Consider the following 72,089-nt stretch of genomic DNA (forward strand, 5'->3'; position numbering starts at 1 on the left):
GTGGGCAAACTGGAACACTAATGCATTGTTGGTGGAGCTGTGAACTGATCCAGCCTTTCTGGAGAGCAATCTGGAACTATGCCCAAAGGGCTATAAATACTTTCATACCCTTTGATCCAGCAATACCACTCCTAGGGTTATATCCCAAAGAGATCATAGAAATGGGAGAAAGACCCATATGTACAAAAATGTTTATAGCATCTCTTTTTGTCGTGGCAAAGAATTGGAAATTAAGGGGGTGTCCATCAATTGGGGAATGGCTGAACAAGTTGTGGTATATGCAAGTTATGGAATATTATTGCGCTATAAGAAACGGGGAGCAGGCGGTCTTCATATTTACCTGGAGAGGCTTAAAAGAACTGATGCTGAGTGAGAAGAGTAGAACCAGGAGGAATTTGTACACAATTACGGACACAATGTATGTGTGATGACCAACTTTGATAGACTGGACTCTTCTCAACAATGCAGGGATATAAGTCAATCCCAAAAGACGCATGATGGAGAGAAAAACGTGCATCCAGAGAAAGAACTAGAAAGAACTAAATTTATATCCAGGTGGAAGCAAAATACCTGATCTTTTTTGTTCTCTTATTTGATTTTATGTCCTCTATACCATTTTTCATCCCAGCTGGTACAATCCATCCTTATAACCTGACCATTGTATAATGTGAAAGTATCTACAGATCCTATACTTGATTATAAGACACCATGGGGGGGAGGGGGAGGGAGGGGGACAAAATGTGAAATTCAAGGTATTGTGGAATTGAATCCTGTAAATTAAAAGGAAACAAACAAATTAATAAATTAAAGAATTAAAAAAAAAAAAGAAAATACAGTGAAGAAAAAGACCTATTCAGACCTCATGGAGTTTATATTGCTCATCTGGACCCATCTTACCTTTGACATCTTTTGAAAAGTTGTCTTTACTGATTTTTTTATATCACATTAATTTTGGAATTCATCCTTCTTCTTTCCCCTACCCAGCAAGTCATCCCTTGTAATAAAAATTTTAAGAGACAGAAGAAAAGTAGGTAGGGAAAATTAGCCAACACATCAGCCATATCCAACAATATAAAGTTTATGTTTAGAAGTTGTTTGAGGAGGTTTCTTTCTTTCGGGAATGTATAAGACTATGACACTGTTTAACTAAGTTTATTCAACTTTTATGACATTAAAGGAAGTGTGGGACCATGGATCTATCTTCTCTTTAACTTTTATGACTTAAGAGAAATGTACAAGACAGCAATATGTAAATAATTATTTCTCTGTCATTCTGACAATTTTGTCAATAAGAAACTTTGTCAGAATGTTAATGGGGGCTCAGTTTCCTCTAAGGCTTGAATCTATACTTGCACATAAAATAATAAAACCTAAGTTTTGACCTCTATAACTTCTGTGTTGCGATAAATATGTTTTGAAAGCAATTACCTACTAACAAGCAAAATCTTTCACCTACAAATAAGGGATAAGGGAATAAGAGAGAAGGATGCATTTCTTCAAATTGCCTTGGACATATTTAGCCAGCACAATTATATAGACTTCAGATCTTGTTCATTTTTTTCAGTTTACATTGTTGTAGTGATCGGGTTAGAGAAAGTTTGGGGCAGATATATCCATGACACATCTTAACTGTGTGACCCTGGATAAGTTCCCTAATCTATTAGTGCTGCAATGATACTCTTTAAATTGCTGACCAGGTACTGATCTTCATTGGTAAAGAGTTACATACAGGGTGCTTTATACTGATGAAATAAAATTGTATGGATGGTTTTTCTGACTGTTCACATTCATTCTGTAACAACTCAGGTAAGTTTTATTATACTTCTCTGAATTCTTTATATTTATCATTTCTTTCTGGGCAGCAATATTTCATGACAGTCATGTACCACAATTAGTTTATCCATCCCCCTATTGATGGGAATCTATTTTGCCTCTGATCCCTCATTATCACAAATAGTGTTGCTATTAATATTTTGGTGTATATTGTACTGTTCTTTCTATTTTTTACCACCTTGGGCCATATATTTAAGCAGAGATCTCCAGGTCAAAATCTATGACATTTTAGTCACTTTCTTCACTTAATTCCAAATTGCTTTCCAGAATGATTAGACCAACTCACAATTCTACCAACAGTATATTAGTTTGTCTTTCTATAATCTCTCAAATATTAACCATTCCCATCTTTCGTCATCTTTGGCAATTTGTTGGGTATTAGGTGAAACCTCAAATTTATTTTGATTTTGATTTCCTTTATCATAAATGATTTGGAATAAACTTTATTTGATTGCTAATAATTTGCAATTGTTCTCTCTTTCCCTCCCTACCGCCCCTCCCTTCTTTCTCCCTCCCAAATATGCATTGGTAAAAATAAGCCTATGGCATATGGTAAGAAATCATTTTTTAAAATACTGTGAAGAATAAGACCTATTTAGACCTCATGGAATTTATATCATCAACCTGGATCCATCTTACCTTTGATGTCTTTAAAATTTTGTCTTTACTATTTTTTTCTTTTTAAAATAACATTAATTTTGAAATTCATCCTTCCTCCTTCCTCTACTCAGTAAGCCATTCCTTTTGTAACAAAGATTTTAAAAGAAAAGGAAGGCAACTTTTTTATTGGTTCTATCATTTTTTTATTTAGCATTTTACTTTTTCCCAGTTACATGTAAAAATAATTTTTAATATTTATTTTTAAAACTTTGAGTTCCAAATTCTCACCCTTCCTCCCTCCCCACCCCACCTCATTAACAAGGCAAGCAATTCAATATGGCTTATATATGTGTAGTCATGCAAAACATTTCCATAATGGTCACATTGTAAAAGAAAACAGACCAAAAAAAAAAACCACAAGAAAAATAAAGTAAAAAAGAGTTTGCTTAATCTATATTTAGACACCATCAGTTATTTCTCTGAGGTTGGATAAAGAAGGCAACTTTTGACAATTATTTGTTCATATCCTTTGACCACTTAGCAGTGGAGAAATGAATCTTGGTCTTCTTTGATTTGTGCTAATTGCCTATATATCTTGGATATCAGATTTTTAGTGATATTTGGTGCAAATTTCTTTTTTTTTCCAAATCCACCATTTGTCTTATTTTTGTTACATTGATTTTGTTCCTGGCAAACATTATCTTTAGTGATCTCTATCTCTGGTTTACTAAAGAATTCTCTCCCTAGTTAAAATTGTGAAAGGTATTTAGTCTCATTTATTTTATTGTTTCCATGATGTTTTCATGATGATATTCAGGTTGGTATTGAAACTTGAAGTGGGCAGTTACTTTGGGAAGAATCTGCCCCCTTGGGAAGAAAACACCAATTTTATTAGTATCCTGGAGGAAAAGTTCACTTGATCCTATGGGAATTAGAGCTCAATACATAACAAATTTCTGGGCTCATACTCAAAACCTTCTCAGAAAATCCAGAGTCACCCCTTTACCACCCAGCAGACTTTATTGGAGAATGATTAGTAAACTTTATTCCTTCAAAATGGTTCCCTTTATGGTCTCATTTTTATCTTCAGAAAAATCTGCATGAACTTTCTAGGAAAGTCTATATCCCCATTGTACAGGGTCTCCAAGAGGTTAAATAATCTTCCCAAGACTACACAACCAAGTTTATGGCTAAATGAAGACTAAAACCAAGGTCCCACAATTCTGGACAAGTGGTCTTCCTAGTCTTATAACAGATCATGAGACATGTTAAAATTGATGCTGTGATGACTGATATAGCTCATGAACTGAGAGAGAGTAGGAAGCGATCTCAGGCTATCTAGTCCAACCCTCCCCCCATTTTATAAATGAGGAAACTGAACCCCAAGAAGCTTAAGAATTTGTTCAAGGTCATGAGTTTGTTGTTGCTGTTGAGTCATTTCAGTTGCATCTGGCTGTTCATGACCCCTTTAAGGCTTTTTGACAGAGGTATTGGACTGCTTTACCATAACCTTCTCCAGACCATTTTATAGATGAAGAAACTGAAGCAAACAGGGTTAAGTGACTTGCCCAGGATCACATAGGAGTGTTTGAGGCTGAATTTGAACTCAGGTCTTCCTCACTCTAGGATGTACTACTTTGCTGCCCTGCAAAGTCATTTCATTAAAAGGCAGAATTTGAACCCAAGTCCACTGACTAAAAAGCCAATTGTTTTTCTCCACCATACTACACTCATCATAGGAACAACTTTAGGGAACAAGTTGTTCTCATCATATCAAATAGTCCAGTTAGTACCCTGGTTAATAATTATTCTTCAGTTCAAGTATCCTCATATGTCAAAAGAGGTGATGGTTATTCCTGTAATAAGGTAGTGATATGTGAATTGCAGAGGTGCTGAAATACTCTCTAGACACCCTCTATTCTTACTCTCCTAGTTTTTGCCTCTACTGTATGTATAAATCTTTCAAGAGATCATTCACCAGATTTAATGGTGACTGATACCTTGACAATGAAGGACTTAAGGGTGAACTCCTAAGATGAACAATATAATTGCATATCTCATATTACCAAGAAGATTAAGTTATCATATGATACCCCAGGTAAAAATGCATGGTATCTTACTTTTATTGTTCAATTGTACTGTGAGTTTCTGATCACTGTGCAGACTTGCATTCTGAGATTATATAACCTGACTGTAGAAAGCTTAAAGTTGTTCCTTGCTCTGTGCAAATTCAGTGAAGTAGGTTTTAGGGGCTCTCAAATTCCTTTTCTATCCCTTCCTCATTAGGAATTCTCTCCATGGGATATGGGAAAATTGGGATGCTAATATACTGTTTATGGAGTTGTGAACAGATCCAACCATTCTGGAGAACAATTTGGAACTATGCCCAAAGGGCTATAAAACTGCACACCCTTTGATCCAGCAACACTACTACTAGGTCTATATCTCAAAAAGATTTTTTTAAAAAAGGAGTGGGTGTGAAGGACCTATTTGTATAAAAATATCTATAGCAGTTCTTTTTGTGGTGGCAAAGAATTGGAAATTGGGCTGGTGATGCCCATTGATTGAGGAATGACTGAACAAGTTGTGGTATATGATTCTAATGGAATACTATTGTGCTATAAGAAATTATGAGCAGATGGATTTCAGAAAAAAAAAATCTGGAAAGACTTCTGTAGTGAACAGACCCACAGTAACAGCAACATTGTGTAATGATCAACCGTAAATGACTTAGCTATTCTCATCAATCCAAGACACTTCCAAAGGACTCATGACAAAAATGCTATCCACATCCAGAAAAAGAACTGACAGAGTCTGAATACAGATTGAAACATACTCTTTCCCTTTATTTTTCATGTGTTTTTTTTCTTCTTTCACAATATGACTAATATGAAAATATGGTTTGCATGATTGTACAAGTATAATGTATATTAAACTGCTTACTGCCTCAGGGAAAGGAGAGGTAAAGGAGGGAGAGAGAAAATTTGGAACTCAAATTTTTAAAAAATGGATAAATGCTAAGAGATTTGTCCTCATTGGAGGTCTCAAAATAGGAGTTTTTAACCTTTTTCATTTAAAAGAGCTGTGGCAGTCTGGTGAAGCTAGACCTCTAAGAATTGTGTTTTTAAAGGCATAAAACACACAGAACCAAAAAGGAAATAAATTATATTGAAATACAGCCATCCAGTGTAAAAAAAAAAAGAAGAAGAAGAATCCTCTCTACCTCAAATAACTATCTAATATTATTCATACTCTCAGGAAAGAACCTGAAATTGATTTACACTCAAGTATAATAGTGACAAATTTGATCTATAACTTCTTGTAAGGAGAAGACATTTTTATTTTTTATAGTATTTTATTTTCTCCCCAATTACATGTAAGAATAATTTTTAACAGAGGGTAGGTATATTTATTTATTTATTTTGCTTTTTGGAGGGGGAGGGAGGGCAATTGGGGTTAACACAGCTAGTAAGTGTTAAGGGCCGAATGTGAACTCATGTCCTCTCGATTACAGGGCAGGTGCTCTATTCACAGAGGCACCTAGCCACCCCAGGTAGGTATATTTAAAGAGTAGCAAAGTTAAGCTAAAAGAATGAGGTTCTAACATTGCAACTTTCAGAAAGTGCACGAGATAGGCAGTAGCCCTTCCTTCATTCCTTGAAAACATAATAATAATTGCTGATGTTTATATAGTGCTTATTATGTACCAGATACTATGGTAAGCAATTTACATCTCATTTAATTTCCACAACTGTGGGTTGTTGTTGTATTTCAGTTGTTTCAATCACTTCTTACTCTTTGTGACCCAATCTTGGTAAAGCCACTGGAGCATTTTGCCATTTTCTTCTCCAGTTCATTTCACAGATAAGGAAACTGAAATAAACATGGTTAAGTGACTTGTCCAGGGTCACACAGCTAGTAAGTGTCTGAGACCAGATTTGATTCCAGGAAGATGAACTTCCTGACTCCAGGCCCAGTAGTCTATCCACTGTACTCATTATTCCCAGTTTAAAATATTACTGGAATGTAAGTAATTATGAGGAATATTGATTCAGAGAAACCTAGCAAGGCTTGTATAAACTGATGCAAAGTGAACAGAAGTAGGAGAACAATTCACAAAATTATGACAATATTATAAAAACAAACTACTTTTAAAAACTCAGAAACTCTGATTAACATAACAGCCATAATTTTAGAGAACTCTTGATGAAAGGAGGTGCCAGTCTGCAGAGGTAATGAACTCAGAGTACGGACTGAAACATTTGCTTTGGACCATGGCCAATGTGGGAATTTGTTTTGCTTGACTACACACATTTATAACAGAGAGTTGTTTTTGTCTTTCTCAGTGGGAGCCAGAAGAAAAAGCAAATTTTCATGGATTGAAAAAGAGTTCATTACCTCTGCATTTCGACTGATTTGACGCTGGACTTACATCAAAATGTTTCAAGTGGGAATCCTTTGGAACATGAAGAAGGTATGCTCCTCTTTCTCCTTGCAACCCTTTTTTGTCCTTTGTAATGACAGTTACAGCTTCAGGAGATCCAAACAAGCTCCCTTAACATTAACCCTTGGAGGCATGTCACATCTACTTCTCAGTTGTCAGCTGTGTTGATAGAAGTTCTGCTAAATTGTGGCTTCAATAAAAGATCCATGGGAAAATTTAAAGTCAGATAAATTCCCATCTGATAAAACCTTTGGTCTAAAAAAGCTTTGTCTGAAATCGTGAGGCATATTTTCTTCCACCAATTCAATCTGGCAGTAGCTGGGTTGAAAAAGGCATCGACCCTGCTCTTAATAAGCTTGAAGAGTCTGGCAAAGAGGATAAGGCAAGGACACAAATAATAATTACAGGGCAAGATGAAATGTTATAACTTCCATAGAAGAGATAAAAAGTCACGTGCAGCAATGATGTAGCTGGTAAGCTATGGCTATTAAACTAGAAAGATACGTGATAATTTTTCTTCCTCCACTAAAGGCCTCCTTGATGTCTCAGCTCAGCACAAAGGTGATCCTGGGTTCTCACAAAATCTGAACTGGAAGGGACCTCAGAGGCCATCTAGAAACAAGTTCTACCTGAGGAAGAATCTCCTCTAGAATTTACTCCAAAAGAACCTTGTAGTAGCCTTGATTTGAAGGACTCCTAACAGGCAACATCTACAAGGTACACTTTTGGGTAGATCTTGGGGTTTAGAGATTCCATTTTTGGTTTTTTGGGTTTTTTCCCCTTTAATCAGGCAGAAATAGAAGGCATGAACAAAAATTACAGTGAGAAAGATTTCTGCTTGATTGGTTGAATGAACTAAAAATGGTAAGAGTGTGGGGAGGAGGCTAGAATATATTATCTGTCTTTAAGTATTTAAAGGGTAGTCATATGGAAGACGAATCAAGTTTGTTCTACTTGGTACCACTACCCCATCCAATCTTCCTATGGCATAACTTCAGGATCATCCACCATCCTGGTATTTTTTCTCTGGATACTCTTTCATTTATTTATATCCTTTTTAAAATATAGTGCCCAGACACAAATAAAATATGCCAAATGTGGTCTTACCAAAGCAGAGATTATCACCTCCCTAATCTTAGACACTCAAATACTCAAATGTCTTTGTGGTCTCACCACTTTTTTTTTTTTTGCCTTTTGGAGGGCAGTTCGGGTTAAGTAACTTGCCCAAGGTTACATGGCTAGTTTTGTGGGTGTGTGTGTGTGTGTGGGTGGGTGTTAAGTGTCTGAGGCCAGAACCGAACTCAAGTTCTCCTGACTCCGGGGCCGGCGCTTTACTCACTGTGCCCCCTAGCCGCTGATCTCACCACTTTTGATGTTCTCTCCTGTGATAGTCATTGTAACTCACCCATAGTTGCCCATCTTGTGCAGCTCTTGCCCATTGCACCCATAAGTTTGTGACAAGGGGTCCAGCAGACATGCTGGAAGCCTTCCTCACATTCTGCTGACATCACCAGGATACCAGCAAATGACTTGGACTGTCCTTATTACTCCTTGAAAAGGCATAATAAACATTGTCATGTGTTTCGTTGAAATCTAAGTAAACTATATCTACAACTTTTCCCTGATCTATAATTCTATTATCCTGTTTAGAAAAAAAAAATAACAGGAAGGAGAAGAAGAAAGAAGATCAGGAGGAGGAGGAGATGAAGAAGAAGGAGGAGGAGGAAGAAGGAGGAGAAGGAAGGAGAAAAGAGGAAGAGGAAGAGGAGGAGGAGGAGGAGGATAAACACACCACCAGATAAACTCACCAGTCAGGAAACTCTTCCTCACTGAAGGAAGACAGAAATCCACCTCGGAGAGAGGTTATCTTATGTGATCCTTGCCACTCAGTACTATACTTGACATAGTAGGTGCTTACTAAATGTTTGTTGGATCCTGTCATATGATTGGACAGTATCTCTCCCCATATATTCTACAAAGCAGCCCCGGTCTCCTTGCTGTTCCTCTCATACTTAGCCCAGTTACACTCTGTGGCTTCTCACCACCTGCATACGTGCAATACTCTCCTTCCTCATCTCTCCCTCTTGGCTTCCCTAGCTTCCTTCATGAAATAGTTCAAATTCTACCTTCAGCAAGAGGCCTTTTCTGTCTCCACCAGCACCAGCACCACCCAACCCCTTCTCCCAGTCCCTTCCCTTTGAGATTAGCTCTAATTTATCCTGTCTATACTTTGTATGCACATATTGTTTACAAGTAGTGTCCACAGTATGAAGACAGGGATTGGGGTTTTATCCTTCTTTATATTCCCTGTGGGCAGCTAGGTGGTGCAATGGATACAGCCTAGAGTTAGCAAGACTCATCTTTATGAGTTCAAATCTAGACTCAGACATTTACCAGCTGTGTGACCCTGGGTAAATCACTTAACCTCTGGTTGGTTCTTCCTGTACTCATGGAATCTGTGGTACCTCTAGCTCTGGGTATGTTACCAAATCAAAACATGCTCTTCATGTCTGCAGAAGGTTCCAATGTCAGCACTACTCCCTGGACAAGTCACCATTTGTCTCAGTTTCCTCATTTGTAAAATGAGCTGGAGCAGTAAATGGCAAACTACTCTAGTATCTTTGCCAAGAAAATCCCAAGTGGGGTCACAAAGAGTCTGACAAGACTGAAATGACTGAAGAACAAAATGTAAGCATGTATGATCATAGGATAATAGGGCAAATGAGTAGAAGGGACCTTAAGAGATCTTTTGATCCAGTCCCCTACAATCTAGCAGGTTTATGACCAAGGTTTTCAGAGCAGATGGATGCCTACACTCTTTAACTCCCAATATGTGTTTAACAGTGGGATTAGCTGTTTCATCAGTCCAATCTTTTTTTTGGTTTGTTTCCTAGACCAAGCATTAGTAGTCTGGGGGTCAGTCATTCTCTGTCCACAAACATGACCTCGATCCTAGTATATAATTATTTGGATTCAGCATAACATGGCCACACCAAGCATCCTCCAGATATCACCCAACAAACTTCTTTGTTCGGGTGCAGTAAACTGAACCTAGCAATAGTTACATATGAAAATCATTCTAATGATCTCTTACTAATAAGATGCTTTTTGAGTTACTTTTCCAGTAATGTTTGTATATTTCAATTCAATGTATATTGCTGAAGCACCTACCATGTGCAAGATATTATGTTAGAGGTTGAAAATAGGAAGATATTGGAACATAGTTCCAGACCTTGCTTTCAAGGAGTTTGCATTTTAAAGGAGGAAGAGAACCCAAATATTCAATGATCTTCCATCCCATCAATGTGGTTGTTTCCTTTCTGAGATGAAGATAGCAACTCACTCATACCTGTTCACCTGTGAGATTCTTGTCTTTGAATTTGAACATGCCTGTTCACCACTCAGAGGTCATCCAACATGATGGGAGCATTGCTCACTTCCTCTTGACATGGAGGACACAATGACAATGGAGTACACAATCTATTCTAGAAACTACATTACTCACTCTTGCCACATGACTAGCCTATCATGACCTGGAGGTGATCAACACAAACTCTGGTAGAATCTACCATGCTGGAAAGTTTTTGAGTCCAATACCCATAACAGAATGAGTCTGCTTTCCCAGGCCCAAACTAGCCAAGCATTGACAGGCTCATCATTAACCAGACAGGTGACTTGGTGGTGGATTCTTCAGTCAATAGAAATTCATGAAACAAAGAAAAACATACAGCAGGATTCAGTCCTATGTAGCCATGGTGGCAATGTGATAGAAAAATTAAAATTCCATATGACAGGAGCACTCTTTACATTCAATTAATAAGAGACAGAAACAGGCGGCACACAAAAGAACTGCAAATTCAGTCCTGTTTCACAGAATTTGTGAAGAGGTTTGTGTTTGTGTGAATTACGACACGATGAACTATATACCAAGAAGAAGATGACAAGGTAAAAGCAATTATATAGGAAAATTAATATTCTGGAAGACTCCTGAGACTCATTGCCCCAGCATTAGGAGAAGAACACTTGAGGAAAGGTGCCAGTTGTAACATCTTTAAAAATATCAACTTTATTCTCCCCAGGAAAATCATTGAATACAATTTCTAATAATTATCAGAATTGCCCGTTATTTTACACTTACTATTTCATTTTTTCTTTTGATTTTATTTATCCTTTATATATCTTAGCCAAACTGCCTTAGATACATATGCATTCACTGTCTCTGTGGTTTTGCCATTCCAGATATTTTAGAAAGTAATATGGCAATATTCAGTTATTATACCTTTCATTCTAGTCATTCATTCTTTGGACTTTATCCTAAAAAAATCATGAAATGGGAAAAAAGAACCAATCTATACAAATACCTTCATGGGTATTCTAGATGTAATAGTAAAAAAATTGAAAAAATCTCATGTGTCCAATAATTAGAGAATAAATAATAGTCAGGAATGGAAAGAAATAAAGAAGAAAAGGAAGGAAAGAAGGAAGGAAGGAAGGAAGGAAGGAAGGAAGGAAGGAAGGAAGGAAGGAAGGAAGGAAGGAAGGAAGGAAGGAAGGAAGGAAGGAAGGAAGGAAGGAAGAGGAAGGGAAGGGAAAGAAAGGGAAGGGATGGAAGGGAGGGAGGAAGGAAATGAAGCAAGAGAGAAAAGAATTTCAAATAGACCTCAAATCACATTTTTATTTGTTTGTTGTTTGTTAATTCCTTGCATTCTACCTCAGCTTTCTTTCAGGCTCAGTTCATGTTCTATTTCCTTCAAAAGACTTTTCCTGACTCTCCCATTTGTTAATTCCTTTCTCACAAAAAAATCACAATATACATACAATAAAATACACAATTGTATATATCTCCTATATACTTACCAATATATGTACCCAGCAAAAAGGTAGAAATACAATCACTGTAGTTTTATCTCCAGTGCTCAACTCAGGGTCAGACATATGGTAGACTTTTAATAAGTGCTTGTTGATTAATTAACTAATTAAATGCTAAGGGATTCATGTAGGACTTTATTTCTTTTTTAGTGTGATTTTGATTACATGTTTATGGTTAATATAAAATTTAAGTAGTATATTTGGGAGCTCATGAATTTTAAAATAATTTAGTAACTGCTATCTGACTACAAATTCTGCCTGCCCACATATTGTTCAAACTAAACCAAAAGCCATTTTGAGGGATAAAGATTCCTAAATGACAGGACCTAGGCCAGAAAATGAATTTTTAGTAGTATCTAGAATAAATATCTTGTACAATTAGCTGCTTAATATTATGAATGTTTTTTGTTGCTGGTGGTAATGATGAGACAGGCAACATTATGTAGTAGGTAGCATGCTAAACTTGGATTTAAGAAAACCTTAGTTCAAATCCTCCCAGTAGAACTTTCTAGCTATGTGAATCTGGGCAAGGCACTTGACATCTCCATGCCTCAGTCTTCCCATCTATAAAAAAGAGATGATACCGATATCATGATTTCTTGTTGTGAGGTTAAAATGAAACAATGTATGTGAAGTGCTCTAAAAGAGAAATATCAGTGATGATCAGTGAAACTTTTTTCTGAGGGAAATCAGATTATATTTTAGACTGAAGTTTTCTTACCTCTTTAGGCTGACAACCTACCCATTCACTCTAATTTCATATTACTCTTTGGGCTATGGTTACATCACCAATACTTTACCTGAAGAAAGGGGGATATGCTAGAAGATTTCTTTTTTTTTTTTTTAAGCAATTGGGGTTAAGTAACTTGCTCAAGGTTACACGGCCAGTTATTTCTGGGTGTGGTGCTGAGTGTGTCTGAGCCAGGGATTCGATCTCCAGGTCGTCCCAACACTGGAACCGGTGCTCTTACTCGCTGAGCCACCTGGCCGCCCCTAAGCAAATGGGGTTAAGTAACTTGCTCAAGGTTACACGGCCAGGTGTTTCTGGGTGGGTGCTAAGTGTCTGAGCCCGGGATTCGATCTCCAGGTCTTTTCAACACTGGAGCCGGTGCTCTTACTTGCTGTGCTACCTGGCCGCCCCTAGAAGATTTCTTTCCCCTCTAAGTTGTATGATCCTGTGTTCTTTGAAAGGTGATGCTTAGCAAGGGACTAAAGCATTTCTTAAAAGCTTTGGGTTAAGACCCAAAAATGTAGTTATGAGACAAAGAAAATAGGAAAGTAAATGAGAAGAAAAAAAATGGTAGGGAGAAATAGAAAATTTATTTTTATAAATTTAAAAAAAAAAGAAAAATTAAAAATCTCTTGAAATGTTATTTTCTCAGCCTTATCCCACTAGGAAGAATAGCTTATTACTTCCATTCCTAGATTCAGCCTAGGATGACAGTAGCGTGTGAGTATGTTTGTGTGCACACATGCATATGTGTGTGTGTTATAGTGGAAATACTTTTTTTTGGCTTTTTGGAGGGGTAGGGCAGGGCATTTGGGGTTAAGTGACTTGCCCAAGGTCACACAGCTAGTAAGTGTTGAGTACCTGAGGTTGGATTTGAACTCAGGTCCTCCTGACTCCACGGCCAGCACTCTATTCACTGCTCCACTAGCCGCCCTTTGTGGGAATCCTTTTTAGGGTAGAAGTTAGATTAGACAGCTACTGGGGTCCCTTCCAACACTGAATTTAATTCTGCCATTCTGAATCAGCCCCAGTAGCCTAATGAAGTTTATGAGCTCAATACATAAACATCTCCATTCAACTGACCTCTATTGGATTTAAGTCGCTTCACTATTTTGTTTGGTCTCTTCTGGACTGTCTCCAGCTGACCAATGTCTTCCCTACATTGTGACACTTTATTGCAGAGAACAGGAGTTCATGAATGAATGATTGGATATACTTCTCTGTGGTATTTCTAAAATCCGTAATATTTAAATGCTAACGCCGTTGGTCTGTTCATCCCCAAGTGTGGAGAGTTCATTATGTGCCTGACTATATAGAAGGTGCTATGGAAGAGTGACAGAAATAGAAACTTTCATCTCTGAAGTCAAGGAGATTACAGTGTGATGGGGAAAACACAAACAATTAAGAATTGTGTTTTAGGCATTTTCTCTGGTGCCCCCCAGCTCCTGCTCTGAGTTTGCCCTCTCCCAGAGAGGCCCCAGCCCAGGGCCCTCTTGCTAAATGGGGGTGAGCATAGGTACAGAGGTTGGAGGTCCCCCAAGGCTGTGGGCATTGGAGGAGTCTGAGAGGCTTAGGCATGGGCCCAGGCTGAGGGCAAGGGCAAGAGAAAAGTGGCTCTAAGGTGCTTCCTTGAGGGAGCCTGACCAGCCCCAGTCTGCCAGCTGTCAATGACCTTCAAAGATGTCATTGTGGACTTCACCACGGCAGAATGAGAACATTTGATTTCTGCTCAGAGAGATCTCTATGGAGACATAATACTGGAGAAGTATAAGAACCTTGTATCCCTAGGATTTCCAATTTCCAAACCAAAGAGTGATCTCCAAATTAAAAAGAGGAGGTACATAATGGATATTTGAGAAAAAAGTTCCAAAAAAGTCATTTCCAGGTCACCTTTGTCAGAAGAGTAGGGGTAAAAGCAAGGATTCTACTCCAAGGCAGTGTGATTATATTTCATAAAAAAAAAATACTTATAGTGAATAGTAATGAATGTGTCAAAGCCTTAAGACAGAATGGATACCTTTTTGGACATCAGAAAATTCATATTGGAAAAAAATTCTATAAATGTGAAAAAGCCTTCATTTCAACTCAAGACTTACTGTACATCAATGAATTCATACTAGATTAAAACCATATATGTGTATTGAATGTGGGAATGCATTCAGACAGAAAGAAAACCATACCAAATATAAAGAGAAATCCTATAAATGTAATTAATGTAGAAAAGCCTTCAGCCATAGGGGAAACCTTAATAAACACCATAAAATTCATACTGGAGAGAAATTCTGTAAATATTATAAATGTGGAGAGCTTTCAGAAAGACCAGACACCTTGCTGCACATTAGAGAATTCATATTAGATAAATCATTTTAATACAATGAATATTGAAAGACTTCAGTCACAAGACATTCTTTATATATCATGACAGTTCTTGCAAGAGAGAAAATTTCAATGTAATGAATGTGGTAGAGTTTTCACTTAAAGTGGAAAAACTACTGAATACTTAATGATAGAATTTGAGGGTTTAAAGTTGGAAGTGACTTTTGAAATCATGTATTCTAGTCCCTTGATTTGGACAGGAAGCAAAATGAGTTCCTCAACATTGTGCAGGCATTAAGTAGCAGATCTGGATTTGAAACTGAGATCTGAGCCAAATCCAGTTTTCTTTCCATTACACCATGTTGACCTCAGAATTCACATTGGAGAGAACATTTAAATGCAGAATATTTGTCTTCAGTAGCAATTCATACTTAGTCAATGTCAATGAATTTCCAAATTATAAATGGCCTTGGTAGTAATTTAACATAACCTATACTTTAAAAGAAATCTGACCACTCTACACCCCCATGAAATGATCATTCATATTTTACTCAAAGATATTTCATATGGGGTAAACTACTCCTTCCCGAGGGATCCAATTCCTCTTTGGAATAGCTCAGGGGTGGGAGTGAGGAGGCATAAAAATCAGATATTCGGAGTGGGGGGAGGAAGGCAAAAATTATATATGTAATATATGAAAACACTATTTATGTATTATATCTTTAAAATGGTACTTAAAACTAACACAATACTCTAGATGTAGTCTCAGCACTCCAAAATTCAATGGAACTAAATCACCTACTTTTTCATGGAAGCCATGTCTGTCTCACTGCAGCACACAATAGCATTAGCTGTTTTGGTTGTCATATTCAACGGTTGGTCAATTTAGCTTGCAGATCATTGAGACCCCCAGATCCTTTACTAACAAACCTGGTGTGGTTTTTCTTTTTTAAATTTTATTTGCTTTGTTTGGAGAAAATGGGGTTAAGTGACTTGCCCAGGGTCACAGAGTTAGGAAATATCTGAGGCCAAATTTGAATTCAGATCCTCTTGACTCAAAGGCCAGTGTTGTATCTACTGCCCCTCCTTTTTTTCAAACATAATCTTAAACATGCTTCCCTGATCTTTTAATTGTGAAGTTGATTTTTTTCACTCCTAGTTACAAAATGTTTATGTGTGTGTTCAGTTGTTGTTTGTCTTTGTTCAGCCATTTCAATCATGTCCAACTCTTTGTGATCCCATTTGGAGGTTTCTTGGCAAATGTACTGGAATGGATATGACTGGTATGGCACAGAAAAAGAGGAAAATTACTCAGAATCTATCTTTCCTTCTCTCTCACTTAAGTTATCACACTCACTCATTCATACACCAACACACACAGGAATTCAAATCAAATCTGGATTTTGTTCAACGTCAGGAGGCAAGGTTAGATAAAGTCTACTAAGAAAAACTATTTGTTAATTTAGAGAAATGTTCTCTTTGGCAGATCCTCATTCTCTTTTGTTTTTCAACTATGTAGAATTATTCTTGAAACCACAAAAGAATTTTTTTTAAGTTTAACTATCTTTCATTTGATAGCAGAAACGCTTCAAGACCTCTTTCAGGCTCTGACTCAAGAGTAACTATCCCTAAAAAAAACATTCCTTTAGCTCTCCATCATCCTTCACTCTCATTATAAGGACTGGTCAAGTGCCCAATGTACTGGATATGGGCAATCTTGAGGAGAGGGAGAGTGGCTATCCTTATCTCTAATCAAGCATTACCTCAACTTCAGAACTTTTCCAAACAGAGAGGCAGACCCCTAAAACTCTCTGGATCCAAGATGACTAGACATAGGAGATTCTAATAGACATGGACATTTTCCCCTCCAAATTCCCCCCTGTAATGGGAATGCAAATTTGGAAGACCTTCCCTGCCCCTAGGCTAAAGTGCACCTGAAACATGGGGGTGGGAGGCTTGTTTTTCAGTAAATACTTTTTGATTGGTCAGTGGGTCAATAAGGTTGTTACATTCTCTGAGCCAGGAGAAGGCTATATAAGCCCTGATGTGAGGCTTTGTTTTGGGGGCTCACTTTGAGAAGTGTTCTGTGATTTGATCTGTATTCTGGGAAGCCGTTGTCCAGGCCCCCCTTCCCCCCCCCCCCCCCCGGCTTTGAAAAACGCAGGTGCTGATTTGGTATGGATGTAATGGTTGGACAGTTTGGAAATCTGTCTACTTGATCTGTTTCTGTCCTGATAATTCTGCCGGTATGCTTTGAAGTTCGGGGTGCTGACCTTTTTCCCCTGAACAAGGTAAACGATATATGTCTGACTGATTAAAGTAAGCTTGTTAACCCATTTTGAGTTGCTTTCCTTTAACAAAGCAGATCCAAGAACCTGTGGTAGCAGCAAACCCTGAGGACACCGGGGTGCTTGCCGCTACACCCCCCCAATAAATTTCATACATAAACAGCCTCTTTGAAATTTGGAAATGGAAATATGGAATTTGTAAAACATAAAGGTATAAACAGCATATCTTAAATATTTTTGGAATATATTAACTGAATATAAAACCAAATCTACCAAAATGGCCTATATCGGGGGAGAGAACCTGTGGCCTTGAGGCCACATGTGACCTTCTAGGTCCTTGAGTGTGGCCTTTCTACTAAGTCCAAGTTTACGGAACAAATCCTTTTATTAAGGGGATTTGTTCTGTGAAGTTTGGATTCAGTCAAAGGGCAGTTCTTGAGGACCTAGAGGACCCCAAGGCCACAGGTTCCTCACCCCTGGTATGGAGGGAGAATCTACTCTTTAATATTAAATACTAAAAATCCATCCTAGAAGAATGGAAATGAACTTAAAAGTAGAAAAAACAGAGATGAATTAGGTGAATATAAGGCTCGGCAACTTAATATCTCCAAGACCTTAAACCATAAGTTGAAAAGAAAAAGAAGAAAGAAAAGAAAAATCAAGAAATTGAAAGACTGACACAAAATAATAGACCATAGACAGAGGGAAGGCAGAAGGAACTTGAGAAAGAGAAGAAATGAAGAATAAATCAAATGAAGAGAGAAGGATCAGAAATATTTGTACTTCTAACTTGGGCGACGGCATGGTGGGTAGAGTATTGGATGAAATTAGAAAAACATGAGTTCCAATTTCCCCTCAGACACTTACTCTCTCTGTGACCTACAAAACTCACTTACTTTTCATCTGCCCCTACTTCCTCAGTTGTAAAATGGAAACGACAATAGCACTTACCTCTCAAGGTTGCTGTAAAAATAATACATGTAAAACATTTTGCAAATCTTAAAAGGCTACATAAATGTTAGCTGTTGATGCTGTTTGGTTGTTGTTTTTCTTAAACTTTCCTGTTTTATTTTTTTCCTATCACTTTCCATCTGGCTACCAGTCTCATGTAAGGGATAATAACAAAACCACCATCCCTATTATCAATTTCTGGGCTCAGTATGTCTTGTAAGGAACACATTGCAAGAAATAAACAATCATTTTCTAACTTGTATTATAGTTATGTATGTACATTTCAAGTCCTCTTGATATCAGGGACTATAAGTTTAAATTTATTTCTTTAAAGAGGGACCTAAGTATAGAGCTTTCCTTATAGCAGTGACTTAAAAAACTTTGCTAATGAATGCACATAGATACCCTATATCAAATTACCTACCATCTTAGGGAAAAGGAAGGTGAAGGAGAGGGAGAAAAAAATTGAAACTCAAAAATTTTTTTAAAGAATTTTAAAAATTATATTTAGACATGATGAAAAATGCTATCCATCCCTAGAGAAAGAACTTATGGTGTCTGAATACATTTTGAAGCATACTTCTTTTGCTTTATTTTTCTTGAGATTTTGTTTTGGTTTGGTTTGGGGGTTTTTTGTTTGTTTCTTTCTTTTACAACATGACTTATGGAAATGTTTTGCATCACTACACCTGTATAATCTATACCGAATTGCTTGCTTTCTCAAAGAGGAGGGTCAGGAGGCAGGAAGGAAGAGAATTTGGAACTCAAAATTTTAAAAACAAATGTTAAAAATTGTTTTTACATTTAGCTAGAAAAAAATAAAAAACTAAATAAATTTTGAAGAATTAACAATTTAAAAATAAATTACCATAAATTGAGGGTAAAAAATTTGTCTCTACATGTAACTGGACAAAATATACTATTAAGGGGCAGCTAGGTAGTTCAAATCCAACCTCAGACACTTAACACTTACTAGCTGTGTGACCTTGGGCAAGTCATTTGACCCCAATTACCCTGCATTCCCTCCTCCAAAAAGAAAAAAAAAGAAAACAAATACTATTAAAATAAAATAAAATGCCTTCTACTTAAAAAAAAATGTTGCTGAATTGAACACAATGACTAATCTCTGTGACCTTATCCCCAAAGATTTCTCACGGTCCAGTTGGAAAACCATGCCCTTCGCATTCTGAGGTCTGCACCAAGTCATCAGTTGGGTTGTGGCCACACAAAGGCTAGAAAACTCTCATTTCTATCCAATCATCCTCTCAGTGATGTCACTTGGCCAAGCCTTTTTGCTCTGATAGAGATTCATGGGTGAGGAGATAGGCAAGTGACATCTTCCCTTGATGACCCCTATGTCCTTTCCAATCAACTAAATATAAAGTGGTGCCAAAGGTTAATTATACTATTGCCATATTTACCTATAAATGAGAGGCAGCATTGGAGCATAAAGAGCCAGCCATTAGTGAACAGCACCTGTATCCAATCCAACTTCCAGCATATATTGACTATGTGTGCCTGTGTAAACCACATCACTGTTCAGTGCCTCAGAGAGCTCTCTAAGGCTGTGAGTTGCAAAGTCGGTGCTAATCTGACTTGCTAGAAGGAGTTTATCATTAACTCATCAGGAATTCCTTATTCTGAAGAAATCTCAGGTTGTGTCCAATAGAACCCATAAGTAGGTAGCCTTCCAAAACCTCAGTCAATAATGACATCTCCCCCACTTAGAAATATTTTAGCACTTTTGTCTACTCTCTTATCAAATTCTAATTTTCAATTATCAAGCAATAAGCAAGCATTTATTAAGTATCTGTTTCTATATTTTCCAGGCACTACGTGTAAAGCAAAAGTGAGACAACTCCTTCCCTCAAGTAGCATTCATTCTACCAGTAGGATATAACATGTTAATATTAGAATAAATGAGGCAGGTAGGCAGTGCAGTGAATAGAGCACCAGCCCTGGAGTCAGGAGGACCTGAGTTCAAATCCAGCCTCAGACACTTGACACTTACTAGCTGTGTGACCTTGGGCAAGTCACTTAACCCCAATTGCCCTGCCTTTCCCCATCCAAAAAAAAGAATAAATATATGATATATACAAAATACAAAGACATTGGAAGGTAGCATTAGCAACTTGAGGAAATCAGGAAAGGTCACTAGAAGGAGGTGGCATTTGAGTTAAATCTTAGAGAATGCTAAGATATCTGGGAGTTGAGGAGGTGAGGAGGGAAGACATTCCACACATGATGGATCAGCTGTAGAAAATGCTGAAGTCAGAAAGTTACGTATGAGGAATAGTCAGTTTTGCTGATTATATATGTCTTATCTCCTTTATAATACTTTAAACTTTGAGAGAATAGTTGAGGGGCACAGAAGACTACATCTTACTTTGTAACTTTCTCAAAGCCTTGCCAAAAAAACATGTTTTAGATGAAGAGCATCAGATCTGAGTTGGAGTACCTGGATATAAATATTGGCTCTGCCACCTGCTAACTGTGACCAGATAAGTCATTTCACGTCTCTCTGTCTCTGGAGCAGATGACTTCTAAATCTCTTCACTTCTAAGTATGTGATTCTATGACGCAGTACTATAGAACTAGTCCACGAAAACCAAGCTGGTCTTAAGCCAAAAGCAGGGCCACGTAGCCTGATTTGCATGGCACTGGGAAACACTGCCTCGCCAAGATACGCATGCCTGCTACACTTCAAATGCATCAGAACTTTCAGCATGCATACTCCGTGCACTGATTCAATTCTGAAAGCACTGCCTAAGCTTTAATAGAGGTTCTTCCTAAGTTTCAAAGACCAAAAAAAGTCTATCGCCAGGTGGTTAGCCTGCCGGAGATGAGCTTTTTCAAGCTTATCTAGGTCGGACATTGGACGATAGCCACAGTGTATCGTTGCTTCCGAAGAACAAGTGCTTGTATTTCAGTGAAAGCCTTCATACCATGGTGAGACAACAGGGGAACACTCTGGGGGGGCTGTATTCATCAAACACTCAATTGGAATTTTTCTCAGCTTCTAATCTGATTTACTGATGTCTGAAATTTACTGATGTCATTTCCTATTAATTCTCCTGGTCTGACATTGTTACTTTTAAAAACTCAAATTCCCCTGTGAGAGAAAAATAACATTCAGATATTATTGTTCAAATATGTATATCAACACTTTTTATGGTACTGAAGAAATGGAAACAAAATAGATGCGTATCAACTGGGGAATGGCTAAACAAAGTATGTTATGTGAACATAATATTACTGTGCTGTAAGAAACTGAACTTGATGAATACAGAGAGAAGAATAGGAAGACAAAAATTGATGCAAAGTGAAGTAAGCAGAACCAGTAGGAAAATCTACATAATGATTCCAACAATGTAAATGCAGAGATAAAAACAATCAAATAAAACTATTTTAATTGAATGCTGCAAAATTATACCAATCACAACCCCAAAGAAGAGATATAAGAAGTCAGCCCTCGCCCCAAATCTCCTATCATTTTGTTGTTTGGTCATGTGTAACTCTTCATGACCCCATTTTGGCTTTTCTTGGCAGAGATGCTGGGGTGGATTGCCATTTCTTCCAGCTTATTTTACAGATGAGGAAACTGAGGCAAAAAGGGTTGAGTGACTTGCCCAGGGCCACACAACTAGTAAGTGTCTAAGGATAGATTTGAACTCAGGAAGATGAGTCTTCCTGATTCTAGGCTCATCGCACTCTATCCAATGTACCACTTAACTGCCCACACCTCTACCTACTTCTTTGCAAAGGTAGGAAACCATTATACAATATAAGACTTTTTTAAAATTAGTTTTGAAGACCATTTTTAAAAATACCTCTTTCTTCATTCTTCAGTATAACACATAGCTTTCTGGGAGAAGTAGAAAAGAGGATACAATGGAAAAATTAAGTGATTAAATTTTTAAAATGTCAATAAAATACATATTTCAAAAGATATATGTAAATCATATCATAAATACTTTTGCATAAATTAGTATTCCAGAGTCATAGTTAATTGAAAGCAATAGAAAAAAGAATAGAAAGAAAGGTCCAGAAAATAGGGTTCTTCTCAGGGAAGATCTACCTGGGTAAAAGACCAGGTAGCAGACAGGGAGCCATATTAGGCCATATAGCGAGCTAAGAAGGGCAATTCAAGAAAGGAGACACAATTCTATTAAGGGCATCTCAAAATGATGTTGAAAATCAGATCCCATAAGTCTAGTAATGGAGAAAAGTCTTCTCTTCACTCAATCTCAGGTCTTCCCTTATCTAGAACCTACAAAATGTCACTGGGGAAATACTCTCTGCCTAAATTGCTACCTGAAATACCCAATTATCTTACTAAAGGAACTGTGGAAATCATCCAAACAAGAGCAAGGAAAGACATATGGCCTTTCCACTTCTTAGTCAGGGCTAGCCCTTCCCTGGAGCTAAAATAACTAGTTGTCTTCATCAATTCAAAGAGAAGGTTTTGTACACAACAGCATCATGAGAAATATCAAAATATTGGAGAAATACAAAACAACAGAGAAACAAACAAGCAAAAAAAAAGTTTATACAGTCCTTGTCCTATTAGAATTTTTCATTCAGGGGCGGCCAGGTAGCACAGCGAGTAAGAGCACCGGCCCCAGAGTCGGGGTAACCTGGGATTGAATCCAGGCTCAGACACTTAGCACCCACCCAGAAACACCTGGCTGTGTAACCTTGAGCAAGTTACTTAACCCCAATTGCTTAGGGGTGGCCAGGTGGCATAGTGAGTAAAAGCACCGGCCCCAGAGTCAGGATGACCTGGGATCGAATCCAGGCTCAGATACTTAGCACCACACCCAGAAATACCTGGCAGTGTAACCTTGAGCAAGTTACTTAACCCCAATTGCTAAAAAAAAAAAAAAAGAATTTTTCATTCAGTGGAAGACAAGAACCATATCTCATACTATTTGAGTCTCCCAAGGTCTATCACAGTTCTTTGAAAAGAATAAGTGCTTGATCAATATTTGCTGAATGAATTAATCAAGTGGATAGATTCACAAGCCATCTAAACCAAAATGGTGGCAAGCATATGTGTTTTTAGTAATTGTCGTTGCCATTCAGTTGTTTCCGTGGTGTCTGACCCTTGGTGACCCCATTTGGGGTTTATTTGGCAAAGATACTGGAGTGATTTGCCATTTCCTTCTCCAGCTTACTTTATAGATGGAAAAAACTGAGGCAAAGAAGGTTTAAGTCATTTACCCAGGGTCACATAGCTAGTGAGTGTTTGAGGCCAACTGGAACTCAGATCTTCCTGACTCTTGATTTAGTGCTCTATCCACTGTGCCACATAGCTGCCCTTTTTTTAGTAATTACTTACTGACAAATAGACTTTCACCTCTCCCATAAAAGCTCCATCTTAATGACTATGGCTAATTCAGTCAACCATACAGAACAAAAAAATTTCCTAAAGTCCTTGAAATAATCTCTATCTGCAATGTTTTTTTTTTTTTTACTGCCTAAACAAAAAGTTTATCAAGACAATAGAATCCAGATTTCAGAACTAGAGGAACCTTATAGAAACTCATTTAGTCCAACCTCCTCATCATAAAGCAAGGGAACTAACATCCAAAGTGAACTGACAAGCCAGGATTCAGGCCAAATATGCATGATTCCAAATTCAGTCTCTTCTGCTATCCAACAGCCTCTGAACTATACCTGAACCCTTCCAGTGATGAGGGGCTTGCCACCTCACAGGTTACCCCATTCCATTTTGAATAGCTCTAATTGTTCGAAAAGCAACATGACATAGAGTATAGAGATCTGGCCTTTGTCCTCCTCCTGACATATTACTGACTGAGTGACCCTAGGCAAATCATTCATCCTACCAGTGCTATAGAGAAGTGGTGTCAAACTCAAATCAACCTAGACCACTAAGTCATACATACATAAGGATCCATTTGGGCCACATACTGATTTAGAAAATCACAAATTAATGTTATCTTGGTTTTGTTGTTTTTTTTCTTTATTTTGTTATATATTTCTTAATTATATTTTAATCTGGTTCGAGCCACACCCTGGAGTATTGTGGGCCATGTGTTTGATACCTCTGCTCTAGGCAGAGCAGTCTGCTAATTGCACTGCTAATCAATTGGTTAATTGGTAGAGGGATTTCTTCATCATGGAAATCCTAATATCAATGAAAATATAGGTCAGACTCATGGAAATCCTGTATCAATGGAAACCACAATGAAAGGCAGTGCATCTTAGTGGATAGAGAGAGGAACTTGGAACCAGAAAATCTTGGGCCCAAGTCTTACTTCTGACACATACTGGTTGAGTGATCCAGGCAGGACAAGTAACTTAACCTCTCAGTGTTCTGAGTCATACTCTAAGAACAAAGTATAGAGAAGGTGCCAACCTTCATTAGTAGAGAGAGTATCCTCAGTAGGGAATTTCCTAATCTATTGAAATCACAAGTCCTAGGCCTATCCATAATCATTAGAAAACTTTTTGTTATATTGAGACACTATTCTTTTCATTCACTGATTCCTGCCAGAATTATGAAAATAACAAATGAAGCACCCTTCATTTCAGAAGCGTTCTTCCTGAGGAACCTCAATATCTCAATGGCTAATGCCCAGTGTTGGCCTTACAAGTAAACAGAGCGGGTGCATACCTATATGGCATGATTTGAAGGTCACTAGGCATTGCCTTCTCTGGCTTGTCTAAAAGTCCGCCATTAGAGATTTACTCCCTAGGCTGTTGAAGATGGTTCAGTAAAATGCAGACTCTACTGGGAATTGGCAAAAGGGCAAGTGAAATTCAGGGGACATTGAATAAGAGAATAGCATTCAACAATGACAGCAAGGACAACATCCTGCAAGAATGAGACAGAGAGGTACCTCATGGGCAAAAGGAATGGAGGAGAGGTCCTAAGCTTAGGGAGAAATGTACTAGTGGAAGGTTGCCCCAAGGTCAACTTGGTTTATTTTGTAATTTTGCTCAGGACTGGCCTTGGTCATGATTTCTGGGTTACTGGTTTTACCAAGCTATCACTGACACAGGTTACTTTTGCCTACTCCAGTCAAAGCATCTCCGACACAAAGAAAACAAAACTTCTTTTCATTCCACAGTACAATGAGATCTGTCCTTAGAATTCAGGTGTAGCACCTGTGTTTGTATACTTCATTGTTCCAAAGCATTAATTAACAAAAGAATGGCTGTTCCCTTAATCTCGCACATATCTCAATTTACAGTTCTGATGTTGCTGGGAAGTGACTACATTTATTCTCTACAATTATAATCAATGGGTACTTAGTGAACCCACTATTATGGCCAGAGTCTTATTCTTCAACCACAGGTTTTGCTAGGACATGCTTTATATAAAACACAATATGAAGGGACAGTTCTCTTTAAGAGTAACTCCTCCCTGTCCCCCAATTTTTACATCGAAACCATTAAAATCACATTTTTTTCCTCTCACCTTTCTAGACCTGCTCATGATCTCTAAGAAGGAAGGCTGACTGACCCAAAGGTAAGAATACAGAAGTCAAAAGAGAAAAGGGAATGTGGTCTCAGAAGAGTTAGGAGCACACCCATCTTGGGTAGAATAGCACCCAAGGAACTCAACTGACAAATTACCTATATATAATTCTGGTCACTGTTTAGACTCTTGGCATATTCAAGTCTAAAAGGTCTTCTCAAATCATATAGTATCATAAGAAACTAGAGAATCATCGATCTTAAGGACTTTCAACAATTATCTGGTCCATACTTCTGCCTTTAGAGAGACAAGGCATTATCTTCTCTTTATAAATGAGACAACTAGTCAAATTTCTTCATTTTTCAGAGTAAAATACCTAGACCCAGAGAAAAGTATGTTGCTCAAAGGATGCAGGGAGTTAGGACCTAGATGAAGTCCCTAGATAGGACCCAAACTAGACCTGTGATGAAGCACAAAAAACAAAACAAAAGAAAACAAAAAAAAAAAAACATCCTGTTTTCAGAAGAAGAGAATAATAGGGTTAAAAATCCAGGTTCTGCCCATGCCCTTAGGCAAATTTCATCAACTGTAAAATGAGAAAGCTTGAGGAAATGATTTGAGTTCCTCTCTGGCTCTTAGACTTTTGATTCTGAGTTCAGTGTTGAGTCCACACAGCTTCCAGTCCATTATCTCTCAATATTGTATTTACCCAGGAGGGGTAAGGATGAATAGAATTGGTCCTGTTAGTATGTGACTATGTGTATATGCTAGCATGTAGAGGGATGCAGATAAGACATAGCTCAGACTGTAAAACAATCTTGTCCTTTCTTATGAAGCCTTAAGGGATAATGGTGCTGAACAAACTTTGCTTGGACCTCTGTTTCCCACACAGGAGACCATGGGGAAGAGAGTGGCAATCGTTGGAGCTGGAGTGAGTGGCTTGGCCTCCATCAGAGCCTGTTTGGAAGAAGGGCTTGAGCCTACCTGCTTTGAGAAGAGTGATGATGTCGGGGGCCTGTGGAAATACGCAGTGAGTTGAATTTCATGAAGCCACACTGGGGACTTGAAGAAGGGTTTCTATGGCGAAACAAACTAAGTATAAACTGTGTTTGGGAGATGGCAAAAGTGCCAAAAGGCAAAGGGAAACCTGTTCTCTCTCACTGGGCTTGAAATATACCAATCCGAGTTAGTGACATCCCATTTTCCATCTGAAAATAGCACCTAAGACATACACAGCATTATGACGAGAGCTCAAAGTATAGGATGTCAAACTACAAGGAGTAGCTGAGGTTTTAAGCATCTAGGTGGCATAATTTTTAGAGCACTGGACTTGGAGTTAGGAAGACCGGAGATCATATCCTGCCTCAAACACTTACTAGCTGCATGACCCTAAACAAATCACTTTGCTTCCCTCATTTTTACTTTCCTCATCTGTGATATGGGATTTATAATAGCATCTACTTTATAGGGTTGTTGTGAAATTTAAATGAGATGACATATGGAATGTATTTTGTAAACCTTATAGGACTATATAAATGCTAAATATCACTATAGCTATGAATGAGATGAGATGGAGTTTTTTCTTCAAAATTTTTTTTTCAAAAGAACAAAGGACAAAGGATCTACAGCCAGAAGGGACTTCAAAGGCCATCAAGTGCAACTGCTTCATTTTGGAGGTTCAGAAAAGATAAAGGAATTGTCTATTTCACACAGAGAGTAATCATCAGAGGCAGGATTTGAACCTAGGTTTTCTGACTGCAGAGTCAGTGATTTTTTTTTTCCCACTATACCAAATTGCCTCTTTAATTGCGTCATTGGCACCAATTGAAACCCTCTCCAACTCTTTAGTAAATAGTCTTTGTGACTTGCTGTTGGGAAAAAAAAAATCATTGCCTCCTGGCCAACCTTTTGGTAATATGTGCCTCCAAACTTAACTAGGCTCATCCTCAGGTCAGACACTCCCTGTCACTGAGTCTCTAAGTGAGGCCTTTCAAACATGGAAGGATTTGCACTTTGCTTGCAAGATGGATTTGGGCCTCTAATACAGGGCTCTTGCAAGGCTTAAGGGCTGACCCATAATAGATCAAACTGAGTCAGAAGTTTTAGGTATCAACTTTGGGGAAGACAAAATTGATTTTCTGCTGTGAAAGTTTGTATCCTTGCCTAGGAAAATGAGCAATTCACTTCGGTGTACCCTTGTAGAGGGAAAACTCTATTTTAAGTGGCTTTCTGAGGAATAGCAGCATATTTGGACTGATGCCAGAAAGTAAGCTCATTAGTGGAGATCCTTTGAGGCTGACAAATGTTGGCATGATGGTTTTAGGCCTCCAAGCCAGGAGAGAGATGGCCCCTTCATCATTCATCACTGCCGAACTCAAAAGTGCCTACTTTACTGAGGGAAAAACAAAATCCAAGAGACATGGGCAAAAAGGGGCTTTGGAAAATAGGATCAAAATGGTCAGAAGATCAGGCTTATGCTGGAAGTTCCCAGCTGCTACCCTGAATCCTCACAGCAATGAAGATGTCCACAGCAGTCATAGCAGAAAAGGTCAGAGATGCTTCTAGCTACAGTGAAGCAGAGTAGAGTGAAAATTAAGGAGTCATGAAAGGGAGGCACCGAATGATGTTTGAAGGGCAGCTAGGTGGTGCAGTAGATAGGGCACTAGGTCTGGAGTTAGGAAGACTCATCTTCTTGAGTTCAAATCCAGTCTCAGACACTTACTAGCTGTGTGACCCTGAGCAAGTCACTTAGCCATGTTTGTCTCAATTTCCTCATCTTTCGAATAAGTTGGAGAAGGAAATGACAAACAACTCCAGCATCCCTGCCAAAAAAAACCCAAATGGGGTCATGAAGAGTTGGGTAAGAAAACAGCTCGATGATGACAACAACAATGATGCTTGACAAAGCCTAGGTTGCTGTGATTTATCCCAAAGCTGTGCCTGCTTGGGTCTAGAAAGAGTAATTGGCAGCTCATGAGCCCCAATGGTACTGATTTCATTTGTGACCTTAGGTAAATCACCCCAGTAAGCTAAGAAGATAAATATTTGTCCTTTGGCAAATTCATTTCTCACTGACAGCCTAATCAAATGGGAGATTAATGGGATTTAGAGTCAGAAGATTCTAGATTCTGACACTTCTGAGGTATGTTAATATGAGCAAGTTACCTAACTTGTCAAACATTCAGTTTTCTCATCCATAAAATGGGAATAAAAATATTTATATAGGATTGTTTTGAGGAAAGTGCTTTATACACATCAAAATGTAATATAAATGTAGCTAATGGAAAGAAATCTAGTGGCTCTGGAGTCAAAGTACTTGGTTCAATCCTACCTCTGACACCAACTATTTATGTGACCTTGGGCAATTCATTTAACCCTATTAGCTTTAGTTTCCTATATGTAGTATAAGAGGATTGACCTGGTTGACCTCTGAGGTCCCTTTCTGATAAAAATCTATGATATGATGAGGATAAGGAGGAGGAAGATGACAATTTGCCTTTTGTCTGCAAAAGCATTGTTTTGTTAGGGAAAAAAAATGAGAGAATTGCTAGTGATTGGCCAGAGGGATAGACTTTTACTCTATAATGTAACAATTACCTGACCCTTTGTTCCACATGCCCAGGAGTCTACAGGGCAGTTTCTTATGCTCTTACAAGAGCATTCCAGAACAACTGCTACCTTCTCCATCAGCCGGTGGAAAGCATTTGTCCCTGCCCCTTTTTTATACACTTCCAGTCCCACAAGACACTGTATGAGAAGAGCAGGAAAAAAAAGTGGCAACTACGACTCCACTGGGGATAAGTTGTGCCCCTTTGTGATCTCTGCAGAATCAAAACTAGGTAAGATGGCCAAACCTTAGAGATGTGTTTCTTCCATAACACACAGCAAGAACTGAAGAGATTCTTCTAAAGAGATTCAATTCCAGGCAAGGCATTAACACCAAAGACACCATATATTACTTATAAATTCAGTAATCAAACATCTATTAAGCACCTAATGTATACCAGGTGCTGCACTAAGCACTGGTGATTCAAAGAAAGATGAAAATTCCTGCTCGAGAAGCTCACAGTCTAATGGGGTAGATAGCATGGGAAAAACTATGAACAAACAAAATATATACAAGATTAACTGGAGATAATCAATAGATTCCATTTTCTGGAGCCTCAGTGCCTTTGCTTCCAAGCACTTGCAGATAAGTGGGGAAAAAAACACTTGGATCCAATCTGAATTCATATCAGTTTTCCCCCATGACATAACAGGCTTTTGGTGAGGTAAATTCACCAACTATGTTAATTTGTTAATAGACAAATTCATGAGATATCCCATGGGTTAATTTTCATTTTTTCCTTCCAAATAAGAGGAAATGTTTATTTTCATGTCTGTTACTCTGCATCCACATACTAACATCCTCCCCATTGGGGAATCCTTCCTCACTTTTTGCCAGCATCATAAGGATGCCATTGGAGCACTCCAACCGACCACTTGTCATATGGCACTCTTGCTACTTAACCAGCCCATCCCTCTCCCTATCATAGAACTCCTTGATGTCATCGTACACTCCTGTTCTTCAGCGCTACACATTGGTTATATGTTAACATAACCAACACAAAGCATGTATATCTAGGACAGATAATGCAGGTAAACAAGAAGCTAGGTTCAGAGTTAAATGTTGTTCAGTCATTTCAGTTGTGTCTGGCTCTTTGTGACCCCATCTGGGGTTTTCTTGGCAGAGATATTGAAGTGGTTTGCATTTCCTTTTCCAGTTCATGTGACAGATGAGGAAACTAAGGCAAACAGGGTTAAGTGACTTGCCCAGGATCACATAGCTAGTAAGGGTCTGGGGCCAGATTTGAACTGAGGAAGAGGAGTCTTCTGACTCCAGTCCCAGCCCTCTATTCACTGCATCACCTAGCTAAACATTCAGAGTTGAATAGGAAGAAGATAACAGGTCAGATTATTTTCTAGAAATTGGAATATTTTGCCAGCTTCAAGTTTCTCATAAAAGCAAAGGCCACCTTTTAGAAACAAACAATTTACTTATGCTGCTATATAGGAGTTAGACATGGACCATTATTGCCTATGCAGACCTAAAAGTGAGTGTTACAGAGAGGGGCAGCTAGATGGCACAATGGATGGAACTCCATTTCTAAAGTCAGGGAGACTCCTCTTCCCGGGTTCAAATCTGGCCTCAGACACTTACCAGCTGTGTGACCCTGGGGGAAGACATGTAACCCTGCTTGCCTTAGTTTCCTCATATGTCAAATGAGCTGAAGAAGGAAATGGCAGATCACTCCAGGATCTTTACCAAGAAAACTCCAAGGGGTCACAAAGAGTAGGACGTGACTGAAAAGAACTGAATAAAAACAAAAACAACAACAAAACAGAGAGATCAAAAAAAAGATAGATGATGGATGTGAGCTAGCTCTTGTCAGTGTTCCACATTGGATATGACCAATGAACAATCACTGGAATTGAAGAGAGAAGAGCTGGATTTGAACCCCAGATCCCCACCTATGTAACTTTAAGCCATGTATTTACTTCCTCTGGACCTCAGTTCCCTCATCTGATAAATAAGGGGATTAGATTAGATAATATATAAAATTCTTTCCAGCTTTAATGCTCAATGACTCCATAAGGTTTTGTGCTGGTTTACTCTCTGAACTTTCTTTTTTTCCTAGGATTATGCAGAAGAAGGGAGGGCCAGTATTTACCGATCTGTATTCACCAACTCTTGCAAAGAAATGATGTGTTTCCCAGACTTCCCTTATCCTGATGACTATCCTAACTACATGCATAACACTGAGCTCCAGAAATACATAAAGATGTTTGCTCAAAAGAAGAATCTTTTAAAATATATACAATTTGAGGTAAGGCTTCCATTATCTGCTTTTTTTCCTTAATATTGAAATGTATAAGTTGAGGAGAGCACATTTGTACAAACAACATCCCATTATAGAAATAGAGGCTAAATGTTCATACCCTTCACAGACCTCATGTGAATATGGACTGTCACTTGTAGAATTATTCATGTGATAATTCTTTAGGGGAACATTCCTTTCCACCCTGGAATCAAAGTATACTGAAAAACAATAGAAATATGCCATCAAAAGACACACAGACACAAGTTAGCATATTGACTGTGTGGCTCTGATCTTCTAAGAATAACCCAAGAACTCATGATTAGATTGCTGTAGAGAAAGGCTAGCTCTGAGCTCCCTTCTAATAGGTGTTGGTTCAAGGGAATGTGGCACCTAACGGGGATTGTGTCACTAAATGCAGAAAAATTTAGATGTGTTGAATCTGCTTGCTTCCTTTATCTTGCACTAACTTAGTGAATTTCACCCCCACACAGAGCCAGAGGAGTAAAATAAATGAAATATTTCAAGAAATGATAACAACTTTTGATATGTTCTTCTTTACCAATTTTATATAAAAAACAGTGTAGGGAGAAAAAACTTTCTGAGTCTTATAATGGGTTTCTGCTTATACTTTTCCTGTGAAGGATAATCCTTCTACTTGGTTGATTAACCAACATAGTTCTAAAGCCGTGTGCCAGTTATCTATCACAGATTAAATTGTCTTTACTAATATTAATTAAATTCAGATTATAAAGAAATTTTGCCCCATGAAGACATTCACTGAGTGGGTAGAAGATAAAAATTATTTGTTTACAGCCAACAATACACTCTCATGCCAAGCATAAGAGCTATGAATGCCAGACTGTAGGCAGTTTATCAATCAATCAAAAAAACATTTAAGCATTTACCATGTGCCAGGAACTGAGATAAGCACTAGGGATACAGAGAAAGATAAAAAAAATAGTCTTTGTCTTCCAAGAACTCACATTCTAGTGGAGAACAGAACATGCAGTTAATTACGTACATACAAAATATATACAGAGTAGATGGAACATCATCTTAGACATGCTAATCTTAGTAGTTGAAAGAATTGGAAAAGGTAGAGAAGGTAGAGATAGAAGGCAAAGATAAAGGTGAGGAGGAAAACCATTCTAGACAAGGAGAACAGTGACACTCTTATTACTGACTTGTTTCTGAATTTGTTGTACAGTTTCAGCCATATTGATCCATTTGTGAGATGATTCAAGTTATCTGGGACAATTTCTACTCAGATGACTCAATTGATCACTCTTTTCTCCTTTAATCCTATCTCAGAGGAAGAGGTGATGCTTCTAGCAGACACCAATCTCTCTGCTTGAACCCGCAATCCTGCCTCTCCTATATCCTCTGGAAGCTTACCCCTTGGCTCATCCCATCTTTCCCTAATTTTTAATTTTTCCTTACACAATGACTCCTTCCCCTATTGCTTACACATATCTTGGTGTTTGCTGACCTTAAACAAGCCTTCCCTAAATCCTACCAGGTGTTCAAGCTGTCATTCCATATTCCTCCTTCCTTTCATAGTCAAATTCACAGAAAAAGCAATTTTTACTCACCTCTGTACTCTCCCTGAGCATTCATTTCTGTGTCTCTTATAATTTGGATTGCAATTCCCTTATTCAGATGAAACTACTTTCTCTAGGGTCACCAATAATCTATTAATTGCCGATTCTAGTGTTCTTATCTCAGTAATAATTCTTCTTGATCTCTATGAAGCATTTGACCCTGTTGACTACTCTTCATTTGGATTTTTATGTACTATTCTCTCCTCTCTGGATTTTAATTACGCTTCACTATCCTGATTCTCCTCCTATCTGTCTGGCCATTTATTACTAGTGTCTTCTGCAGAGTTATCATTTTTGACCCCATTCCCCAAGCATTGGTGTCTCCTATGGCTCTGTCCTGGGCCCTCTTCTTCCTACATACTCTTTTAGTAATTACATCAGCCCTTGTAATTTCAACTATCACCTCTATGCTAGCAACTTCCATAATCACATATCTAGGCCCAGCCTCTATCCCTAAATTCCAATCACATATCACCAACCGGTGATGCATCTCAAAATCAACATGTTCAAAATAGAACTCATTATCTTGCCTCTCTCTCACCTTCTTCCCTCTCCCATCCAAACCTACAGCTCTTCCAATGATCCTTATTTCAGTTGAGGACATCCACTATCTTTCCATTTGCCTATATTCACAACCTTAGAGTCATCTTCTAATCTTCCTTCTCCCTCATCCATCACATTTACTCAGTAGTCAAGTCTTGTCAACTCTTCCTCCACTGCTGATACCGAGGTTATCTTGTATCTTTTTTTTAATCAACATATACTTACATGTTGTCCCTCCCATTAGAATGGAAGCTACTTGAAGAACAAGGACTATTTGACTTTTTCTCTTTTACCCCCAGGGTCTAGCACAATGCCTGACACATCATAGACACTTAACTAATGTTTATGGATTGGCTAACTCTTGCAAGAATATGTACAAAATGATTTTTGAGCTTGAAGGAAGACATGGATTCTCTAAAGTAGAGGAGAGGAGGGTGATGAGGGATGGCCAATACAAAGGCACAGGAGGTGGGAGATGGAGTCTTGTGTAAAGAATATCAAGGATGTCAGTTTGGATGGATTGCAGGGTCCTGGAAGGCCACTAATGTATAATTAGGTTGGAAAGTTAGGATGGGTCCAAGTTGTGAAAGAATTTAAAGGGTTTTTGTTCATTTTAAGGAGGAAACTTGGAAATGTTTGAATTGGGGTTGGAGAAGAACCAGTAGATTGGGAAAAGGAGATTACAGAGAAAAGAGATTATTTAAGAGACAATCTGCTGGAGTAGACAAAAGACATGAGATCAAGACATATGTGGAAAGATAGATCTTGAAAAGAAGGGTCACCTCATTATGAGAGACTGGGTGAAAAAGAAGAGAGGTTAAGAGAGGATGATGCCAAGAGGTTTTGAAAGGAAGAGAATTTGAGAAGAGAGAGCTCAGCAAGAATGGTTTTAATATTCTCAGTAGAGTAAGAGGAGAGATCCTCAGCTGAAAGAATGGGGAAAGGGAGGCATGGGGGGCTTGAGGAGAGAAGCAAAATTTTGGAATTAATTTGGTGTGGAATGAGATAGGGAGTCAATTAGGCAGGAATAAAAGTGTCCTGAGTGTCCTGAGGACCCTGTTGGAAGAGGGTAAGTTCATCTAGGAGCACATGAGAAGGAGTAAAGGAGGTAGATAATGGGAGTAATCTAGAGTTAGACTATGATAAGGGATGAGCCGCTATAGGACAAAGGGCTGAAGGAATTAAGAGGAGAGGATAGTGTGGGGTGGAATAGATTAACTGTAGGATCGAGATCAGGAAGGGAGAAAAGTCAAGTCAGAGCAAGTGTGATTGTCTGATAAAATATTGAGAAGCGAAAAGATTAGAGATCATTATGAAGGCAAAGGAAAGGGGGAAGAAGGATAGGAGGTTAGGGTCAGACAGGAAGAAGTAAGACTATCTTTCCATAAGGGATTTATTTTCAGAGGATTTTAAGGTATTTTAGTCACCGCGCTTTCTATTTTCAACATATAGACTGTTCAATGATTATTTAATCATGTAATCCATCTCCCAGTGTTCAGGACAAAGCATAAAAATTATGTCATTTAGCTGCAGAAACACTTCAAAGATCAGAGAATCACATATTTCTGTGTACATGTGTATATGGGCACTACACATGCATACATATGTATTTATATGGCAATTTTTTCTCTGGGTTCCTTTAAGACAGCAGTCACTAGCATAAAGAAACATGCCAATTTCTCAGTCACTGGTCAGTGGGATGTTGTTACTGAGAAGGATGGAAATCAGGAATCATCTGTATTTGATGCTGTGCTGATTTGCTCAGGACACCATGTGTACCCCAATCTGCCAGTGGATTCCTTTCCTGGTAAGTGTGAAAGATACATAGTTTTCCATGCAACTTCCATTAAAACCCAGCAATTTCTGCACAGGTGATAAATATGTTGCAAAGGGACAAAGAGAGCATACTTTTTTAAAAAACTAAGTTTTATTGATATTTTCTATATTTACAATTTAAACATTTACATTTCTCTTAAAAATACTAGAAAAGATAGGAATAAATGAACTTTTCTTTAAAGTGATACACAATATATATGTATTTATAGGTATATATGCTTATGTATATATGTATGCAGGTATGTGCATGTATATGGGTATGTGTGTGTAAATATATATTGTGTGTTTGTATATGTATATGTGTGTATAAGTGTGAGTGTGTGTGTTTGTATTGGTTTGATTGTTGTACATTATTCTCTCACAGGACCAAAATGACTTCACTATATTGCAGTCACTTGTTGATCAGCCATTTTAGTCATGTCTAACTCTCTGCGACCCCATATGGAGTTTTCTGGGCAAAGATACTGGAGCAGTTTGCCATTTCCTTTTTTCCAGCTATTTTACAAATGATGAAACTGAGGCAAGCAAGGTCAAGTGACTTGCCCAGAGTCACACAGCTAATGAGTGTCTGAGAGCAGATTTGAACTTAGACCCAGCTCTCTATCCACTGTACCTTGTAACTTTACATATGGGTGTATACATATATATTTATTTATAGAGACAGACATATATACTTATATACATCCACATATATATACATATACATGTATCTATGTCTACACACAGTCCATATATGTGTATATTATATATGTATAAAAGCTACCATTATTTATAATAGAGAGAAATCAGAATCTCTTCCAATAAATTAAGTAGTGAAATGAGGATGCTCATTTTTACCACTTCTATTTGACACAGTTCTAGAAATGCTAGCTATAGCAATGACAAGAAAGAGATTAAGAGAAAAATTAAGGGAATAAATAAACAAAATTATCATTTTTGCAGATGTTATGATGTCATACTTAAAGAACCTGATAGAAACAACTAAAAAATTAATTGAAACAATTCATAACTTGAATAAAACTTATAAGACATGGAATAAATCCACAATCATCATCATCATCTCTATATAATACCAGTGAAATCCAGTAGGAAGAGGTATAAAGAGATATAAAATAACTATGGAATGCATACCACTTGGGAGTCTACCTTACCAGATACACATAAAAACTATATTAAATACAATTACAAATAACTGTTATAGAAATATAGACCTAAGTAATTAGAAAAATATTAATTACTCATGGGTAGGATGAATCCATGTAATAAAAATGACAAAGATTAATTTACTTACTTAATGGCATTCCATGCCAACCAAAGGATTACTTGAAAGAACTAGAGAAAATAATAAAATTCACATACAGGAAAAGAAAGATCAATAATCAAAAGAGAAACAATGAAAACAAATGAGAATGAAGGGAGACTAGCAGTGCCAGATCTCAGACTACACTTCAAAACACTAATGATAAACAATAGGGTATTGATTAAAAAAAAATAAAAATAAAGAGCTCAATCACTGAAACAAATTAGGTATACAACATACAGAAGCAAATGTTTCTAATACCACAGTCTTCAATTAACACAAAGACCCCAAGTACTGGGATAAGGTCTCACTATGTGACAAAAATTTCTGGGAAAATGGGACAGCAGTAAGGAAGAAAATAGATTTATACCAACACTTTATACAAAGATAAGATCCAAATACATATGTGACCTAGATATAAAAGGACACATTGTAAACAAATTGAAGAAACACAGGGAAAAAATTACCTATCAAACTATGGATAGGAGAAAAGTTCATGACTTAGTATGGATCACAGAAGATACCACACTTCAATTTTTTTTTATCAGATTATGATTTCATTGATATCAAGAACTCTAGATAAAGGAACTAACTCCAACAGTGCAGATCAATAAGTATCTGCAACTTATAGTCTTAGAAAATTGCCTGGGTCACTAAAAGGTTAAATGATTTGCCCAGAGACACAAAACCAGAATGTATCAAAGGCAAGATTTGAATTTGACTCCAAAGCTAGCTTTCCACCTATTACATGGCTCCATAGTCCCTTTTAATGTGTAATCATTAGAACAAAAGCCTTCATAGTTACTCAGATATGGAAATAGACTTTTTTTTTGTCACTTGGAATGAAAACTGTTCAGGTAGGTGCTAAGGTGGACACATCATTCTTTCCCTTGTGTAGGTGGGAGGGAATGGAGGGTCCTGGGATAGAGGCACCATTACAATCTTGGGGAGGGGGTTGTTGCAGCCTGAGGTCAATGCTTTCACTGTGGTTGAGGTGAGGAAATTCACTGGGTCCAGAAGGGGGTAGCCTACTTGCCCTTTTGTTGATTCCCTAAGGCAAATCATCCAAATCCCCCATTACTAATGGCTCTATGTTTATGCAGAGAATTTGAAAAGTCAAGTCAACAAAGAGAGGATCAGAGGCTGGAGGAGAACCCAGGAGAGGGAAATGTCAAGAAAACCTGAAGGAAAGGGAGTTTCTTCAAAGAGTAGATTGATAGTGTCATCAAAAGAAGTGTGAGGATTATGAAACAGCCATCAGATTTGGCCAAAGAGATCACTGGTAACTTTGGAAATGGAAGTCCCAGTTAAATGATGAGGTTAGAAGACAGACTTTAGAGAGTTAAGACAAGAGTGCTAGGAAAAGAAGTGGAGGCAACTATTATGGTTTAGCCACAAAAGTGAGGAAAGGTATAGGGCTATAGCTAGTGGGGATGGACGCAATGATCAAGTGAGAGTTTTTTGAGAATGGGGGAAGATATGGGCATATATATAACCGGGGGAAGCAGCCAATAGACAAGAAAATAGTAAGTGAATGTAGGGATGAGAGAAGTTGCCATCTGTTGGAGAAGATGGGGTAGAATGAAATCACTTTGGCATTTAAGAGGGGTTTGCCTTGCCATATAAGTAAGAAAGGGGTGAAGAAAGAGATAATATGGGGAGACATCTTAGTGATGGGAGATGAGGAAGAGGGAAGAAGAGGGAGGAAAAAAAAGTCTGTGGCCTCTTGTGTTCTTGCTCTATGCCTCTGGGTCTGTTCATTCAGGGATTAGAGTAAGGTTCCAAGTTTAATGCCCATTATAAATAGTTAGCTGGGTTCTAGATTGTGCCCCTCACCTCATTCAGCCATAGTACAAATGTATGTACTGGAGTCACCGGGGACATACATAAGAAAATATGTATCAATCAAAAATCTACAGGAAGAATAATTCAAAAGGAACATCTACAGTGGGTCAGAAATATCACCAGAGAAGCATGCATTAGCTCAAGAGCACAAGCAAGTATAACAGGCATTTCCAGAGTTATTCCTCTTTCGCATTACAGGGTGAAGCAGAGGCTTTGTAATACTTTGGAGAATTCCCAAGGAAGGCATGCTAAGTTTGTAGTTCCTTTCTCCAATGTTTCTTATCTCTGCTTGCAAAGTTATATAGAATAACAACCTAGTCAGTTTCTTTCATAGTACATTAGCTAAAGGAAGAGCCAAACCCCAAATAAACCATATTATGGTAAATTTTCACAATATTATGGTGCAATTGGTTATAATATGTTAATGTTAAGTGGATGGATATTTTGTAGGGTCAGCCTTTATAAAAATGGGTACAGGAGAGGTAGGGGAATCCAGAGTAAACAGCGTGATTTGGCAAGGGTACACGTCTTGTGTCCAACCTTGGTTTGACCAGGGTCTTGATATGATCATGGACCCTGTACCTCCTCATGGATCATATTATTGACTTTTATACTCCCAACTGTTAGTGCCTATTCACACCAAGGGTGATTGAGTGAAAAAAAATATGACTTTTTATTTTGTATATACTTATATGTTTGCATGTTGTCCACCCTGATAGAACATAAGCTACCTGCAGGGAGAGAATGCTTCATTTTTGTCTTTGGACCCCTAGCAACCAGCGCAGTACCTGACACAGAGTAGGTGCTTAACAAATGCTTATTGATTGATTATCAATTTTCATAGTATGTAATGTAGGGAAGAAAGTCAGTTCAGAAAATCTAGTCTCTTAGACAAGGACCCGGTCTCCATATGATCCACAAAATAAAAACTGGACTGGCCAGTTTAATCAAGGCAGTTTGTCACCATTATTCTCTATAATCATTCTGGGTCATTACAATTATATTAATCTCATGAAAATTAGTCCCTATCAATGAAGCAAACTGATTATTGTGACTAATACCTTCATCCATGGTTTTGTCTGCAATGCCCATGTGCGACCAGTGATAGTAGAAGCAGGTAGGTGGCACAGTGGTTAGAATGCTGGACCTGGAGTCAGGATGAATTGAGTTTAAAGCTGGCCTCAGAAAAGTACTAGCTATGCAACCCTGGCAATTCACTTCACCTGTCTGCCTCAGTTTCCTCATCTGTAAAATGGAGATAATATTAACATCCACCTCCCAGAGTTTTTGTGAGGATCAAATGAGATATTTATAAAGTTCTTTGTAAACCTTAAAACAGTGTGTAAATGCTAAGTATTATTTTAGTTACTATTAATTATAAATATTAATAACAGAATCAAATTTTAGAGCTAGAATGAAACTTAAAATTCATCTCATCCAACCTTTTCATTTTGCTGAAGAGGAATCCAAGGCTCAGAGCAGTTAATTGGAATTGTTCTTGGAATTTCTTATTCCCTTCAAAATTCAGATCAAGAACCATCTTTTACATGAAGCCTTTCTTGATTCCTACCTTCTCCTGGAACTGCTCCTGCCCCTCCTCCAAAATTCATCATGTAATTGTTTTGTATATATTCTGTATATACTTATGCAACCAGCAAGTGTTGCTGTGGGGTAAAGTTGTCTGTATAGTTGTTCCTTTTCAACACTGTGATCCCCATAGGAAAAAAGGTGGGGCTGAATTCTCCTAAGCCACACCTCTTTTCTCCTACTGAGAATCCATAGTGGATTATCTGGACTATTTAAATTCTGCATATTTCCATTTAGCTACTAGCTTCTCCATTTCCCTTTTCCTGAGCAAACAGATGTGGTGCAAATTACTCATGATGGGAAGATAGATAGATAGATAGATAGATAGATAGATACATACATACATACATACATACATAAATAGATAGATACAGAGAAAGATACATAGACAGATACATAGATATATGGATAGCTAGACAGACAGATACATACATACATACATACATTGATATCATTTTTACTATGATTACTATTTGCCAGGCACTGTGCTAAATGCTGGGGATAAAAAAACCAAAAAGAATTGTCCTTACTCTAAAAAGGACCTTATATTCTAACAAGATATAACAAAACACATAGGAGAGCTGGAGAGGAAAGGGAAAGGAGAAGGCATTCTGGAGAGTGGGTTGAGCCAGGAGTGAAGTGAGAGGCATGACTGGGGCTGCTCAAGAAATGGTGATCCAGGGCAGGGATTCTCCAGTTGGTGATTGACCATAGTTTGGGTTTTTTTTATGTGTAGCAAAAATTATAGATAAAGAAACAACTTAAAGGAATGGTGATAAAATCATATGAGCAACAGACATGGGGGGGGGTGGAGAATTATAGAGTAAGTAGTTGCCTTAGTTCATAAAGGGACAGTCACCAGAAAGGCTTAGGGTTCTTTGTTCCATAGACAATTGAGCTCTGAACTCAATCTGCCAACCTCAGTCCTAAGTCCCAAAACACATATTGCAAGATTTCTATAGGGAGATCTGATGGTCATCTCTGCTGCCACTATCCCTGCTGCCCCCTTAGTTTTGTCCAAACTAGCCCACAACTTCCACATGGGTAGATCTCCTCTCTCCAAATGCAAATCATAGTCAATCTTTCTCAGCACTAGGAGGGAATTCTGTTCTCTAAAATACAAGTACCAAGATCCATTTATGCTTTAAAATATTGTCCCTATCAGCAGAGGAGTCTTGGTCTGTCTGATTACCCTGTAACATTCACATATGTACCTACTGTCCCCTTTGATAGACTGTAAGCTCCTTCTAGGCAGGGAATGTTTCAGTTTTGTCTTTGTATCTCCTAACACAGTGCTTGGAGCTCAGTAGTAATATGCATTGAGACATGCTTGTTGATTGATTCATTGGTTGACTGTTTAAGATAAGGTAGAGATATAGTAGGGATTCAAACTCAGGTCTTTTGACTCTAAACCCAGGGCTCTTTCCCCCATGCCTTGTTAAAAACTCACATGATTTTAAAAAAAGATAAAAGTATTATTTTAATATTCTATCTATAATTTGAAATCATGAAAGTACCTGAATGGAGTAACATGCAATTTCCAGAGACCATCTGACAAACATACCTTTGACTTCTCTGTCAAAAACCACAAGCTGCAAAGACTTCTTGATGGCTTTTTTTAAATTATTAGGACAATTTTTAAATTATTAAACATAGTAATATTATCTAGAATTTAAAGGCAAATGTACATCCAAAAATATTTGATTTTTCCATAATGCCTTCAGCAAAGAATGAATGAAAAGGCATTTATTAAGTACTTTCTATGAGCCAGCTGTTGTGCGAAGCATTGGAGATACAAATACAAGCAAGGGAAACCAAGACTTGCCCTCAAAAATCTTAGGAGAAAGACAACACATCAAAGATGGACAAGGAAGGGAGGAAGAGAATGATATATGCAAAATCTGGAAATAGGAAGTGGGACCTGGATCCAATGGCAGGAGATTGAGGAGACAGCCAGGAACCTGGTTTGGAAATGTCTAGGAATTCAATTTGCTTCCCATTCCCCTCACAGGACTAGTGAAGTTTCAAGGCAGCTATATCCACAGTCGGGACTATAAGGGTCCAGAAGCCTTCAAAGAGAAGAGAGTGCTTGTGATTGGCCTAGGGAATTCTGGATCAGATATTGCTGTTGAGCTCAGTCACACAGCATTACAGGTATGGAAATAAAAACTTTTCAGTAAAGAACTTAGATTCTTTCTAATCTAACTGATGCATTGCTAGAGATTAGTGGTGGGGGAAACCCTGTCAGCCAGAAAGAACTCCATCCACTTTTCTGACTTTTTACAATCTAATCAATTTTCCATAGGAAAGTTAGGCCAGGTGATACACACCAATAAGCAAATAAATTCTTATAGATATTTTCATGAGGATTCACATACTTGAAAGCCTCAGATGTTGTTGAAATTGAAGGTCTAGGACAAAGTCTTCCCTTCTCTTGTTGTTGTTAAATTATTTTTCAGTAATGCCCAAATTTCTGTGACTCTATTTGGGATTTGCTTGGCAGAGATACTAGAATGGCTGGCCATTTTCTTTCCCAGTTCATTTTACAGATAAGAAATTGAGGCAAATAGGGTTAAGTGACTTGCCCAAGGTCATACAGCTAAAAAGTGTCTGAGGCTAGATTGGAACTTATAAAGATGAGTCTTTCTGACTCCAAACCCAATGTTCTATCCACTGCACTACCTAGCTGCCCACCTTCTCTACCCCAACCTCAATTTCCTCCAGATCACAGTCTTTTACCTTTATTATGACCACTTATTCTAAATATTTTATGTTGTACTATTTCTGCATAACATATCACTCTGATTGGTTTCTAAATTCCCTGATAGTGGACTACAGCCTATTTATCTTTGTGTCCCCCTACCCAGAATGTCTGAGTTCACATGTAAATGGATTGGATTGACCATCATTTTATTTAGGAGAAAGGAACACTTAGTAAAAAGAACTGTGTTATTAACTTGTATTTATTAAGCATCTACTGCTACATGATAGGCATCATGCTAAGTCCTAAGTATTCATCATTTGTACACCGTTTTCAGATTTTCAAAGCATTGTCCATACATTTCTTCATTTGATCCTTGCAACTATTCTGTGAGAGAAACAAATATCATTTTATCAAATTACTGACCTCCCATTTTAAAGGGGAGTAAGTATCAGAGGAAAGTCTTGAACCCAGTTTTCTCCTGGCTTCATGTCCAATACACTCTATACTATACCACACTGCTTTGTGGGTATTTATAATCCCTTGGTCATTTATTTACTGAACAAAGCTTACATGTAAGGCAACAACTAGACCCTGTAAAAAAAAAATATAAAGAAAAACACACAAATCATGGTTCCTGTCCCCAAAGAATTTCCAATGAGAAAGAGGAATGGGTGGGAGAAGAGGTTTGTCATGAAAACAAGATTAGAACGTGTAGGTGAAAATAGGCGGCTTAACTTTGGGGGACATGTGACATCTCAAGTTAGATTTCTCTAGGCTTTTCCATTTTAAGCACCAACCCTGGAGTCATGAGGACCTGAGTTTAAATCCAGTCTCAGATACTTACTAGCTGTGTGACCCTGGGTCAGTCACTTAATCTGTTTGCCTAAGTTCCTCATTTGTAAAATAAACTGGAGAAGGAATTGGCAAACCACTCCTGTATCTTTGCGAAGAAAACCCAAAATGGGGTCACAGAGTCAGACATGCTTGAAATGAACCAACAACAACAAAAAATTAGCTGGAAAATCACCTAATTTGTAGCTAAACTGATCTTGTTTTTGCAAAAATGATTTTGTGTAGTCAAAATTGTCCATTTTACCTCCTGTGAACTTATTACTTGTTTGCTCATAAATTCCTCCCTAATCTTAGATCTAACAGGAATTTTTTCTATGTTTCTCTAATTTCTTTATCACCTTTTATATATAAATCAAGTACTCATTTGGAGTCGGTTTCCTCATCTGTAAAATGGGTGTGATAACTACTTCATCCCACACCTCAAGGGGTTATTGTGGGGACTTGAATGAGATTATGTATACAAAACACTTTATAAACATTAAAGCAATATCTAAATGTGAAAAAATATTGCTATTAACTACCCCAGTTCTGCCACTTTCTAACCTTTTGTCCTTGGATAATCGGTCACACAAACTCTCTGTGTTTGTTTCTTCATATATAAAATGAGAATGAGAGGCAATTGTGGTGCATTAGATAGAAATACAGGAAGACCAGGGTTTAAAACCTGCTTCTACATGCACACTTGGGGAGGGAGGGCTGGGTGGTACAGTGAATGGAGCACCAGCCCTGGAGTCAGGAGGACCTGAGTTCAAATTTGTCCTCAGACACTTGACACACTTGCTAGCCCTGTGACTTTGGGTGGGTCAATTAACCCCAATTGCCCTCCAAAACAATAAATGAATGAATGAATGAATAAATAAATGCATGCTGACCATGTGTCACTTAACCTCTCAATGACCCAGAAAACTTTCTAGGATTATGAGTGGTGACATGAATATTAGTCTGCATTAGTAGAGGGAATTCCTCATTGAGTTCTCTCTTTACCCATTAAAGCACAGGTCTATTAAAAAATAAAATAAATCATAATATATGAACAGCTCAGAATGGTTGTAAGGATCAAATGAAATACTTTCTCCAAAGGATTTGCATGCTATTGCTATCAGTCCAATCCCTTCATTCTGCAGATTGACTTGCCTACAATCACCCATGTTGTCCCAATGGATCCTGTACTGGAACCCAAGTCTCTTCACCCATTGCCTCTCTCTTCTGCCCCACCTCCCATCAATTCAGTAGTCATGCCATTATACACACTCTACTCTTTTTCAACTTCATGCAAAATTCTCTGTAGGGGGAGGTAGAGTTATCCTTATAAACTCAGCACATCCCCAAAGCATATAGACAATTGACCCTCACTGAACATTACACCCACCATATTTTAGTTTAACCTAATTCAATTTTTAAATTCATTAATGAAGCCAACTCACTAAGTATTTATTGAGTCCCCAATACAAGCTGGTGGACTTTCAGGATTGAAAGAAGCTAAGTATTCTCCTACCTAGTTTTAGCTATTGATTTCTCCAGCTGACTCCAGGAATTTCTTTAAAGAGGGTTCTAAACAAGGTTTTGAGTGGGATGGATGGAGATTGCACAGGATATAGTGGTAAGGTTTCCTTTCTATCTTTGAAACTTACATCACCTTTCTTTTTTTTCTCTCTCTAGGTCTTTATTAGCACGAGAAGTGGTTCTTGGGTAATGAGTCGTGTTTGGGATGATGGCTATCCTTGGGATATGGTGTATATAACTCGATTCAAAAACTTTCTCTGGAATCTCCTTCCTAACTTTGTCTCAGACTGGTTATATGTTAAGACAATGAATTCACGATTTAAACATGAGAACTATGGACTGATGCCTTCCAATGGGTATGCTATATAGTTTAAAAAGTGAGGGGATGGCTTATGAATACAGCTCTCTGTTTACTCATATACCTGATTCAAGCTAGTGTGTTTCATTTGAGGATTAGATGGGTAATATGGTACTCACCCAGGGTCATATGTATCCCGTACCGACCATCCCCCAATCTGTGGGCACTAAATTTGTTTCCAGTTCTTTGCTACCATAAAGGATGCTGTTGTCCATATTTTGTTATATAATGGACTTTGTTTCTGTATTCGGCTTTCTTCAGGCCAATTCATAGTATCACTAGGGGTATTTTAATTTTCCTTCAAACTTGTCTTTTCCTATTTTGGAGGAAGGGAGAAGGAAATCCATTTTGCCAATTTTTAGAACATAAGGTAAAAATTCAAGATTGTTCTCATTTGTATTCTCTTATTATTAGTGATTTGGAAAGTGTTGTTAAGCAAACAGTTACAGTTTGTAACTACAGTAGTTTGTAACTACTGTTTTTAGTTATTTTGAAAACAGCTCACATTCTTTGACTATATCTACTGGGGGAGAAAACATTAAATTTTTCAGAGAAAAAATTATTGCATTCCTTCTTTAAAATAAGAAAGTGTGGCACTCTTACACAATGCCTTTTTTCAAACTTTGAAAGTTATTCTATTCTTCGGGCCAATAACTATTTTATTTTATATCATTTTATCATTTTTGGTTTTTTTTATTTCATGAGATAGTCATGGCATAGAGTGTTAGGCTTGAAAAGGGAGGGGCTCTGGGCAGTTTCTCTGGCTATCCATTATATCTGCAATTCTCTCTTTTCTCATTTCTGCCTCTGCCTTCCCTGGCTTTCTTTAACTCTCAGAAAAAGCAACACTTTCTGCAAGAAACCTTTCCTCAGTTCTCCTTACTCTTAGTACCTTCTCCCTGAGGTTATCTCCAATTAGATAGACAGATATATACAGTTAGATGGAGATAGATAGAGATAGAGAGATATTATTTGGATGTAGTTGCTTGCCTTTTATCTCCCCCATTACAATGTGAGATCCTTAAGAGTAAGGACCTTATTTTTTTACTTTCTTTGTAGTCCCAGCATTTAGCACAGTGCCTGGCACATATGAGTGTTTTTTTTTTTTTACTTTTGTTGATATAGATTCACAACTACTGCTTCTGACATTTACTAATTTTGTGACCTTAGGAAAGTCCTTCAACCTCTCTCTGATTTCAGCAGGTATCCAGGACTTATCTTGTCAACACAGTACCTGGCATATAGAAAATGTTTTTAAAATGCTTATTAACTTGACTTATATTCTTAAGCCATATAGACAGCAATCAACCTCAGGGATTGCTCAATCAACCTCAATCTGCCAAGGGAGTTCCTCAAGCTAATAAAATCACAGATCATTTACTATTTCACTTCATTTTATTTTATTTTTCTCTAAACAGGGCTTAAACTATTTGGGATTTGCCCAGATGGTTAAGCTATGGAGACCTGGGGCAAGTTTTTTTTAATTTTTTTTTTTTACCCAAGCACAATTATAACAAACTACCTTTTTGCGCAGACTTGTGGGAAATAAATTCTGATTTTAGAAATTCAGCACTAAAAAGTCCTGTATTTCCTTCCTCATTGAAGTAGGAGCTCAACCAGTGATTTCATTGGTATACAGAACTCCCCCCACCAAAGTTGATTCTCTGCAAGTCAGAATGGTAGACAGTCACCTAGAGTAGTGAAGGTTCAGGTGACTTAACCTGAAGGGTCATTATAGCCAAGATGTGACAAAGCAGGATTGAACACAAGACTTCCTGGTTCCACAGCAGCCAGCTCGCCATCCATTATAGCATACTATCACAATTTTCACAAATTACTTTTTAATATCTTCTCACACTTCCCTACTTCCACCATAAAAAAGCAAAAGATCTATAGCAAGCTATTATTTGTTATCTTCTGAGATGTAAGAAATGGGATCACATGGTTTGCAGAGGCGAAATAAATTTATATTTCCAAATTATGAAAGTGGAGGGGAAGGAAAAGAGAACAAGCATTTTTTAAAACACCTAATACACATTTAATAAGTGACTGTTGATTGATTGATCTTCCTTGATTGGGTAGACTTTCCAAGTAAACTATGTTTATTCCTCCTTGATTCATTCCCCAAATTTTTGATGTAATTACTTCTTTTTTAATTTATTTTTAGCTTTCTACATTTACTTTATAAGATTTTGAGTTATAAGTTCGCTCCCTCCTCCTCTCTCCCTTTTCAAGATGGCATGCAATCTGATACAGGCTATACATGTACAATCATATTAAACATATTTCCACATTAGTCATGTTATGAACAAAGAATCAGAATAAAAGTAGAAAACCACAAGAAAGAAAAAATGAAAATTCAAAAAGGAGAGGATATTATGCTTCAATCTGCATTCAGACTCCATAGTTCTTTCTCTGGATGTGGACAGCATTTTCCATCAAGAGTCAGTCATTGCACAATGTTGCTGTTACTGTGTATAACATTCTCCTGGTTCTGCTCACTTCACTCAGCCTCAAGAACAAGCATTAATTAAGCACCTACTATGTTCCAGTCACTGTGCTAAATTATTTACAAATATCTCATTCTATCATCATAACCACAATGGAAGACAGGTGCTGTTTTTATCCCTATTTTATGGTCAAGAAACTGAGGCAAACAGAGGTTAAGTGATTTACCCAGGGTCACACAACTAGGAAGTGTTTGAGGTTGGATGTGACCTCAGCTCTTCCTGAGTCCTAGTACAGAACCCTATTCACAATGTGCCACCTACCTACTGAGGTATAAAAAGAAATCCCATGGCTTGTAAAGTTTCACTTGACTTGGGTCTCTGAGGCAGAAGGAGGAAAACATTAGACTTCCCTAAGAAAACAAGCTAAATTGGAATGTTGAGGGGGCTAAGTGGATTAGAGTTCTGGACTTGAAATCAGAAAGACCTGAGTTCAAATGACCTTGGGCAAGTCACTTAATCTCTGTCTGCCTCAGTCTCCTCATTTGTATGAAGATAATAATGGCACCTACCTTTCAGGATTGTTGTGAGGATCAAATAAGATAATAACTGTAAAGCACTTAACACAGTATCTGACACATAGTACACACTATAAACATATTATTTTTATTGTTATTGTCTATAGGCAAGTCATTTAAATACTGTCTGCCTCAGACAGGGTTGTTGTAAGAATAAAATGAGATAATATTTGTAAAATGCTCTACAAACCTTAAATCACCATATAAATGCTAGGTATTATTCTTGTTATTATTGTAAGTCATACAGATTTTATCATGTGAAATTGCAACATCAAAAACCGTGACAGCTGATTACACATATACAACCTATATCAGATTGCTTACTGTCTCAAGGAGGGGTGGAGAGGAGGGAGTGAGAGAATTTAGAACTCAACATTTTTAAAAATGAATGTTGAAAATTGTGTTTACATGTAATTGGGGAAAATAAAATACTATTTTGAAAAATGACAGCTAGTTTCATGATTAAACTGGAGAAAGTAAACCCAAAGTCACCATATGCTAGCTGACTCTCTTCAAGTCAGTGAGGATAAGGGTGAAGACAAGGGAGATCAATGAAGATGCTACAGAAACTACTTTGCAATTTTAGGTTTCAAGGCACTTTCATTGCTGTGATCCCTCTTTATTTTCATCTATTTGGTGAATAGCCAGGCAAATACCCTGTATGAGCAGCACAGAGAGTAGAATTGTGGATTATTATGGATAATAAAAGCAGAACCATCACAAAGGAACATAATTTTGTGAAGTTCAAATGAGATAGTACTTAGCTTAGTACAGTGCTTGGCACATATTAAGGGCCATATTAATGTTTATCATCAACATCATTATTATATGTCCATTTTTGCCTACTAAATTTTAGCTTCATAGTCTATAAACTTTTATAAGGTCCCTAATAAAGGAGATTTATCATTCCTGGGACATTTGTTTATCTTCCTATGCAGAACCTTGAGAAAAGAGCCTGTGTTCAATGATGAGCTTCCAGCCCGCATCATCTGTGGTGCGGTATCCATCAAGCCCGACGTAAAGGAATTTACAGAGACATCTGCGGTGTTTCAGGATGGGACAGAGTTTGGGCCCATTGACACTGTCATTTTTGCAACTGGCTATGGTTATGCCTACCCTTTTCTTGATGACTCAATCATCAAAAGCAGAGACAATGAAGTGACCCTGTATAAAGGCATCTTCCCTCCTCCTCTTGAGAAGCCAACCCTGGCTGTGATTGGCCTCGTCCAGTCCCTTGGTGCGGCCATCCCCACAACTGACCTACAAGCCCGCTGGGCTGCTAAGGTTCTTGCAGGTAGACAGTACCATAACTTCCATGTCATAGACTCCAAAAAAAAAAAAGTTGGAGGTAGACAAAAGGGGCACATAAACACATAGGCTGATTCAGTGAAGTAAGAGGATTAGGAAAGGCTTCCCATAAGATATGCCTGAATTGATCTTTGAAGGAAGCTAAGGATTCTGGGAAGTGGAGGTGAGGAAGGAATGCATTTCTAGTATGGGGCACACACAGCTAGTGGAAAGTCACAAAGGAGAGAGATGGAAGGCTGAGTGCCAGGAGAAGAAAAAAGGCAGGCCTAGGTCCCTTGGGATGGAACCCTGGCTGAGTGAAAGGCAATGATAATTTCATGATCTATTGGTCACACAACTGTTAAGTGTCTGAGGCTGGATTTGATCTCAGGTCTTCCTGATTCCAATCTATCTAATGAGCTTTTTTAAAATTTTAGCTCAATTAGCAAATCAGGCCAGAAACCAAATGCTTGATGTGTACAGAGAACCAATATACATTTTTAAATTTACATTTACATACATACAAATGTATATGTATTGTGCATATATATGTGTATGTAAATGAATCCTGAAGGAAAAGTCAAGATGTGTCAGAAGAAGGTTGCCCTTAAAATACTATCTAGTTTTCAACCTTACCCCTACCTCTGTTAGTAACATATTTCCTCCTTCCTTCAGGGACTGTATAGTTGTCCCTATGAGAGTAAATAAAGAAAATAAGAGCTGGATGAGGGAAGGCAATGTCTTAAATTGATTATATTTTATTAATATTATTCTATTATTAACATTAATTAATATTAATAATATTCTATATTGTCAATATATAATATTAATAATATTCTCTAATTCCATAATTAATAATGTCCTATAATTCTATAATTAATGTTAAAATAATTCAATATTCTGTAATTAATAATAATCAAGTCTAAAGTATTATATTATTTAAGAACTCAAAGGAGGTGGATAGTCTCAATATATGTCACTTTCAACAACAGAATCTTCAAATGTTTGGACTGAAAAGAAAGAGCTTAAGCCAGGAGTGTACTGGTTCTGCTCACTTCCCACCCTCCCAAAAAATAAACCCATGGCACCTTTTAAAGTTAAACTTTCATCATTAACATTTTCTTTTTCACTTTCTTAAGTCTACACAATCAACATAATAATAATCAAACCCTGATTTATAATGTTTGCTAATTTCTGAGGTATAGATGCTCATGCTTTAAATTTTGAATTGGCTCTCAAGAACCTGTACAAACCTGCTCCACTATGCCCTTGCCCTCACATATCATCTCTAGAGGTCACCTCCTTCATTTTAGAGGTGCAGAAACTGAGGCCACAGAGTGATTTGTCTTCTGTTCATTTCTTTACTTAACCCCTATTTTCCTAACTCTGTAGAGTCCATAAGAATTTAGTATAAGTAAGGAGATACATTTGAATAGAGGGTTGGCCTTACAATCAGGAATAAATAATGAATGAATGATAAAGCATTTATTGCTTACTATTTTCCAGGCATATCTATGCCTTTATATATCTATGTGCCTTTATCTAGTTCTCATTTGGGAAGAAACCATTTATGGATACCATATATAAGAGCTAGGGATACAAATAGAAGCAAGCAAGTCAGTTCTGTCATCAAGGAACTTATATTCCAAAGGGGAAAGACAGCACATAAGGGGAAACTAAAAAGTAGTGTGGGGTACACATGTTCTACAGCAGGATTCAGAAATGACCAGGAAGTGAAGTGGAGGTCTAGCTCTCAGCAAGATAAGGCAAAAGCTCACCTATCAGAGCCCAGGATCTCAGGGGCAAAGAATCCAAGTTCCAATGGAAGAGGGATGAGAAAGAAGAGGAAGATAGCCAGAGCATGGTATGGAAATGTGGAAATGGCTGAGAAATGGCGAGGTTCAGATCCTGATTCTGAGATAGATTAGACAGATAGACAGATATATTTATAGATATGGCATCTAGACTTAAGATATTAGTGAAAAAATGTTAATATGAAGATTTAACTTAAAAGTGTGTCATGAGTTTATTCTTTTTCCAGAGAGTTTGTTAATATATGCACATAATATGTGAATATCTTGATATGTGTGTCTATACATATATATGTGTGTATGTATATATAAATAGATAGATATAGTCACATGGGGTACTTATATGCAAATGAATATATACAAATATCCATAGACATATTTTTTGCATATGCTATGTGACCATGAGCAAGCCACTCTCTTGGTGCTTCAGTCAACTCTCACAGATTACAGATAAATTACAATGAAGTTGCTGAACTGCATTAGCAAAAGAAATGTATGCAGAGGCAGTTAATTACAAGGAAGAAATCATACTTCCAGACTAAATTGTTAAAATAATATGATATATAGATATATGCAGTGTATACATATATACATACATACACACACAAGTAACTATTTGAAAAAATTCTGCAATGAATAGTTTGGGAACATGAACAATCCTTTGTCATGTGTTTGATTACCTATAATTCCTCTGTTCTGTAAATTGCCAACTTGAGATTCTAATTTTCTCAAAATAGAGCCAGAGCAGTCCTAAGTGTTTGGGGACACAGAGTACTGATGGAAGTGGGGAAATGAGATACACTCCTTGACTACATATAGCTTGTGAAACACGGGGTGTTGGGGCAAGAAGTCTGACTCTGGTACACCTGTGGTTATAACTAGAAGTAGTGAATTATACAGACAAATATGATCATGATTTTCACACAGTTTCAAAAGCAAACAGATTGCTGTTGGCTACCATTGGCTTTCATCACCAGGGTAGGACAGGGCAGGGCAGGCCTTATCCATAGATGGAATAGGCCACAGTCTAAGTGCTGGAAAAGGAAGACCTCAAGTTTAACCAGAGGACTTTATCTAGTCCTCATTTGGGAGGATACAATTTATGGACATTTCTTTCTCCATTTCCATCTAGGTTCTTGCACTTTGCCTTCTTTCAGTGCTATGATGGATGACATTGATGAGAAAATGGGGAAAAAGCTCAAGCGGTAAGTGAATGCATGTGTTATGGATATAATTCCTGAAGTTATCCTTTGTCTACACATGAGAACATAGTCGTTTGCACCCAGGCATTAAGGGGAGTGACAGGTGTTTCATTTCCATAGGATATGTCCTATAGGAAAATTCTATGTCTGAGATCATAGAATCAGAGAAATAAAATTGGAAGGGCCCTTTAAGGTCATCTAGCCTAACTCCCTCATTTTACAGATGAGAAAACTAAGAGCCAGAGATGTTGAGTGACTTGCCTGCTATTACTTGGCTAGTAATTAGCAGAGCCAGGATTCAAACTAGGTCATCTGAGTCCACATTCAGAATGTCTTCCACCATGTTAACTCATTTCATATAGGCCTGCAGATTTACATAGTAATAGTAATGACTTAGGTTTACATAGGGATCACTAGGAACCAGTTCTGTGACTTGACACTCCACATTTAAATGATTTTTTTTCATGCTAATGCTCCTGTAAAGGGAGTGACCTTCCAAAGTGATGTTTTAGAAAGGTTTTGAAAGAATAATAAAGTAATAGATCACACCTGGATGAGTAAGCTAGTCTGGAGGTAGGTCTTAAGCACCTTAGGAAGTGCCTTGACTCTTTTAGACCTTTAGTAGGACAGGAAATGTCCTTCCCTGAAGAAGGGAAGGCCTGACTCAGAGGTGAAGGGAGGGCCTTGCCCATAATCACAGCTGACAAACTGAGGAACTGGCATTTGAATCCAGATTTCCTCACTCCAAAGCTAATATTCTTTCATACCACCCACTCATCAATGGTTGGGATAAAGTAGGATCAATCATTTACTGGTGTTACCAGCATGTTATCAGGTTTTACCTACTGATTATTTTGTCAACAGCAAAAGCCAAGCTAAGCTACTAGGAAAGTGTAAATAAAATTATCTGGGAGCAGGTACCTTGGGTGGTGAAGTCCCTGCTTAACTTAAAAAGCAAAAAACAACAAATGATGACCTGCAAAAAATGAATTCTGCCTCTGAAGAATGACTTTATAGAAGGAAAAAGCAAGCTGCAGGTTATTCAGGGTAATGGTTTTAATTGCCAGCACTTACGTAGTGCTTTAAGGTTTGCAAAGCACTTTACAATTCATCTCAATTGAGCCTTAAAACCACCCATAAGATAGGTGCTATCGTTATCCATATTTTACAGAGGAAGAAACTGAGGCTGATAGCAGTTGACTTGATAAGGGTCACACAGCTAGTGAGCACCTGAGGCAGGATTTGAACTCAGGGCTCCTGGCTCTACACTGCTACCTACCTGCCTCAAATGCCAGAGACTAGATTCTAAGTTATTTATTTGTTAATAGAACAAACAGGGCTATCCCCAGTCATCCTGGTCTGTATCTTGCCAGTGGATCCAGAGAGCTCTGGGGGATAGAGTGAGGCTGGTGACCTTATACAGCCCTCCCTCACTTAAATCCAATTCACAGCCAGGAGTGCTAGTGTATTGTGAAATGTTTGGAATTCAAGGCCAGTACTCTATCCACCAGACCATTCTTAAGGGGGGAGAAAGAAAGAGTCATACATTTTATTATCTGTATTACCTCTTTGATTCAGTTGCTAATCAATCACTGCCTGAAAGTGGGCCTTTTCTGAGTTTCTCAAGCTATGTCATAGAACAGTGATGGTAGGAAAAGGGAAAGAAATCAGCATTTATTAAGTGCAGTACCTCCTATGGTGCCAGGCACTACAGCAAGTATTTTACAAATATTATCTCATTGGATCCTCATAACAACCCTGTTGGTGAGGTTGGTGCTATTATGATACCCATTTACACTTGAGGAAACTGAGGCCAATAGTGGTCAGATGACTTGCCCAAGGTCACAAAGTTAGTTATCTAAGGCTGAATTTGAATTCAGATCTTCCTGACTCCAGGCCCAGTGTTATGTCCACTGTTCCACCTAGCTGCTCCAACTCATTGATAGATGGTAAGTTGTAATTCTGGGTACTGTCTTAAAGTCTACTACCATGTTCTTTTCTCTTTTAAGGTTTGGCCAGAGTCAGACTTTACAGACCGATTACATCACATATATGGATGAACTCGCCTCCTTTATAGGAACAAAGCCCAGTGTATTGTGGCTTTTTCTAACAGACCCCAAATTGGCAGTGGAAGTTTACTTTGGCCCCTGCAGCCCTTACCAGTTTCGTCTGACTGGGCCAGGGAAGTGGGATGGAGCCAGAGATGCCATCCTGACCCAGTGGGACCGGACGGTGAAGCCAACCAGGTCAAGGATTGTCAGTGGTGCCCAGAGACCACAACCTTTTGTTCATTTGCTTAAGATACTCTTCCTCTCCATACTTCTTCTAGCTGTTCTGTTTGCATATCATTAATAGCAGATTACTCCCAGGGCTTATGAAGCATTCTTAAAGGTTAACATCGCCCCCCCACCCCCGCCCTGCAAAGAATAATCCAAACGTTTGGCAATATGCTAGCACTCATGGCTGAGAAGATACTGATGAAGTAGCAGTTACAAGTATTATAATTAATCAATTAATCAACATTTAAGTGCCTGGTACAAAGGTCTTTCACTCAGCTTCCCAATCTTTTTTCTTTTGATTCCTTTCTTATACATTTAACAGATATGCCAAGAGTCTAAAAGAAACCAAGCAGAGACTAGTAAAAAGTGGATTCACAAGAAATTTAGTGTACCCTACCTCTTTTCTCTGCTTCCTTTTTATTTGGTTTGATGGGAGTCTGTGTTTGGCAAGAGTAATGAGGATATCTGCCCCAAGGTATGACCCTGTTTTGCCAGCTTGTCATACAGCCTGATGGCATGGATCAGGATCACAGAATCATAGGTTTAAGATGAAGAACCATAGAGGCCATTTCATCCAATGCTTTCATTTTTTTTTGGAGGGGGGAGGGCAGGGCAATTGGGGTTCAGTGATTTGCCCAAGGTTGCACGGCTGGTTTTGTGTTAAGTATCTGAGGTTGGATTTGAACTCAGGTCCTCCTGACTCCAGGGCTGGTGCTCTATTAACTGTGCCATCTAGCCACCCCATTTTTTTCAATGTTTTCATTTTATAGAAGAAAAAATTGTAGTTCAGATACAAATGCAAGTCATCTAATTCCAAATCCAACACACTTTCTCAGAGGAAAAGAGAGGAAGTGTTAAAGGGTGGGAAGCACAGAGTTGAGGTCTTCAGCTTTCTAAAGGCTGTCTGGCTGCAGTGTTTGATAAGCTGTGGAATGATGCTGTCCAACATGACTTCTGAGCGTTTTTACTGAATTGATTTTTGACAAGCCCCATTTTCTGAATACAGAAAAAGCTGGTCCCCATACATATAACCTAACAAACTAATCCAATCAATTAGAAAAAATTAGTGTTGGTTTTCTGACTGGGTTTGCTCTGAAGTTAGGTGTTTGAAGAGCAACCAGTCTCTTCACAAGCTACCATGAATACTTGTTTGCCCCCAAGTAATTTCACTGCTGGATTCCACTTTAGAGAATAGTAGTTCAGTTCAATTCAATGAACATTCATCAAGTATCTTCTATGTACACTTCTATACCAGTGTGCACTGTTCTGGGGACTAGGGATATAAAGGCAAAAATGGAATGAAATAGTCCCCAACCCTCAAGGACTTTTCATTCTCCTGGGAGTGGTAGGGTCTGGAAAGCATCCTCAGAGAAGTAAAAACAAGGACAGGAATTACTCTAAGAATTATTAGCATTCAGAGAGGCTCAGCTGAGGAGTGGAGGAAGTGATAAATTTCAAGTGGGGACAGACAGTTTCTTTGGAGGTAGAAGCTACAAAGCCAAGCTCAAAGAATAGCTGGTAGTTCAATTTAGGAGGAACAAAGAATGTATGGAGGGGAGAAATATAAACCAAGACTGGAAAGGAAGGTTGGAGTTGGTCAGTGGAGGGTTTCAAATACCAGAATGAGTTTATGCTAGAAGCAATGGAAAGCCACTTTCGTTTGTTGCTGCTGCTGCTATTGCTGCTGCTGCTGTTGCTGCTACTGCTGCTACTATGTTGTTGTCATTGCTGCTGATGTTGCTGTTGCTGTCATTTGAGGTAGGGCAGTGACTTGCTCAGATCTACTCCACAGGAAGATATTTTGGCAGCTGTATGGAGGATGGATGGGTGATGGAAGGAAATGGAAGCAAGACTAATTAGATTAATTAAAGACTAATTATTACAATAATACATGAGGGTTTGGTTATGGTCATACAGGTAGAGAAAAAGGTGGGGGGAAACATTAAAAATTAAATGAAAAAGACTTGGCAAATAGCTGGATGTGGAATGTGGGGAAGTGTTTGAGGAAGATGCTAGGGTGTCTTCCAGGTTATACACCTGACTCAGGAATAGTGCTCTCTATCTCTCATCTCAGTTTTCTTTATTCAGTACTGATTGTGTATTTGTTTTATACCCCTGTTGCACATTCCTTGGGGATAGGACCTGTTTATTTTTATCCTCATATAGTGACTAGCACAATGTTTTGCACATAATTGGTGCTGAATAAACATTAATTTGATTTAATTGAATTGAATTGGAGGAAAAGAAGATTTAGGGGGAAGATGATGAGATCCACTTTGGACAAGATGCATTTGAGATGCTGATAGAGAATGCAGAGAGAGCCATGTGGTAGATATGTAGTGATATAGAAATAAAGTTAAGAAGAAAGGTGGGGTGGGATGGATATATAAAGTCATCATCACCAACTATCTGACTGATTTCTTGGGCAATCTACTCAATGATGATAAAATTGGGTTCTGAGACATTTTGTGGGGTTTAGTTATAATTTATCAAAATGGTATAAAGCAACATTGTTAAGGAGGGCAACATTATATAAAAATCATGCCTAAAATGATGGATGTGAAGAATATCAGTTTATTTTAATTTCCAATAAAAAAACCTAAAGTATATCATGTTTCTCTTGATTTTTTTGATTTACAAAACCTGTAAGAAAAGCAACTCATCCTTTTTTCAACTCAATTCAAAATATCAAACACCGGCTTAGTGAAAAATCAAAGGATTTTTTCCAAAAAGGTAAATAGGACATAACCTTTGCTCTCAAAGAGTTTGTGGTCTTATAAGAATATAAGGAATGTAAAAAATGTTATACAAAGGAAAATGTTGAAATTGCCTAAGAGAAATGTGGATAACATGCTATGAGAACCCAAAGAAACACCCGGTTGCCTGAGTAATTTTCCTAAAGTTATTACTCAGATCACATCACTCCCCTCTTTTTAAGCCTTCATTGTCTAACAATGAAATCTAGACTCCTGCGTACTCAGATATTTCCCACCAAATGACACTAAAGACCAAGATGGCACTGAAGCATTATATGGAAGGTCCTTCATAATCTGACCTCAGTCTATCTCTTGAGCCTCTCACTATTGCTCATCATACATGACTAGAACCCCATTCAAAGACTACTGTCCACAATCACACACCAAGGGTCTTCCTTTCTAGGCATCTATACATATGCCATTTCTATTTCCTAGAATGCTTTTTCTCATCTCTACCTGTTAAAAACCTACTAAGCCTTCAAAATTCAGCCAGGCTACAGCCTTCTCCTCCTCCTCCTCCTTCTCCTCCATGAAGAGTCTTGGAAGCAATATCGCCCTCCTCTGAATTCCCCTAACACTCTATGGACCTACCACTCATATGATATTTACCACATGATCCAATGCAGGACTATCAGATCTGTGAGACTGGAGACTAGATGGTATTCATTTTTTGTCCCCAACCATGCCTAGCATGGTACTTTGCTCATACTAGGTATTCAGTCTTTTTTATATGTGGCTGTGCAAATGCCAAATGTACATTTGCCTAAAAGATTATTTTACAGAGAATTCACACAAGTGAAGCATTCACACAGAGGTCAGAAGAAGTGATACAAGGACCCTTTCAAGGTCTCTCTGAAGAATTTTTGGAATTGATTTTGAGACATGGGGAGACACTGGCACAGAACTGCCTGGCTTGGCATACCCACATCAAAGAAGGTGCTGTGTTCTATGAGCAAAATAGAATTGCAGTAGCTAAGAGGAAATGTAAGATGTGCAAATTTAGAGACATCGCTACGCCAAAAGTTCACATAGACTATTTGTGCCTGACCTGTGGTAGGTGTTCCAAGCTCATATTGGTCTAATCAGCCACAGTTGGACATACCTTGCCTCGACCCCAACATAGTGCTGTCATTTTAGTCATCTTTGAGAAAGGACAGGTTGTTGGTTTGGTTTTTGTTGTTGTTGCTTTATGAGTAAATGAATGACTTTTGAAGAACCATTCAGAAAAACTAAATCCTAGATGATACTAAAAGGAGTTAAATTCATTACTGTATGCCTCACTAAGTTAATTTTGTTGAAGAAGAAGGTAAAAAATGAATTGAAGAGTTGTTGGTGTTTATTGGACAAGGAAAGGATACTTACTTAGTGAATTATACCTGGCTGTACCTTTACAATTATTAGTTAAGTGGGCATCCCCCTGGAGGATAGGATCTTAAACTTTTTTATGGCATGGAGCCTTGGGCATTCTGGTGAAACTTATGGCCCCTTTCTCAAACTAATGTTTTTAAATGCATAAAATAAAATACATGGGCTTACAAAGGAAGCCAATTGTATTGAAATTAAGTTGTATGTGTTTTTCTGATCCAAGGTCACAGGTATGTTGAAATCTATCCATTGACACTTTGCAGGTATGCCTCCCGAAGTATAATCTCTTAAACTAAAAACAAGGAAAGAAATATAATCACAGGGCACCTCTTTGCAATTATTTCCTGATTCAAGAGAGACACACCCATGTGTTTTATAACAACTCTAAACAAAGTGAATTTTAGGGCAGGATATTTGGCAAGCTTTAATGTGTCCAAGTTCAATGTGTCCTAAATCTTTAGAGGAAGGAACCAAACCCTGTCAGTTACTTTCCTGTGCTTATAAAGAACAGAGTTAACAAACTATTGTGCTAATATCTTTCACTAAAGAAATACCAATAGAACTTTGCTTTATGAATTTGCTCATTATTTTTTCTCTACTGTGGAAAATAGCTAGAATTCTTTCTTTTTACTGCAAAGTGTGTGTGTGTGTGTGTGTGTGTGTGTGTGTGATATACCTCTGAATTTCCTTTCAGTTCTGTATCTATGGTTCAATAACTGACAGGCATTTATAGCACATACACAGTCCCTACCTTAAGGCTTTTAAAATACTATTGCTAAGGAAGGCCTGGCCCCATCAAGATGTTACAGCCTAAGTTCCTTAATTGGTTTCTCCCTTTGTCAGGGAAACTGAGGCCTGGGAAAGGCTTTAATTTAGAGAGGCCAAGACCATCCACTGGATCTCAGGCCATCACCAGTCATCTTAACTTTTTTCTTACCACTGGACTTTGATGATTCTGGAAAAGAGAGTGAGGCTGACAATTTAACAGCTCTGCCTCACTTAAATCCAATTTACAAGCAAGTCAAGACATAACCTTTGTGACATTGTTGATCATCTTTGAGAATGAAGGATAAACAACAATAGGAAAGGCCAAGAGTCCAATGGACCCTTTTTCAGGGCAAATGAATCCCACACTTAGAACCACCATTATCCTTACCTAGTGAGCACACTTTTGCCTCCTGTATAGTAAACTGGGACAGCTAGGTTGGTGCAGTGAATGGAGCACCAGCCTTGGAGTCAGGAGGACTTGAGTTCAAATCCAGCCCCAGACACTTAACACTTACTAGCTGTGTGACCTTGGGCAAGTCACTTAACCCCAATTGCCTTGCCTTCCCCCCTCCAGAAAGTACAAAAACCCCCAACAAACCAGTATATCCAAAGCAGAAACTAGACTATTTACTTAGGACTGGCAATCATGGCGTGGTATTGTAATTATGATGGAAAAAAGTGTATTAGTTAATGAAAGATTAAGTTGTTAATGAAAGACTTATGAAGAACCAGTGGAAAGAATGTTAAGTTTATTGTTAGAGCACTTGTGTTCAAATATTGCTCCTGTAATTTACTCATTGTGTGACTGTGGGTTTAACTTCTCTTGGTTTCAATTTCCTCATGCATAAAATAAAGAGAATGGATTTAGTAGTTCTTAGCCTGTGGTCCAGGAGTCGTTTTTGTTTTAATAATTTGACAGTTATATAATTGGTTTTCTATGCAATCCTATGGATTAGCAGTAGCTAAGTAGTGTAATTGGTAGTATACTGGGTCTGAAATCAGGAAGAGCTGAGTTCAAGTCTGACCTCAGACACTTACTAGCTGTTTGACACTGGAAAAATCACTTAACTTCTGCCTGCCTCAGTTTCCTCAACTATAACATAGGAATCATAATAGAACCTACATCCTAGGGTGGTCCTGAGGACCAAATGAGATAACATTTATAAAGTGCTTAGTACAGTGCCTAGCACATAGTAGGCATTTAAATGATTATTCCCTTTTCCTTTCTTATTTATTTTATGCATTTAAAAATTATTCTGAGAAGGGATTCATAGTCTTCACAAGATCACCATGGAGTCCATGACACACCAAAAAATGTTTAAGAACTCTTTAAAGGGGTGGCTAGGTGGCACAGTGAATAGAGCACCAGCCCTGGAGTCCAGAGGATCTGAGTTCAAAGCTGGTCTCAGACACTTAACACTTACTAGCTGTGTGACCTTGGGCAAGTCACTTAACCCCAATTGCCCTCCAAAAAAAAAGAACTCTTGAAAGAATAGATGAATGAATGAATAATGATTATGATAGATATGATAGATAATGATAGAATTAATGACTTGTTAATTACTTATTATGTGCCAGACACTGGACTAAGCAAGAAGGATACAAATGCCAAAAAGCATGCTTTCTTATGCCCCTTTCAGCTCTAAATCTATGATCCTCTGATCATTCATAAAACTCAAACTTTATTAAAAAAAATTGTGGGGGAGAAGGTTATTCTAAACCTTCTGTGATTTTGTTCTCATAAAGAACTCCCAGTGTGGGAAGACCCTGCCTCCACCAAACATAGCTAAGCAGCTCCCCTGGGAGTTGCCTGGGGACTCTGAGAAGTCTTCACTTGCCCATAACTCACAAAGTGGGTATATGTCAGTTTTCATCTACTCAGATTCTTAAGGGATAAATTTCCAAGCCAAACCAAAGTTTTAGTTACAAAACTGAGTTCAGAAGAGAAATAATTCAGCCATGAGAGAATATAATTAGCTCCTGTGATCAGTGAACCTTAGATGAGAAGAGTCCAATGACCTATTTACAGTAGCTCACATTTATACAAAACTTCGCAGTTGATAAAATAATTCCTTCACAAGATTGGCCTCCCCATCTCATGGATGAGAATGCTGAAGCACAGAGGAACTTGTCCACTTAACTGAGGTTAAATGACTTTCCAAAGGATGCATGTATCACAAGAGGCAAACCAGAACTGTGACGCAACACTTTTAGGTCCAGGAACCAAGATCCTCTGACTTCAGGTTCAGTGTTCTTTATGTAATACTTGCCAACCAAGGATGTTGTGTGGAGTCCAAGCTCAACCTTAAATCATTTTTCCTGCTTTTCTATGTAGCTACACTGGCTTGTTAGCCTAGGTTTTCATATTACTATTCTCTCTTTAGGCTGACTGACTCCTGGAAGTTATATAACAAATTTTCATTGTCTTATCCCAGAAGAGAATCATAGCTTTTATGGAGCTGATTTGACCCTGCCTTGACAGAGCAAGTTACTTCTAATGTGTAACTAGGCATAAAAAGCATAGCAAGACTGGGCAAAATGGGAGGCAAAAATGCACCAGAGATGAGTAAACAGCCAAGTAATCAGACAACTAGAGAACAGCAAAACTTAATGCTAAGAATGATGGGACCTGGACCATCAGTCCATCAGCAACCCGCAATGGTCTCTGTGGCTGAGCTGCCTAACACTCTGAGAGGACTCCACTCTGAGGCTAAGCCCCTAGTGATACAGATTACCAATTGAATTCATTCATCAATTATTAAACTCCCATCCTAACAAAGTCTTCCCATTCCATAGGCTGTCATTCACATTTTTCCCCATCCCCCACTGACTGCCCTCTTCCTTATTTCCATCTCCCTCAACCAATCTTCATAGCCAATATAGTATCATGCTCTAAGGCTAGCCACCTGTCCCCTAGGCTCTCTGGAATGTTTGCTCCATAAGTAACAAAGTTCCTTTCACATTAAACATTTTCCTTCCTCATGCCTTTCAGCTTCTGGCTCTTAATTCCTTCCTGATGATATAGCCTCTCTGGCCACCTTTTCCAGTAAATTCACTCATTCTCTATATACCATCCAATCAAAATTCTGGTGGCTATTATCTACCAAACCCTGGGACACTCTCCTTTCCTTCACAGTTATTCTCTCCTTCTCAACATTTGCCCTCATACAAGTGAACTTCAATATACACACTGATATTGCCCCAAACCCCCATATGTCCCTTACCACTCTTATCAACTTGCTCACTTTCCATGACCTACTCCTTTACCCAGTTTCATTCACACACAAAGATGGTCTTTATCTTTCTATAACTCATAAATGTCCCATGTCCATCTTTATGAACTCTGATCACTCCTGTCATTCCACTTCTGCCTCTGCCTTACAACCCTGAACCTTCTCCTTCATCCTCATTGTGACTTCCTATCCCTCAGTTCCTTAGTTCTTTCCTTAGGCATCACCCCCACACTACCTAGCTACATTACCCTAGGTGGCACAGTGGAGAGAGCACTGGACCTGGAGTCAAGAAGACCCACTTTCCGAGTTCAAATCAAGCCTCAGACACTTACTAGCTGGGTGACCTTGGGCAAGTCACTTCACTCTGTTTGACTATTTCTTCATCTATCAAATGAGCTGTAGAAGGTAATGGAAAACCATTAAAACCTCAAATGGTATCACAAAGAGTTGGACAAGACTGAAAACAAATTAAACAGCAACAACAACCAAGTCTACTTTATCCATGTTGAGCTAAATCAATGTTTATAGAGCAACACTTAGGTGCATGAATAAATGTTTAACAACCACAGTCTCCAGAAAAAAAAGGCCCACACACTTCTAAGTTTAAATCTGTATTATTAATATTTTCTTAAGTCTATACAATCAATGAAACAATAAACCAAACCCTGATTAGTACCAATAGCTGATTTATGTGATACAAATGCTCCCATGGAAAATTTAGCAAACAGCTCTCAAAATTCAGTTAGAGTTGACTCTGGCACAACCCTTGGTAAAAGAATCCAGAAGATTGCCAAGATAAACACAATACAGAAGTGCCACTCAAAGGAGATCAACAGAAATTCAATAACTACACAAGGTAGACAGCAACGAAAATGGGCTTGAGAATGTACCTTAATGCTATTGTGTGAAACAGACATAGTCAGGCACTTGTATTAAAACCCATCACCTCTGAGAGAGACATAAAGAAATCAGAGACAGGGCACTCTCTCCACTCTGGGCCCCACAACACAGAATCACAGACCCTCAGAGTTCAGAAGTACCTTGTGATTCAACTTGCACCTGACAAGGAAATCCCCTTTACAACATTGCTGGCAATGAAACCATCCAGACTTTGATTGACATCCCCTAGTGAAGAGAAATCCACAACCTTCCAAAACAGAAAATATTCCTTTTCTGATTAGTTCTAATTGTTAGAAAGATTTTTTTTACCTGAAGTAGAAATCTGCCTCTTTGCTATTCTGGTTCATATATTTAAATCTAGATAGGACTTTAATGATTAACATGTCTAATCCTTTCATTTTACAGATGAGGAAATTGATGCCCACACCATTAAGGTAACCAATTTTCCTGGTTTTCCTAAGTCTATTTCACCAGATTGTTTTAGTTTTGGTCCAGAACTGTGATTTCATCACCCTGGGTAAAAATCACTTCCCACTATTACCATACCTGAGTGCCCTGGCTTTGGAATCCAACACCTATTACCTCCATTAGCCTTTATCACACGCTCTAGACCACAAGTCTGTTTTTCCCAGGGCATTTATTTACAAGAGGAAAGAGTAAATACAGAATTATCAGTAAGAGGTTAGAGTTCATCAAAAGGGCATATAAAAATATTCTAGCTAGCAGTGAGTGGATGGTCAACAAGCATCATGTATTATCCATGAATGAATGGTCATACTCATAGATAGCACCCTAAAAGGCACTTTCACTGGTGATCTGCCTGGACTGGCCAAATCCTCTAAGCAAAATTGATTTATCTATTTGGCAATATTGTACTTACTCATTAATGGTAGGCTTTGGGTGCTCCAACCACATATTCCCACTTAACCATCATCTAGGTCACTGCCCACTTACATGTGGACCCAAGATGATTAGTCAACTAACATATCTCCTGGCTCCACCCTTCACTACATCTAAAGGAGAGCATCACACAATCCCAATACATACTGCCCAAGATGTCAAAGGTATAGACACCCCACAGGAGGTCGTATAGAGCTCTCCCATTTTGACTCTCTTTAACTGCCTTACTTTGCTAGTTTTCATTTCTTTCTCACCCAGCAAGAATCTCAAAGAAAATTAAAGACCATGTTTTGTTCTTCTCTGAATCCCCCAAAGGATCTAATATATTGCTCGACACATGAGGTGTTAAATATCTACTAAAAGGAGAGTTTTAATGGAGAGAGGAAGGATGTATATCAGAAATTACTGAATTAATGTGACAAAAAATAAATGATTGGTGAGTCCTAGCCTGGAAACAACATATCATGCCACCCAACTCACTCTCTACTTCCCACTCATTTTCCAACCTGTTCTAACTCTGCCTTGGCAACCTAAATACCCCTCTCCTTTTCCTCAGTTTCCTTTTATGCTTTACTTTGGTAAAGTCCTTAGCACACAGTACATACTTAATCTATTTCTAATTGTTGAATGAATAAAATGCCAAGTTAGTGGTATCCAGATAAGGTAGTAAGGTGAATAAGGGAATAAACATTTTCAAAGTGCCCACAGTACAAAGTACTTTTACAAATATTCTCTCTCTCTCTCTCTCTCTCTCTCTCTCTCTCTCTCTCTCTCTCTCTCTCTCTCTCTCTCTCTCTGTCTCTCTCTCTCTCTCTCTCTGTCTCTCTCTCTCTGATCCTCAAATTGAGCCTTTATATTGTGTAAGACATTGACTGGGCATCTGCGCCTGTATCCTTTAGGTAAAGGAATGAACTTCTCCCACTGAAATCTCAGGCTTCAAGTGGGTCTTTAGGAGGTATATGTTTGGGCAGGAACTTTCCAGAATTCCTGAAATCATAAATATGTGGATAGTCTCCTACTTTGTCTAGGCCAAAAACCAGGTCTAATGTTTGCCCTGAGGCTCAGTCCTGAGGTCTCTGTTCTTATCTCTCTATCTTCTCACCTTCAGAAAGGTCACCTCGGAACTATTTCACTCTCTCTCTCTTGGTTTTGACTCTCACCTCTGTGCTAATGATTTCCAAAGCTAATTCTCCAGTACAGGCCTCAGTCAAGATCCTGTTACTCTACCCTACTGTAGGACTCCCCTTCTTGCATGTGCTATTGTGGCCTCAGGTTCAACAAGTCTCCAATTCAATTGAATTCAATTCAGGAAGCATTTCTTTTAAGCTGTGTGCCGGGCTCTCTTGGTGAAGTAGAGACAAAAGTAAGTCAGACCAAGGAATCCACAAGGAATTTATATTCCACAATGTGAAAAGGTGGGAATAGGATATACCAAACATGTAAATTATTAAATGGAAAATACATGCAAAGTAAGAACCAAGTGGTTGGGAGAGAGGATAAGCATTGACATCAGGGGCGATCAGGAAAGGTCTTGTGGAAGAAGGAATTCTCAAAGTGAGACTTGAAGGAAGTTTGCATTCTCAAGAGTTGGAGGTGAGGAGGAAGAGCATTCCATACACTTGGGCACCTTGTCTCCAAACAGATCTCACCATCTTCTCTCCTTCCAAACCAATTCCTTTTCCCAGCTTCCAATTTCTGTCACTGATACCACAGTTCTCTTGGTCTCCAAGGCTCTAAAATCCTGAAACTTTCACATTTATCCCTGTCCCACATTCATGTCTGATAAGTTACCAAGTCCTGTAGATGGGACCATACTTTGGGGGTTGAATGATCAAGGGTTAGACCCAAGGCAAGTCATAGTTCACTCCTTATCTCTCAGAACCTCACTTCCCACTAAGGAAAATGAGATGAAATTGAAGTAAGCATTCAGAACAGCCTTCAAGAAGATAATAAGTCATTACTAGCAGACTCTCCAACAAGTCACTAGGTAATAGGATGAGTGTAAATAGCAATTGTTTCTATTTGAGGGTCTTCCCCTCCCAGATTGATTTTTTTTGACTAGGTAAAAAATGCCATTCTTTGCCTCATTTCTTGCCTAGCCTTAATCACTGAATGGGCTTTGCCTCAATCAAACTGAGTGAGACCTGGGAAAGACCTTAACTTTAAAAGGCCAAAATCTCCTACTGCATCTCCAGTCATCCTGATCTATATCCGGCCACTGGACCCAGATGACTCCGGAGGAGAGAGTAACACAGACCTTAGTCATTTAAATCCAATGCACTTGGCAAGTCACAACATCACCTTTCTGATGTTATAGTCCTTTTCAAGAGCTAAGGACAGACAACAACAACTAGGTAAGAAAATGGATAGAGCATTGGACCTGGAATCCAGAAGATCTCAGTTCAAATCCAGCTTCAGGAACTTCCTAGCTATGGTCAATTCACTTAACCTCTGCCTCAGTTTCACTATCTATAAAATGGGGATAATAATAGCACCTACCTCTCAGGATTGTTGTGAGAATGAATTGAGATATTTGTAAAGTATTTTGTAAACCTTAATATACTATGTAAATGCTAGCTATTGTATCCATTCTGTCTTCCTTTCTAGTGCCTCTTAATCTTGTCTCTTATGGGTTTACACTCCCACTATTGAGCTCCCTTTTCTTACCCATCATCATCTTACCCCTTAACTTATAAAACCCTCTATGTGTCATTCTATATGTCATTATAACCTGGCCCTCCCCCTACATTTCCAGTCTTCTTAAACCTTGCATGCTTCAACTTCTCCTGCACCCTCCAAGTTCCAGGTAAGTTCCCACCTCTACAAGAAACCTTTCTAGATCCCCTTAATTCAACTGCCTTCCCCCTGTTGATTATTTTTGATTTATCCTGTCTATAGCTTGTTTGCATTACACTGTGGTCTCTTCAAAAGCATAACTATTTTTTAGCTTTCTTTGTATTCCTAGAACTTGTGCCTGTCACATAGTAAGCACTTAATAAAGTTCGTTGACTGACTAACTGACTTGTTGTTCTCCTAACCTTTGGGTTCATAGGATTTTGATGTTTTAAAGGACCACAGAGATCATCTAGTTACCAAGAGTTCTTAACCTTATTTGTCGTGGACCCCTTGACCTTCTGGTGAAACCTATGAACTCTTCCAGAAAAATATCTTAGGAATGATAAGAATACAGAAATAGGCATTAGGAATAAGAATAATAATAGGAAATGCTAAATTTCTGTTAGAGGTTAGGAAAAATAAAGCTGTGATTCTTTTTTTTCCTTTCCAAGTTCATGGACCTTCCTGAACTCTATGGGTCCTTTGACTCCTGCTTAAGAACTAAACCATTCTCCTCATTTTCTAGATAAAGATACTGAGACATAAAAAGGTTAATTGCCTCATCTAAGGCCAGACAGTGCCAAGATGTTAGTCCCCTTCCCACTTCCCCCAGGAGAAGAGAGTGGACTGGGGTAGTTCTTTTCTTTAAAAGCTGTTGAAACTGTCATTAAGAATTAATTGGCTCCAATGATTAAGGGAATTAAAGACTTGACCTGGTACATTAATATAAAAAAAACATGAAGAGTTTCAGTCCCTCCCTGATGCTTGACCTCCTAGTCATGAGCAATTCAGAGGTAGGGAAGCCGATTCTTCGCTGAATACTCTTTGCTGAGTATCTTTCCTCTGCTCTGGAGGGCTGAGTAAATCTCCCTTTGTTAACGGTCAGATGGGCTTCTAATCTCACCAAGGAGGAAAATGACCTGGTCAGCATGAACTTGCACTTTCTTCATCCTGTGGCAATCCTTTCCATCACACCTTGCCACCTCAGACTGGTTTTTTGGTTGTTGTTTTTTTCTGGTGTTGTTTATTTATGTGTTCATTTGTTTGTTTTTTTAGGGTATAGTCTCCCTATCTTAACCAGGTTGGAAGTACAGTGGCCATTCATGAGCCCATCTCATTAATGACTGGCACCAAAGCTTTGACATGCTATGTTTCCTCTCTGAACTTCTTTGCCTCTCCTTAGGCAGCCTCCCTATTCCCAACCCTAGCTCATTATATTAATGATGGAATTAGAGTGCATCCTCAGTTTGCTCTGGTCCTACCAAAGTTCAGAACCCCAGATCTTAAGAGATCTACCAGCCTCAGCCTCCTCAATAGAAGGGATTACAGACAGGTATCACCACACCCAGCTTCTACCTGTTCTAATGTGTCCAGCATTCTACCTTCCTCCTCCCCCCCCAAAAAAAAACCAACTTATATCATATCACTGGGCTATTCATGAATCAACAATCGTTCCCTCCTATTTGGATGATGAAATAAAAAATCTTTGGCCATTCAAAGTCCCTCAAATTCAGTTCATTGCTCCTACCATTTATCTCATTTCATCTTTCTAGAATCAGGACAATCTCCTTGCTGCAACTCTCCCCCTCCCTCCTCCCCTACCCCACAGACTTGCACCAGGCTAATCTCATCTCAGTGCCTTGGCCTGTGCCCTGCCCCCTCTCTGAAATGCCTACCCCCTTTCTCTTCAATAATTCAAATTTTCTATTTCCTTTTAGGCTGCTTTATTCAAGGGTCACTTCTTAAATTTTCCCAGATTACCCTTACTCAGTGCTAATGTGTTCCTTACTCTAAATTACGTCAGTAAACATTTTTCATTCATTCATTTGTCTTTTCATCCAACTGATATTTATTGAACACTTAATACATACTAAGAATTGTGGGAAAATGCAAACAATAAGAAACTCCATAGGCTTTCAAGGAGCTTATGCTTTAAAGTAGCAGAGATAACACAGATCTACCCACATAACTTCTTGTTCAGTTATTTCAGTTGTGTCTGACTTTTCTATGGGGTTTTCTTGGCAAAGATACTTGGAAGTGGTTTTCCACTTCCTTCTCCAGCTCATTTTACAAATGAGGAAACTGAGGCTAGTAAATGTCTGAGGCCAGATTTGAACTAAGGTCTTTCTGACTCCATGCTGGTGCTGCCCAAGATATCATCTTACAAAGCAGCATATGATAGATGCTTTATGAATGGTGAAGTCATTAGTGCTCTAAAAGTTCGGAGAAAATCTCCTCGTGGAGTAATCAGGGAAGGCTTCATGGATGAGGACACATTTAAGTGGGACCTTACAAAATCAGTAGCATGTCAACAAACAACCATGGGAAGAAAGGCGATAATCATAACAGATAACATTAATATATTGATCTAAGGTTTTCAAAGAGCTTTACACATATTATCTCATTTAATCCTCACAGCAACTCTAGGAGATAGGTTCGATTATTGCTCCCATTTTATAGTTGAGAAAACTGAGGCAAACAAGTTAAGTGACCTTCCCAGGGTCACACATTTATTAAGTGCCCAAGGCTAAATTTGAACTCAAGTGCTCCTGATTCTATCCATTATACCATTTATCTGGGAATTTCATCTAGTATTCTAGGCAGAGGAAACTGAATTAGTAAAAAAAAAAAAAAAAGACCCAGATGAGGGAAAGCATTAAACATGGCCAGGAAGCAGAAGTTATTCAGTGTGACTGGAGGGGGGTTTATGTGGAAAGGAATATGAGATACAGCTGGAAAAGTAGGTTGGCACCAGATGGTAGAAGGCTTTGAATAACAGGCTCTGGAATCTGGACTTTAGTTTATAAGCAATGAAGACCCACTAAAAGCTTCCGAACAAAGGAGCAATACAATTAGTGTTGCTGTTGAAAAATAAAACTTGTAGCAGTGTGCAAAGCAATTAGGACAGGAGAGACACTGGAGACCCGGCACCAATTAGGAGACTCTTGCAAGATTTTCACATATATTGAAAAAGACAAACTATAGGAAAACATTGGGAACAGAAAGGAAGGACAGACATGATGAAAGTTATAAATGAATAATTTCCAGACGATTAGACAGATGGGGTGAGGGAGAAGAGTCCAAGTTAAACTTCAAGGTTTTTAGCCTGGATGATTGGGAGAATGGTAGAGCCAGCAGAAATAGGGAAGTCAGAAAAATGAGCTAGTTTTGCTCAGGAAAATGGTATTTTTCACTTACATTTATGTAAAATTGGAGATGATAGCAGGTGTTCAGGTGGAAATTTTGAATTTCTGAGCCTGATGGATATACATACACATATATGTATGTACATACACACACATATATTTAGATTCTGAACTATAATAAATATGGTGCAAAAGTGCCTACTTCAGGGATACAGGAAAAATTATATGAAATATTACCTACTATCTCAAACATGCCATGCCATATCATTATATAAGAGGACAAAATTCCAGACCTTTGCCTTGGGTGCAAAATTAGCCTGCTATGTCTTTCTTTAGACCCATTCATTTCGTTATGTAGCTGCTGCTAAAACCTTTACTGCTTCCCAAGCTCTCAAAATGAATGTAGTTCTTCCAAGAGAATATGTTCCTGATGTAATCTGTGTCTCAAGGCCTGGTTGCACAATATTCCTCTCATAAATGGAATTTCCACCACTGAGGGCAGTCCCATGCTAAGCATTTTTTGAGACTTAGAATATACTTAGAACCTGGAAAAACAAATTCCATTCCCTACAAATATCTTTCTGCCATCACTTTCAACTTTTAGTCTCATAGGTAAATAGGAGAGATCACTGATATCATTGGGAGATTTGAATATTCCCACTTAGTCGATTATAGATTTAACCCTGGGTGGAAATGGACAGCCAGGTGGTACAGTAGATAGAGTATGAGAGCTGGAGTCAGGAACACTCATCTGCCTGAATTCAAATCTGGCTTCAGACACTTACTTGTGGATCTCTATTGGTTAGAGTTAGTTTCCTCATTTGGGAATCACTTCTACCAGTGAAATCACAAAGCTAGTCTCTATCCCTAGCACTATCTCAAATACACCCTCCAACAACTCTGTAAGGTATTATTGCCCCCGCTTAATAATAATAGTAATAGCTAGCATTCATATAGTGCCTACGTTGTGCTAAATTCTTTACAATTATTATTTTATATGATCTTCAAAATAACCCTGTGAAATAGGTGCTATTATCCCCATTTACAGATGAGGAAACTGAGGCAGATGTTTAAGTGACTTTCCCAAAGTCACACAGATGGTAAGGTGTCTGAA

General features: G+C 38.2%; 1 protein-coding gene across 1 annotated transcript; it reads left to right on the plus strand.

The window, feature by feature from the left end:
- Nucleotides 1–26,093: 26,093 nt before the first annotated feature.
- On the plus strand, nt 26,094–55,167 carry LOC138166138 (putative dimethylaniline monooxygenase [N-oxide-forming] 6). Its single transcript, XM_069094543.1, has 9 exons — nt 26,094–26,196; nt 26,371–26,508; nt 31,157–31,345; nt 35,128–35,290; nt 42,063–42,205; nt 45,267–45,466; nt 49,432–49,787; nt 52,724–52,796; nt 54,803–55,167. Exons 2-9 carry the CDS (start codon nt 26,377–26,379, stop codon nt 55,143–55,145), a joined length of 1,599 nt encoding a protein of 532 aa, XP_068950644.1. The 5' UTR covers nt 26,094–26,196; nt 26,371–26,376; the 3' UTR covers nt 55,146–55,167.
- The last annotated feature ends 16,922 nt before the right edge of the window (nt 55,168–72,089 follow it).

The sequence above is a fragment of the Petaurus breviceps genome, unplaced genomic scaffold, assembly GCF_028583685.1.
Source record: "Petaurus breviceps papuanus isolate PSGF00001 unplaced genomic scaffold, PetGlider_PUasm1.0 220, whole genome shotgun sequence".
Classification (NCBI taxonomy): domain Eukaryota; kingdom Metazoa; phylum Chordata; class Mammalia; order Diprotodontia; family Petauridae; genus Petaurus; species Petaurus breviceps.

Coding starts and splice junctions, on each gene's coding strand:
- LOC138166138 (XM_069094543.1), top strand. CDS start 26,377: ATGGGGAAGAGAGTGGCAATCGTTGGAGCTGGAGTGAGTGGCTTGGCC. Junction 35,291..42,062: donor GCCAGTGGATTCCTTTCCTG/GTAAGTGTGAAA, acceptor TTCCCCTCACAG/GACTAGTGAAGTTTCAAGGC. Junction 45,467..49,431: donor GGACTGATGCCTTCCAATGG/GTATGCTATATA, acceptor CTTCCTATGCAG/AACCTTGAGAAAAGAGCCTG.